At 39.6% G+C, this 72,089-nt stretch overlaps 1 long non-coding RNA gene across 1 annotated transcript; it reads left to right on the top strand.

Annotated features, from left to right (window-relative positions):
- The first annotated feature begins 13,976 nt into the window (after positions 1-13,976).
- On the top strand, positions 13,977-66,589 carry LOC137498617 (uncharacterized). Its single transcript, XR_011017872.1, has 2 exons — positions 13,977-14,109; positions 65,594-66,589. It is a non-coding gene; the product is annotated as an uncharacterized lncRNA (long non-coding RNA).
- The last annotated feature ends 5,500 nt before the right edge of the window (positions 66,590-72,089 follow it).

Raw genomic sequence — 72,089 nt, 5'->3', positions numbered from 1 at the left:
GGTGACATAGAGGGTTGGGTCAAACCAGTCTGTGGACTTATAACCCAAACAAGGCCGTTGTCGTCATCATTATTTAAAATCAGACTTAAATCTCCAGAATGTTCACATGAAATGTGCTGTTGAATAGAAATTAGGTTTGCATCCAGGTAGTTATGAATTTAATCTGTGACAAAACTAAAAACATGTGCTCTTTAGATTTTGTGTTGTTACATATGTGAACATTGTATTGGTAAAAATAGGACGGAAGTTAAATGATTCTTATGGAATGTGAAATTGTTAGCAATTCACTTACTAAAATTGCATTGTGAAATTGCAAACATTGTAAACAGAAATTGTTACTGGTATGCAGTTCAAACTGTCATTAAGGATTATAAGAAAACAAAATCATTATTCAATAGGGTAATTACAGGGTGGTCAATCAAACTAGATAAGAAGCAAAAACAAAAAAATCAATCTAGTAAGTCGAAGCTTCAATTACAGCACCTCTTTAACCTTAATCTGATCAAAGAAAGAGAGAGAGAAGGAACATTTTTGACCAAGCGCTTGCTTCTAGAAGACCTGTGTAAAATTTGATCCAAGCAGGGGTTACTTCAATTCCAAATTGACTGAAGTCTGTTATTCACAGCAACAGGAAGCTGACAAAATACTGAAAAATAAACACCATGTACTGAACTTATTGCAGTGCCTTTATGTGAATCTATACGTGTCCAAGTCTCTGTAATTGTTACACAAACTATGTATTTTATTTTCAGTGATAAAATTATTATTGTTTTACTTGTATAGGCATATATAATTGACTTGCAGTATTAATAAGCATACCATAGTTATTCCTTTTCTAACTTAATATGCTTTTTAATTCTGAATCTGTAATAACTTTTGTCTGATGCTGTCCTTGTGAGTTTCTTACTGTATGTTTAAACTAAAAAGCTTTCTTATTGTATTACATTAGTATGCTGTCAAAAAAGACTGTCACTTATTTGGTGGGTTGGAGGTTAGCGTTGTGGAAATATACACCTGTATCATGTTCATAAAGTACTAAGACTTCAAGTACTTCCAGCAATTCAATTACACTGACCTAGCAAATGTCATGGGATAGTCACCTAATAGCGTGTGGGCCCTGCGAACTCCAGTGAGACGCCGTGGAAGTGAGTCGACAAGTCCCTGGTAGTTCTCTGGACGCAGCTGATACCAAATCGTTTGCAGAGCGGCTGCCAATGCTGGTCTGTTCGTGGGTGCAGGATCCATGGCATGGAGCCTGCATTCCAGGACATCCCAGATATGCTCGACAGGGTTCATATCGGGGCTCCTGGGTGGCCATGACAGTCATTGGACCTCCGCTGCATGTTCCTGGAATCATTCCCGGGCAACATGGAAGCGATGTGGCGGTGCGTTATCATCTTGAAACCCCGCAGAACAGCCTGGGCGTTGGAAGGCCAAAAATGGGTGGAGATGGTCTCCGAGCAACTCAACATAGCGCGTACTATTCAAAGTCTCTTCCAGAACAACTAGGGGGCCCATTCCATACCAGGAAAATGCATCCCAGACCATAACAGAGACACCAGCGCTCTGGAGCACACCTTCGAGGCAGGCGGAATCCATTGCTTCATGTGGTCTGCGCCATACATGGTGCCTCCCATCGACATGGTGCAGTTGAAATCGTGATTCGTCCGACCATATTACGTTACACCATTGTTCCAGTGTCCATCCCTGGTGATTGGCAAAAAATGCGCGTCGTTGTGCCCAATGACATTGGGTTAACAGTGGCACCCGTGTGCGGCGCCGGCTTCCATACCCCATAGAACCCATGTTCCTATGGATTGTCCACTGGGAGACGTGTCTAGCACGGCCTGTGTTGAATAGAGCCATGATTTGGTTGCCCGTCTGTCACTATTGACAATCCATCTCAGATTTCGCCAGTCACGGTCATCAAGGGTAGCTGGACGGCCGGTCGTTCGTCTGTTGTGGACGGTGACAACTGCATTCAACCATTCACAATACATCCTGGACATGGTTGATCGCTTGAAGCCGAATTCCCGCGCCACTTCCGAAATCTCACTTCCCATCTGTCGGGCACCGACCACCATACGCCGTTCGAACGGTGTCATCTCACGACAACGTTCCATGTTACACCTGTCACATGCGTAGCCACTGCTCACAAGGTCTGCTGTACAACTGCCACTGGCACAGGGCGCGTGTGGTGCGCAGGCAACACACCTGCGCATCATTGCTCCGCTATCCCATGACATTTGCTCAGTCAGTGTATTATGAATAGCACTGTTTTGGTTTTGTGAAACTAGTATGTAGCCCAGAATAACGACCGAGAGGATGCATCGTGCTGACCGCACGGCCCCTTGTAATCTGCAGGCCTTCGGGCTGAGCAGCGGTCGCTGGGCAGGCGTAAGCCATTTCAAGGGCGTTGAGTGGCGTGGGTTTTTTTTTTTTTTTTTTTTTCTTGGTTAGTATGTAGCAGAGAAACTAAGAAGTTAATTAAATAATACAATAATACAATATGGCAACATTGGATTGGCTAATGATCTTGCTGGAATTCATGTTCCTTGCAATATGCGTTCTACCTCATTCTTTTGGTAGTAATAAAATCTATAGCTCTGAGCATGTGGCTGTACTATTTGGGTCACGTAGCTATCAGCTTGCATTCAGGAGGTAGTGGGTTTCGAGCCCTATTGTCAGCAACCCTGAAGCTGAACACAGATAGGTCTTATGGAAGCGATGGGATAGGAAAAGGCTAGGAGTGGGAAGGTAGCGATAGTGGCCTTAATAAAGGTACAGCCTCAGCATTTACCTGGTGTGTAAATGGGAAAACAAAGGAGTTTCAAAAATAATTGAGAGAGTGCAGTCTTTGCAGCATGGGTCGTACATGACACAATTGCCTAATCCATGAACTGCTCGGCGAGTGTGATAGCCTTGAAGCATTCAGGATGTGGATGAGTTTTGCACTTCTCACATAAGTGCAGGGTGTGGTTTTGGCACAGTTAGCATAGATTTTGCTGGTCTGTAGCCTGTCTCACTATCAAATGTCCAATACCATCACACCTAAGGTAAGCTGCAGTTTGCCTCCGATTGAGATTTGGTTCCATTAGTTCACAATCTGTATAGTACTTCATCAGTTGCCTTACTATGTTAGACAGAAATTGTCTGAAAAATAGTGCTAGAGTGCACGCGGTTATACAGTTTCCAGCATTTACAACTGAATTACCCAGACAATTGGTAAACAATAGCCACCACCACTTCTTGCTCTTCACATTCACACGATAATTTGCAACTCCATTGTCATGCAAATCGACTCCAACCATGCAGTGATTGTATTTGAAAATCATGAAAAGTAGCTCGATCGCCAGTTATCCCCCGCCCCGAGATTCGGAAAATCTTTTCACATTCTGAACGGTGTGTATACTCGAGAAATTGCTTGCCATGTTCACATCTGAACTGTCATGTCATTTCACAACTAAAAACTTTGATTCAGAATCATAGGCTCCTCTTGATTGATCCTTCAAATTACTTCCAGTCTCGAGTGGGCTCTACTTCAGTCTGTTTTTCTGTACAGTTCCAGTTGCACAAAATCCTTTAACCTGGAGAACATGAAACAAGGTAAAAGGACTCGAAAAATCTCTTAAAGTAAATATCATGCAAATGAGGGTCCTTTGCAATCTTCAACAAGTCCAGAACAACACTACCAAGTCCTGTTAGAAATGATGATGTAGCCAGCTCCACCATAAGGGACGAATTGAAATAAATAACCATCATCTGAAGGAAGATCTCACAATTTCAAGCCAAATCTCAGCAGCACTTTTCATGAACATTTTAGCCAATTGACGGCCAGAAATGGGAACAATTTCTTCATCTCCTGGTAGTGTATTGGAAAAGATGGCAAACTGTATGGTAATTGTTGTTTAGGTGATTGAAAAGTGATCAGAGTTCAGTTAATTTATCTGTTTTTGTTAAATGCTTTATTGTCTTTGAAATGTAGAAAATTTTTCACAGCTCTCAATAGATTCTTGCTCATTGTTTTCTTATTTATTTCACTCACTTCCCATCCCAAGATCAGTACATATTGATCTGGGAAAGGTATGGTAGTCTGTAAGAAGGAGAATTCCGAAAAATCTTAACTCAGAAACTGATGTTTTGAAACTTGCATCATTCTTCTGAGCAGCATATCTGTTGGATTCGTTAGCAGTCATACTCATCTCATTACAAAAATATAGAGTAAACAACTCAACAGGAGAAAGTCCTTCAAAACCTAGAGGCATTTCCTGAGAATCAACCTTCGTCAATCCTTGAAAATTGATTTTTTTTCAATCGTGTGCATCCATTATCTTCCATTCAAGCGACTGGTTTCTTGATTTGGCGGTCTGAAGTATTGTTGCTTCTGTCTTTGACTCCTTCGGGTAGAATGTCTGTATCAGTTTGCCTTATTTCTTGCGGTAGCTTTCTACCTTTTGGACGTTTATCTACCTTTTTTTATTTTGGGATGGACGTCCGAAGCGGTCTGCACTGGCAGTGTAGGTTGGCATAAAAGGAAGAACATCTTTGACAAAATATAACACACTGGACAAAAAAATTGGTCACCTCTGGAGAAATCATTACAAGCATTATTTAGTGCCGTGTATCTCCGCCTCTGGACTTGATTTGGTTGGATTCGGTTAGGAAGCGAGTCCACAAGGTTGTGCAGGTACGTCGCATCCAGGTTAAGCCACTCACTGAGTATTTGATCGTGCAAATCCGCCAAATTGGGGGGATGCTCATGTTGACATTTTGCCTGCTGTTCCAAAATGTCCCATAGATTTTCAGTGGGGTTCAAGTCAGGTGATTTTGAGGCGAATCAATGTAATAGTTTGTGGGAGTGTTCATAAAACCAATCACATATGCGTCCAGCCCAGTGAACTTTGCTGTTGTCACCTTGAAAAATCGGGTATCATTAGTATACTCATCATGCAGATGTTGACTGATAGGCATCACCTGATCAATCCAGAATATTTAAATAAATATGCTGGTTCATTTTAGTGGTCATCTCAGTGAGCGGGCCCAATCCATGATATAACAAGACACCCCGCTAACATCACAGACCTATGTCTGGCTTGAACCTTGCACATAGATCCATGATGAAATGCTCCGTTTGGCCTTTGGTGCATTTGACGATGTGTGCCATTGGAATACAGGCAAAACTGTGATTCGTCAGACCACATTACGTACTGCCAGTCAGCTACTGTCCATCTTCGATGATTTCTAGCCCGTTCAAGACGCACAGCTTTATGTGCCTGTGTGAGCAATGGCCTCGTGCAAGGTGACGGACTCCTCATGTTCATTGCATGCAGTTCCCATCGCAATGTTCTCTCGGTAGTAGGTTGGGATGGACCTTCATTCACTGGCTGCAATAATTCCTGTCAGGTTTGGAAGCAATTTTGATTCACAAGCCGTGAAGTGCTTCTCCGCTCCCTCTCAGCCAGGATCTTCCGGCCGCAATTCTGACGTGTTTCATGGCCACTTGTAGTACACCACTGCTTGTAGACACGTTGAACAGTCTGCTGCGAAACACCAATAAACCCAGCAACTTCACGCACAATGTTGCCATGAGCACATGCAAACACGATTGCCCCTTTTTGCCACTCTGTCACATCCTCACATCTACCCATGTTGACGTACACTATCCGCTTGAAACATCAATGTTTCACTGATCCCTACTGCCTTATGCTCACGTAGGGGCAGCGTGCATGGGGTTGAGCAGGGTACTTGTTCACTGCGCCATCTGTACAGGCTTAATGATCCATCTACGCGTGCTGCGCACTAGGGTGACTAATTTTTTTGTCTGTTGAATTATATGTGACTGTTCAGTGGCTAAGCTGTCCACTTCTGTAGTCTTACCAGGGCATAAATGTGAAGTACCGGTACCCGAATGGTGAGGAATCTCAAATGTTCTTGCAGTGTCCCTCCAAGTCTCAACTTTCACTTCCCCTACAATATCACCAGTGATTAACCTCATCTGTCAGTTCATCAGGTAGTATGTAAACTGCGTTGTTCCCCCACCTTAGAACTCCATTACACTGTATGAGTACTATAGCATTTAACAGATGGGACGTACAGACCAAAGACAAAATCATTGTCAAAACTCGTTAACCTGTGCAAAACAGCTGACAGCGAGCGAAGGTCATGTTTTCATTACATGCCATAGTACTGGCAATGCAATTGTCCTTATTGGCATTAAAATATCTCACTAATTCTTCCTGTGGAGATGCTTTATTGCAGCTGATTTTCTTAGCCTTTGCCAGTTGTACAGGCGTTCAAGAGACATGACAATTCATTGGGCCATTTTGGTATTCACCGTCATAATTATAGGAAACTAGCTGATGTACCCGTGCTTCACTACGGAATTCTAAACTGTAGGCTATACAGAATTCTAGGTTAGGTAGTGTAAACATTGTGAGCAAGATTGTATTAAGTTGCATAGCTCTTAACGTTGCCCTAGAAACATGACGGGGAAGTCACCGACGTCTTTTCTCATATGAAGACTAGGTTGGGGAATCTTCATTGTAATGGTAGCCCAGCTTGCCTACCATCAGTCACAACCAGGTTGGGGAGTTTTCATTATAATGGCAGACACTCACTCTCCGCCTGCCTTTATAGATTTTCAGAAAGACTCTCTGAATGGTTTTCCCAACTGAAATGAACATGGGTCATTACAATGACGTCAGTAGGAATGGCGCGATTAAAAGCAATGTTTTCATATGAAATACTCGATCAAATAAAAACCTATACATTTTCTCACTTTTAACAAACAGTACTATGCTGCAGAACTAACTGCTCAAAGCTACAGAGCTGGAATGACCAAGACGCAGACATCCGTGATCCGTGAACAATCTTTGTCCTTTTTTCGGCGGGGGGGGCGGGCTCCAATAGTGGATAGTCCCAGGGCAAAAACTATGCCCGTTTACTTATCTGTTTCCTGGGAGTACCTGATGAGTCGGAAAATCTCAATTCACCACACTGGCGGGAAAAAGAACTATCTGACGTGGAGGCAATTTTTCCTCCAAGCCAGAGAAGAAACCACATCTTTGCTGCTAATTTGGAATAAAATGAATGTAGATTTAATGAAAGTGAAGAGGAAGAAGCTGTTCTTAAGAAACGGCTCTTTTCAGGGTTGAATTTCGAGTTATTTAGTGAATTGTGGTACTATAATTTGGAATAGGCCTAAATTGTAATTCTAGACCAGTTCATACTACTACTACTACTAATACTACTACTACTACTAACTGAGCGTCTGACTTAAGTGCACACACTGCTCATTCAAAACAGCACGTCAAAGTAGGTATCGAATAGCTGGAATACTATAATGAACCAGTGTGTTACGTACCAGCAGTATCAGAAAATGTATGAACCAGAAGAATGGCATGCTAAAGAAGAAAGTTATCAAACTCCTCAGCTATTTCCCGCCAATATTCAGTTAGGCTGTTATCCTCGGTACGCAGCAGTAATCCCATCTATCGGATTTGAATGTCAGCATAAGAGACAAAGGACATTACAACAAACAACGGTCAGTGTAATGTTATTGTTGATCAATTTTACGCGCTTTCGATATTGTAGGCCTTCACATTATTAATTGTCTTCCTGTTCTGAAATACCACTGTTATCATAGTCGGTACGGTAAAACTGAATAAAATGTAAATGATCAGAAATTGTGTTCTCTATAACTTTTGTTATGTAGTACTTTTCCATAGGACCAAGAACATAGGTATTTAAAAATGAAATTTCAGGTGCCTTCCCCTATGCTACCATTTCACTCAGGGTGAATAACATTGTTTATAGCATAAACTGTAGCTTCTTATTCCCCGACTCAGTGTACTGATTTTCATTAAGTTCTGTTTACCCATTTTCTCGGGGCTCGGCGTTGATATGGACTTAGCAACAAAAATCCAAATTCATGAATATGTAGGGTAAAAAGGCATAAGACGTAAATAATCTGAAATTAAATTCTATGTAACTTTAGTTATGTAGTATTTATCGATATGACCACTAATAATACAAATATTTGAGAAATAATTTGAGGCCTTCCCCTAAACTACCATTTTACTCAGCGCCTAGATTGTAGCGACTCGCCCCCCAACTTTACATACCGATTTTTATTAAATTCTCTTCAGCCGTTTTCTCTTGATGCATATACAGAGAGACAGATATTACGGAAAGTAAAAACTGGATTTTCTTGTTACTGTGGACATGATCGATACAAAGGATACAGAGGATAGTCTCTTGCAACAGAAATACCATTCTTTTCAAATTCTGAGTAATGTACAGACAAAACTCTTCTTTTATATATATAGATATCACATCCATTGTACTGCGACATTCTTTTACATAATTCTTCTGTTCACAAAAAGAAAAATGGCAATATTTCATCACTTCTTCCCATCGAGCACAGAATAACATAGATTAGGCAATGTGCCATCTGAGTTGAAGTCAGTGAACACAAGCAGCCGCCATGTTGCTTGTACCAAAACATTGGAGACCAGTTAGTGTAAGTAAGTGAGCAGTGCACCACATGTGAAGTAAATAAAGGAAGTTTGTGTTACAATTTTAAAATGCCGACTTGTGTAGCGTATGGGTGTGCAAACAGAGCTTCAAAGAAAATACCAGGGATAACTTTTCACAAATAAGCAATATGTTTTTGCGAATATTCAGTGCTGAATTGTTTTTCCCTTGCACATGCAGCATAGGTTAAGAATCCCTTTATTATTCAGTTTTCCTAAAGATAATAAACGACGGAAGAAATGGATAGGAGCTATACGAAGGGAAAATTGGCCCCGCACACCTTTCACCACCATATGTTCAGCTCACTTTACTGAACGTGATTTTGATCGTACTTCATTGTGTGTCGTAAGGTGGAGGGAATGGGCTGTGCCATCTATGTCTGCTGCTTTCCCAAAGAATCTACAAATAAAATCAAAGGTTAGTTTCTCTTCATTTTAGCCGTTTGATGTGAAAAATATGTCGTAATACATATTTATAGAGTAAGCCTACTATTGTTTAAATTTATTTTATAGGAGAGGAGGGTCCTTAAAATCACAGACTGTGGAAATGCCTTCATTAGACTCCTCTACAGCAGTCCAGGAAGTACCTGTTGTGGAAAAATCTATCTGTAATAAAAGTGCAGAATCGTGTTTTAGTGCCCAAACCAAAGCAATTGCATACAGAAAGTAAATAAAATTATTGCACCAGAAAAAGATGCGAATTACAATAAAAGTGGCTGAACTAAGTACTGTTGTAGATATTAAAAATAATGTTCTGATAGATAATGAGTACTGTGAAATGTCAGTGGTTTGTCAGATACCTCATTGTGTCTGTATAAACGACAACAGGATAAGGCTTCATGTAACAAAGAGCAAAAGCTGTATGATGAGAAGTTAAAAGCATTTGCCATTACTCTTAATTTTCTTTCTCCAAAGTCATATTCATATCTGAGAAACACTTGACACTTGTCTTCCACAGCCTGGAACATCTCGATGGTATCAAAGTGTAGATGCTAATCCTGGGTCTGTGCTGAAGCTTTTCAGGTACTTCAATCATACACAGGCATTAAGATTTGTGCACTTTTATTTGATTCCATGGCTACAAGGAAACATTTGGAATGGGATGGCAATAAATTTCACGGGTCTGTAAATGTTGGGATTAATAATGTAGATGACTCAGCACCATTAGCTTCACAAGCCTTAGTTGTTCACTTAGTATTTGTGAATAATTCCTAGAAGATTCCTTTAGGATACCTTTTTGTGCATGGCATAAAAGCTGTAAAAATAAGTGCTCTTACAGAACAGTGTTTAACATTGCTGCATGATTCTGGTGTGACAGTGACTTCATTGAATTGTGATGGTGCTGCAACAAATATTGCTTTAGCTGAAAACCTTGGTTGTAACTTAGATGTAAATAACATGGTTACGACAGTCCCGTGTCAGTAGATTTACTGGCACGTAAAAGAACTCCTGCGGGACCAAATTCCGGCACCTCGGCGTCTCCGAAGACCTTAAAAAGTAGTTAGTGGGACGTAAAACAAATAACATTATTATTTATTATTAATAACATGGTTACGCATTTCCTCCACCCAGTTACCAAACAGCCAGTTTTTTTTTTTCTGAATGCTTGCCACATTTTGAAATTGGTTATGAATACTTTAGGTGACAATAAATACTTATGTAATGGGTCAGGTGAGGTAATAGAGACGAATTTTATTCAGATGCTGAACGAGTTACAACAAAAGGAACAAAGTCAGGAATTCATTCATGCATACATTATAGGAAAAGGAAAATGAAGGTCAAATTAGCTGCACAAGTTTTAAGTCAGTCTGTTTGTGATGCTCTACTGTATTGTTCAAGTAAACACATTGAAGGTTTCCAGGGTTGTGAGGCTACAGTAGAATTTATACAGGTATTTAACATTCTCTTTGATAATCTAAATTCTAGGAGTATAAGAGGTAAATACTTTAAGAAAGCTCTGAATTTACAGAATATTTCTGAAATCAGTTTTTTCCTTTTGAGGTCCAAACAGTACATTATGCAGCTACAGGAGGGATTCATTGACAAGCCCATGTACTTATCCATTAGAAAGACAGGATTTTAGGGGTTTCTAATTGATATTGAGAGCACCATTTCAATGTACGATTTATTTGTTGGGGGACTCATCAGAAAACTTTCCACTGAAGTATTTTCCTCTGTATAAAGTAAGTTAAGACCATCTTGAGAGAATGTTGAGTTATATTAGATCTCAGGATAACCCCACTGCTAGACAATTCACTGCTGCATTGAAGAATATATTGTTATGTGTTGACGGGGTAAATAAATCAGTACAGAACCTGGTAGCAACCTATTTCTAAGATATATTAACTAAGCACTACAATTACAGATTTACACACACACAGACGATAGCCGAGCCTCAACTTACACAAGCACACGGTTACACACTTGCACGGTTCGCGCTCTCTCTCTTGGTTTCTCATGTCCCATCTACAATGACACACACACACACACACACACATAGTCCTTGATTATATACAGTACACTTTCTCAGCCACTCAGTCACACTTGTTAGTGCTGTCACGGTCCACAGTCTACACGTCAGTCTCGCAGGTCGGGATAGTATCCGCTGTTCACTCAATCTGTCGAACTCCGCAGTCTTCACACGTCAGCACCCAGTGTTCCCTTCGCGCTACTCCAGAACACCCGAGGTTCTTCTCCAGCAGCCGGCCTCAAGAGATACACACGCACGACGTCAACGAAACAGGAACGAGTCCTCGGCTCCAACAGGCAGATACTCCATCAGGCTGACACCTCAGCCCAGGCTATCACTGACTGCGCTCTTCACTAACTCACACCAGCGAACTCAATCTCGCACTCACTCACTAACTAACTCTCACTGCCTGCAGGCAGGTCGTTACTCTCTTATATACCTGTGCTGGCCCTTCTAGAATCGTCCGGATGTTCGATGGATCCAGGAACCTCGCGAGATGGAACACTCCAGATTAATGTTCCAGTCATTTCCGTAGTCCTCTGCTGCGGGACCACAGGCGGAGGCGAGAGGGGCTGGCCTAGCACTTAAGTGCTGCACATGATTGGCGCAGCTGAAGTAAGGGGGTGGGCCGAATACAGTGACGAGGCGGGCCCGAAGCAAGTCGGACGCTATAACCATTACAATATTAATTAGTTCTGAGTTACATGAATCCAGAAATGGCAACGCTCTCCTACTGGACAAAATCAGCATTTTGACCACTCAGAACAAGTCTCCTGAGGATGTGATAAATGCATCATTCCCTAAGGCAAGAATGCTAAAGCATTCATTTGAGGTATTGTCCCAAACAAATCTTCAATATTGCCTTCTGGATCATGACTATATTGTATTGCCTGGAAAGACAAACTACAATGACATGACAATTTGACATCTCTTGAGTACATAGCAGGGTTTGTAGTCAGGGATTTAGAAAGTAAGATTCTATGTCCAGAATGTCTCACCATCCTTATAGACACTAGTGAAAAGTTAAATGGTCTTTTCAGTCAAAGATAGGGGTGGTTTAGAAAAACCATCAAGAAATGTTTGCAAAATTTGTACATTTTTTGAAATTGAATTCAGGCTAAGTATGATATTAGGGATGTTAAAGTTCCTTCTGTTCAGAGTTCATTTAAGGTCAAGCATCTGGTTTGTAAAGTGTTACAAGAGTGCATAGGAACTGAAATTTTGAGGATATTACAAGCCATTTTCTTGACCAGGAACTCGAAACTAATCATTTCCCATTGCTAATTTGAAGCAATATCCAACAGATAAGTGACCATAAGGTTTCACCACTTTTGTAGAAACTACAATGATCAAATGCATCCCTCTCAAATTCGCCAACATTTTACCAAAGTGGTATTGTTTTCTGGACAATGGTGAAAAAATGTATTCTTTGTCTACTGGTATGTGACACACATACTGAAATATATTGAATTAGAATGTGTTTTGTGTGTTCTGAGTAGTAAAATATTAGACCAATCCATGTGTACATTATTTTATATGATGTGAATGTCATTGAATAGGGGCTGCCTGTCCGAGGCGGTAAAGGCGTGCTCGGTTCGCCCAGAAGGACATGGGTTCGAATCCCCGTCAGGATGTAGTAAAATTTAAGAAACGAGATTTCCACTTCCGGAGGTGCATATGGCCCTGAGGTTCTCTCAGCCTACACCAAAAATGAGTACCAGGTTAATTCCTGGGGGCAAACGTGGCCGGGCGTAAAGCTAACCACTCTACCCCATCACGTGCGGAGGTTAACAATGGTGGAGGCCTTTACCTTCCACTCCTCCAAGGGCCTTCATGGCCTTTGCGGAGGTGACTTGGCTTTGCTTTGAATGTCATTGAAAGTGCAATATTTGTGGGTGTTGTATGTGCCTTATTTTATCTCACTTGAAGTCCATATAGTTATGTAGTTATTCAAACTATGGTTATTTCACTACGTTACAAAATAATCCTTGAGATGAATTAATTTCATCAATAGTGTACTAATGTAAAAATATTTCTCAATTTTTGATACGATGTACTTGGCTCAACAATTCTATAATAATTAGGCCTACTGTATTTACCTCGTGCTGCTCTTCCAGGATGTCTTTATTATTGACCATGTATTATTTTATTTATAGCCCTATAGACTGTGTATATTTTTATTGTGTATGATATTGTGTGTGGATGTGTACTTATATGGTATCTATATAAATATTCATGGTCCATAACCTTATTCTTTCTTTAAAATAGGTCTTTTATGAAAATGTTCCATTATTTTTAGCTGCACTTTGCAAATCGGCAATTTGTTTGAGCTAAATACAATCTGATATAATAACAGGCTATTTGAGCTCATATTTACGAATTTTAAACTACTGGCACTGCGATTTAAACAGTGTTCTGTACTGTCCCGTGCTTATCACTATGAGTACGGCACTTTTCTACTGCGTTAGATACGTTAACCAATGAAATAATGTTACAGAAATCTTTTAAAATGACAGACTCTGATAGGAATTAACGTGACTCGGATAGGAATTAACTAGCACAGCTGGTAATGCCAACATGGTGATGCACGCAAAACTCGGCTTCAGTGAGCCAATGCATTGCAGTATGCATTGCCATCTCTGTTATTCTGTGCTCGATGCTTCTTCCAAACTGGAATTTATTTCAAAACTCGGTCTTCCAGTAACTACAGAATAGCATCTCTACAGCTCTTCCATAAGGCTACATGCTTGAGGCGAATTATTCAGAACAATTGGAAGGTCCCCTTTAGTATCACCGAGAGATCGTTAGTGTGGAAAAATGGTATTGTGGGTGAGAAATAAAATCCAAGCACTATGGTTTGTTTGTGACCCTTTGGCGAACACTGGGTTAACTTGTAATAAATTATGTTTGAATCATTTATGCTGTAAGCAGTATTTGATCTCTCAGACTATTTTATTTTTATTCTTTTGTAGACAGCATCTTCTCCACAGCAGTTATCTGCAGAAGGCAGTGTTCCTCTTCACATAAAGAAGGACAAGCGACTGAGTTCTTCTCGGACCAACACCAGAAAAAATCGAGAATTGCATAAACGTCCAGTGCTTCAAGGTAAGAAGAGCAATTTTTTGTATTGTATTGATGTGTATTTCATTAGCAGCCAAATTATTGGCTCATATTTTCAGAATTGGGCAACAGTGAACTCAATTGTATGGGGTGAATAATAATAATAATAATAATAATAATAATAATAATAATAATAATAATAATAATGTTCCTGTTGCAAGACAGAACAGGTAATTCAGATTTAAATTAAGATCGGGGTTACAGTTTTAGTAAAGGTATTATGGGGGAATCAAATCCATGATTCTTTGCTAAATTAAAGGCACTCTTCCTATATTGCTTACGGCGTGGGGGAGAAGCGAGGGTAAGAAATTGTTCTATGTCCTAGTTAATTGGAAATTCTGTCATTTATTCTTTATGCAGTCTAACAAACAGTAATCTCTCAATTCCCAGTTGGTTATTGCTACGTTCTCTTCAGGTCTTCATTGTTGAAATTATTTAGTTTGCTGTTTAATTTCAAGACTAGAGGAAAAATACTTTGTTTTTTATACTCTATATTTGTATGGACATACTTTGCAAAATCTGAGACTCAATTTTTTTCATATATGTGCTGAAAGGGACTTAAAGTGAACTTCTTCATTATTGAGAATTTTGTGGTTCTAAAATTGGAATAGGATACCAAGTATTTTAAATATGATTTCATGCTTCTAGGTGCAATACTTCAGAAGATATTAACCCTTTGGATGTCTATCCATAATAGGTCATCATATGCATAGAATGCCAAGCATGTTGCAATGGATCTTGCATCACTGTATAAAATTTTTTATTTATGTCTCAGTTTAAAAGATACGGAGGTAAATTTTGGTATGTGAGCTTGATATACTCCAAGGAATGTGATTTGCATTTCAAAAAACAAAATTTCGTGGAATACTGCACCCAAAAATATTATCTTTACTCATATCTGGGATCATATATACAAATTTATATTCTTAATGTAGGTCTACTTTCCAGTTTATTAACTAATTTCCTAAAACATTCAACACGTGGAGAGAAAGACACCAACAGTGTAACCTGTCAACGATTGGATATTTTATGAATTTTGGGAGAGTAATAATAATCATTTGAGAGAACTGTGTCTAGTAGCAGTATTTGTTACTACAGAACAGTTCAGAAGATCAGAACAACATACAAAATCAACTAATAGTGTCAGGAATGAAAGTGTAAAGAACAGATTGAAATATTCTATGGGTGGAGCATCAGGTTGAGGTAGGCCTACAAGGTTTTGGCCCTGGTATTTCATAAAATTGGTGGGATGGACAACATTACTTTCAGGGAATATTCATTCAGTCCAAGAATCATCTGATTCACTGCCACTGTCATTTTCTTTAGCACGGTCACTGTTATTTTCATTAGCACTATCACTATAACTCTTCGACATTGCACAAAATGTTGTAAGCCCATTACCCAATGGCACTGCTCCATCATTCTCTGGTGTGCTACCTGAAGACCCATAAACATCATAACCATCACTTTCACTAAAATTAGAGTCGCATACATCTTCAAAGCAACCCAAAAGTTCCTCGATTTCTTCTCCCGAAATAGGCCTCTGTGACGACATGCCTTGTTGTGATAAATGTACTATTTACAACTTTACTATGACCTAAATAAATTGCTACGTAACTATAACTACAGTAGAAGTAATAATAAACTTAATATATTACAATAAATAACTCAAATGCAGCAATTAGGACATAAAATTATTGGAAACAAATCACAACACGCAGACATAAACAAACAAGGAGGCTGCCATATTGGATCATAAACGTCAAGCGCTCACAGATCCTACACTCACAGTTGACGAGTAAACTAGCAAAAATGAAGCTATGTCAGTGCCATCTACTGATGTAAGAAGGAATTACAAACATTCTACCTTCTTTCTCCTTGATTTGTGGCACAATCTAGCACCTTACTGCATAACTTCACCACTTATAAGAGGGTGCTGATCGAATCGGCATCCTGGCATTTTTCGTACAGAATATCACTGCTGATGCATTGGCATCATGGCACCGTAAGAGTTAATTACTGACTGTTGCTATTAAGAAAAATGTACCTGGTGAGTTGGCCGTGCGCTTAGGGGCGCGCAGCTATAAACTTGCATCCGGGAGATAGTGGGTTCGAGCCCCACTGTCGGCAGCCCTGAAGATGGTTTTCCATGGTTTCCCATTCTTACACCAGGCAAATAACTTTGGCTGTACCTTAATTATGGCCACGGCCACTTCCCCTCTTAAGCCTTTCCTGTCCCATCATCGCCATAAGACATATCTGTGTCTGTGCGATGTAAAACAAATTGTAAAAAAACAGTCTTTTGAGAAAAGTTCAGTCACAGCCATCCCTAATTGTCTTATCAATTGTGCGAAGTTTTCATGACTCCCAGTGGCGAAGATTCAAACTACTGCGTAACATAGTTTGTTAAGAAGACCCATAGGTAGCATAAGAAGTCAAAACATAGAAACACAGATGCTTCTGTTCAGCTATACTGTAAAATTTAGACTATCGACTTTGGGTCCCTTTCCAAACAACAGATCACATATTTTTATGCTTTTGTTTTGTTTCATTGCTAGAGAATTGTTACCTTCCATTTCTGCCCATAAGTTGTGAAGGCAGTTGTAATCTGGTACTGTGTTCAGTTTATAGAAATGAATCTTATTATAGTGTTAATTCCTTTCATTCATTCATTTGTATATGTTTATTATGTTCATTCCATCCCATTTCTACTCGAGTAAAAGTTAAGATTTTTAGTATTGCCATTTTTACATGTGGTTCATGTTTGTGGGTTACTGTAGTCACGTCCTAGTTCGTGAACCATGGGCAACGGCTGAGTGGCCTAGTAAGTGGTCCTGAGAGTCGGGATACCAGTTGCTATGGAATGGGAGTGGGCATCTCGGACATATTCTGAGTCCTGGCCCTCCTTGTGCTCAGGCGGGTAGGACTATAAAATCCACCGGTGGTCCATAACCCGTTAGAGGAGAGATCCTCACTTGGACTATGTGCAAGTAGGGTAGCATCTTGCTTCATGAATCGACCGAGCTCAGAACATTTTAAGCAAGCCTCGGACCTATGGGAGTAATGGAGTCCCACTCCCATTTGACAGGCGAGGCACTCCTTGGAAACAACTAGGCGAACGAAATGGAATTCGATGGGGAAAGTAGAACTGGCTGAGTCAGCAAAGAGGATGCATCTGGATGTGCTAGGAATAAGTGATATTCGGGTAAGGGGAGATAACGAGGAAGAGATAGGAGATTATAAAGTGTACTTGACGGGTGTTAGAAACGAAAGGGCAGAGTCTGGGGTAGGGCTCTTTATCAGGAATACCATTGCACGGAACATAGTTTCTGTTAGGCACGTAAACGAGCAAATAATGTAGGTAGATTTGTCAGTTGGAGGAATAGGGCTAGAATTGTGTCCATGTATTCACCGTGTGAGGGTGCAGATGAGGATGAAGTTGACAAGTTTTATGAAGCATTGAGTGACATCGTGGTCAGGGTCAACAGCAAGGATAGAATAGTGCTAATGGGAGATTTCAATGCGAGAGTTGGGAATAGAACTGAAGGATACTAAAGGGTGATTGGTAAATGTGGGGAAGATATGGAAGCTAGTGGAAATAGGAAGCGTTTGCTGGACTACTGTGCTAGTATGGGTTTAGCAGTTACGAATACATTCTTCAAGCATAAGGCTATTCACCGCTACACATGGGAGGCTAGGGGTACCAGATCCATAATAGACTACATCATAACAGACTTCGAATTCAGGAAGTCTGTTAGGATTGTACGAGTTTTCCGGGGATTTTTCGATGATACAGACCACTATCTGATCTGTAGTGAACTAAGTATCTCTAGACCTAAGGTAGAGAAAATTGAAATCTGTCTGCAAAAGAATAAGGGTAGAAAATCTCCAGGACGAGGAAATTAGACGGAAGTACATGGATATGATTAGTGAGAAGTTTCGAACAGTAGACAGTAAGCAGGTTCACGATATAGAAAGTGAATGGGTGGCATACAGGGATGCTGTAGTAGAAACAGCAAGGGAATGCCTAGGAACAAATGTGTGTAAAGATGGGAAAAGGCGAACATCGTGGTGGAATAATGAAGTGAGAGCAGCTTGTAAACGTAAAAGGAACGCTTATCAGAAATGGCTCCAAACAAGGGCCGAGGCAGACAGGGAGTTGTATGTAGATGAAAGAAACAGAGCGAAACAAATATTTGTTGAATTCAATAAGAAGTCATGGGAAGATTTTGGTAACAACCTGGAAAGGCTAGGTCAAGCAGCAGGGAAACCTTTCTGGACAGTAATAAAGAATCTTAGGAAGGGAGGGAAAAAGGAAATGAACAGTGTTTTGAGTAATTCAGGTGAACTCAAAATTGATCCCAGGGAATCACTGGGAAGGTGGAGGGAATATTTTGAACATCTTCTCAATGTAAAAGGAAATCATCCTGGTGGTGTTGTGAACAGCCAAGCTCATGGGGAGGAGGAAAATGATGTTGGTGAAATTATGCTTGAGGAAGTGGAAAGGGCGGTAAATAAACTCCACTGTCATAATGCAGCAGGAATAGATGAAATTAGACCTGAAATGGTGAAGTGTAGTGGGAAGACAGGGATGAAATGGCTTCATAGTCTCATAAAATTAGCATGGAGTGTTGGTAAGGTACATTCATATTGGGCAAAAGCAGTAATTGCACCTATCTATAAGCAAGGGAACAGGAAGGATTGCAACAACTATCGAGGTATCTCACTGATTAGTATACCAGGCAAAGTATTCACTGGCATCTTGGAAGGGAGGGTGCGATCAGTCGTTGAGAGGAAGCTGGATGAAAACCAGTGTGGTTTCAGACCACAGAGAGGCTGTCAGGATCAGATTTTCAGTATGCGCCAGGTAATTGAAAAATGCTACGAGAGGAATAGGCAGTTGTGTTTATGTTTCGTAGATTTTGAGAAAGCATATGACAGGGTACCGAGGGAAAAGATGTTCGCCATACTGGGGGATTATGGAATTAAAGGCAGATTATTAAAAGCAATCAAAGGCATTTATGTTGACAATTGGGCTTCAGTGAGAATTGATGGTAGAATGAGTTATTGGTTCAGGGTACTTACAGGGGTTAGACAAGGCTGTAATCTTTCACCTTTGCTGTTCATAGTTTATATGGATCATCTGCTGAAAGGTGTAAAATGGCATGGAGGGATTCAGTTAGGTGGAAATGTAGTAAGCAATCTGGCTTATGCTGACGACTTGGTCTTAACGGCAGATTGTGCCGAAAGCCTACAGTCTAATATCGTGGAACTTGAAAGTAGTTGCAACGAGTATGGTATGAAAATTAGCCTCTCAAAGACTAAATTGATGTCAGTAGTTAAGAAATTCAACAGAATTGAATGTCAGATTGGTGATACAATGCTAGAACAGGTCGATAATTTCAAGTATTTAGGTAGTGTGTTCTCCCAGGATGGTAATATAGTAGGTGAGATTGAATCAAGGTGTCGTAAAGCTATTGCAGTGAGCTCGCAGCTGCGATCAACAGTATTCTGTAAGAAGGAAGTCAGCTCCCAGACGAAACTATCTTTACATTGGTCTGTTTTCAGACCAACTTTGCTTTACGGGAGCGAAAGCTGGGTGGACTCAGAATATCTTATTCATAAGTTAGAAGTAACAGACATGAAAGTAACAAGAATGATTGTTGGTACAAACAGGTGGGAACATTGGCAGGAGGGTACTCGGAATGATGAGATAAAGGCTAATTTAGGAATGAACTCGATGGATGAAGCTGTACGCATAAACCGGCTTCGGTGGTGGGGCTTTACGGGAGCGAAAGCTGGGTGGACTCAGGATATCTTATTCATAAGTTAGAAGTAACAGACGTGAAAGTAGCAAGAATGATTCTTGGTACAAACAGGTGGGAACAATGGCAGGAGGGTGCTCGGAATGAGGATATAAAGGTTAATTTAGGAATGAACTTGATGAATGAAGCTGTACGCATAAACCGGCTTCGGTGGATGGGTCATGTGAGGCGAATGGAGGAGGATAGGTTACCTAGGAGAATATTGGACTCTGCTATGGAGGGTAAGAGAAGTAGAGGTAGACCAAGATGACGATGGTTAGACTCGGTTTCTAACGATTTAAAGATAAGAGGTATAGAACTAAATGAGGCCACAACACTAGTTGCAAATAGAGGATTGTGGCGACGTTTAGTAAATTCACAGAGGCTTGCAGACTGAACGCTGAAAGGCATAGCAGTCTATAATGATAATGTATGTATGTATTTTTACATGTGAACCACCCACTACCAACTCCATGTATCCATCATGTATGTTTGGTTTTGGTCTCTTCTTCCCCTCTGTCACATGCACAAATTTACACACAGGAATCACTTGATTATCCTTATCAGAGCGTACTCGACTATTGGCAATCCATGCAGGTTACTAGACTCAGGGAATCCTACAGAACCTGTGGTCTCTAGTTTTAAGAGGAAAATTTGTATTTTAGGTATTAAACTTCTTCAACCCAAGGAAGCCCTGTAAACCAATATCTTACAGTATGCTGAAAGTATTTATTGTGTGTGTGTTAATATAGATATTTTACTTTTTCTATGATGCACTTCCACTGAAATTTTTTTTCCTGTGATCTGTACATTCCAGTAAAAGAAAAATCTTAGTGAGGCTGGAAATGATGTGTGTTTAAATAAAAAAATACTGTATTTACTCGTGTATTAGACCCCTCCTCTGGCTTTTCGAGAAAATGAAAAAGTAAATCTCGCATATAAGACCCCCAAAGTAAAACATCAGAAAAGAACAACGATTCCGCTTCAAAGCTGATACAAACCTTATGCAGCTCTGGTGACATCACACAAATTTCTGAATAATTTCGTCTGTACGACCCACGCAATGGAAACACGCATCGAAATCATGCGGTATATTTGTGTACCTACCTCCAAAGCGTAGGCTTACTGCAGCTCTGATGACGTCGCACAAATAGATGAATAGTTTCATGTCCAACACGCGCATTTCAAGCGCGCATCGGTGATGTATCCATGTCTGTGTTTTGTAGTTAAGAATGTCCACCTGTGTAAGGGTTAGCACAAGCTGCCATTCTCGGGAGCCTGAGTTCAATTCCCGGTACCATCTTGCCAGTGATTTGTGGTAAAAATGGTACATGTGACTCTCTTCCACTGTGGGCCTGTCTGAAAAAGAGCTGCACCACCTTGGGATGAGGAAACGAGTGTACTTTATTAAAGAAATATTCATGGTTGTTGCTAGGCCTTTTAATATAGGCAGGCGAGATCATTAACAAACTGATCGTTTAATATCTCGTAACTTGGGCCAATATACTTTTTTTGGGAGAGAAGTAGGTTTGAAACGAGATAAAAACAATCCAGTCACAATTGTTTTACTCGCCAACGTACCTAATGAAAATATTGAATTTTCATGTCCCCACTTCAACGATTTTTGGAGATGCCAAACAAAACATACTAGGGTATGCGTTAATAAAAATTGAGAGACAACGAATGTACAAATTTTATGATACTAAAACGCATTACTGCCACACCTGTAGATATCCAAAAATGCGGGAAACTTTCCTTATTTATTTTTATTCCTCCCGTCGTGGAACTCTTGGCACTATCCAGGCGATAGCATACCTAACCTAAACAATGCGGTTTATCTTATCTCATTTACAGCTGTTCAGGTAAATCCTGATGTGATAAACGTAGAGAACAGGCATAAAATATACTTAAAAATAAGGGTCTGGCTTTCAACAGCCACTGTTATGGAAAGAATGCTTCCAGTCACTATGTATTACATTCGGAAGTACAACTCGTAATATACGTAAGTTATCAGCTGGTGGTTTGGCACGCCGGTAGCACGGAAGTGGTGGCCTAAGACGATAATTCAGATGAAAGCAGTGATCATGTTTACTGTGTGGTAGGCCCACTGCTCAACTCACATAGACAAATGACAGGCTATTATGTTATTTTGTATCAATATTGCATAATATGATACCCTTATTCCTTTTCTCTGCGGGATCGTGTATGAATCGAGACGAATCTTTGTAGCGTGTTTTTATGACCGCATGCCCTTCCTGATGTCAACTCATCGGAGGAATTAATGAGATGTAAGGAATTACGTGATATAAGAGTAATTAAAACTGGCTAGACAGTATGTATGTGTATGTTGGGTATTCAGCCCGAAGGCTGGTTTGATCCTCTGCAACTCCGCCAACAGCTGTCATAGATAGCCTAGGCGTCAGTGAAGTGGCGTACTAGGGAAATGTGGAGTGAGGTAGTTTCCCGTTGCTTTCCTCACTGAGCCAGCCGCTGCTATTACATAACAGTCTGCCAAGCCCACTGAAATGCATGCACCAACTGACCCTATGAGCGATAATTTCACACCATTCATAACAGGGACTGGTTACGTAAGGAATTGTGTATTACTAGCATCACTCATACCTCAGTCACTTTCATATTGTCAAAGCCAAGGATGAGACTGAGACAGGTCAATGAAAGTAAAAAATTTGATATAGCACATACCAGAAGACATAGTGCACTGTAAACACTACATCTTGCCAGCAAAGGCATGGCTAGATAGTATTTTCTTTATATATAGGCCTAGGCCTAAAAGTCATGTTCTCCATTTATTGTCTTTTTACATTTAGATATATTGCCCTCCATCAAAAATAGCCCGTATAACTCAAATACATTCATAAGTTTGTTAAAGAATAGTGTAGAACGTTTACATGTACAATTTATAGCCTAGAAGTCATGTGTTCACTGCACAAAGTTTGAGGGTATCACATATTGGACCCCCCTTTACTTTTTTTGGCTGTAAAAGTTGGGGGGAAAAAAGGGGTCTAGTACAGGAGTAAATACAGTATGTATGTATACTGAGTGAGTTGGCCATGCAGTGAGGGGCACGCAGCTGTGAGATTGCATTTAGGCGATAGTGGGTTCGAACCCCACTGTCGACAGCCCTGAAGATGGTTTTCTGTCATTTCCCATTTTCACACCAGGCAAATATAGGGGCTGTACCTTAATTAAGGCCATGGCCGCTTCCTTCCCACTTCTAGCCCTTTCCTGTCCCATCCCCGTCGTAAGACCTATTTATGTCGGTGCAACATAAAGCCCATTGTAAAAAAAAAAACCTGTTTTATGCTTTCATGGCTAGCGTCACAATGAATAGACTATAGAAGAAATTATTTTGTGAGCTTGTTTTAGGGTGTGGTAAAATTGGGTTTTTAGCATGCAAGATTTCTCTTGAATGTGCATCCGACCTTCTCAACGGGTCTGCTCTCTCAAGCCTGGAAGCTAATGTGGAGCGTGCAAATGACTACTAATGCTAAAGGTGGCAAAACCATGCAATGTTGGTTTAACTAACGCACAACTGTGATGTTGATTCACAGAAAGATTTGTTATTTGTCTGCATAATAGTATATTGTAACATACACTGTAATTTACATATAGAGGGAATATGGAACATCCTTGTCATGCTAAACAACACTGTTATCATGAAATGCCATAATTCAGAATGTTATAATGATCCTATTGTAAAGTTCCTCACGTTCAAAATGAATAATAAGAAAAGCACAGAAAGATATATTGGCAGTGAACTGCATGAAGTAACTATCATGGAATAATACCAGAAGTATAATTGATACATAACTGACACCTTGAGAATGACAATCTTGTATTTCATTATTATGGCAGACATTAATAACGTCTCAAAAGTTCCATGTCCTTGTTTATTACCTTACATTATTTATTATTAGCTGATGTACCCTTGCTTCGCTACAGGTTTCTCAGAAAGACTGAATTTGTGGTTTTCCTATCTGAAGTCATAATAGGTTATTACAAAAACGTCAGTAGGAATGTAACGATAAAAGCAATGTTATCATATAAAATACTCGATCAAATGAAAAACTGCAGATTTTCTCACTTTTAACGAACAGTACTACGGTGCCAATCCAACAGTCCAAAGTTCCAGAGCTGGAATGACCAGGTCACAGACAGCCATGAACACTTTTCTGCCATTATTCCGTTAAATATGCACACTTCTCATTCCAATCGATGCCTCAGAGTAGGGATTGAAAGCTCGAATGCTATGATGAACCAGTGTGTTACGTACCAGTAGTATCGGAAAAATTATGAAAAGAGAAATGGCATGCTAACTCCCCAGCTACTTCCCGCCAGTATTTAGGCAGACTGTTACACTCGTACGACTGGGCGAGTTGGCCGTGTGGTTAGGGGCGCTTAGCTGTTTGCTTGCATCTGGGAGATAGCGGATTCGAACCCCACTGTCGGCAGCCTTGAAGATGTTAATACTTTATTAACGGTAATACCATTTTATATAACAGTAGAGAAGAATAAACAGAACAAAACACTTTAAAAAGAAAGTTCAGTGGAGTATAAGTAGGAAAATATGTATAGATATATACGCAGGTTATATTACAAGTAATCACAGGAAAGTAATAGTCAAATTTGGAGATTATGTAAGTGATTTCTCAATTTTGACAATGAGCAGTTAAATATATCAATATCCAGTTTGTTTAGAGATCTTGACATTTGTTCAATTGGCCCATTGAATGCGTAGTTAATTCTATGCCAATTTGTAGACAATGTATTCTTGAACCTTGTGCGTCTGTCTGGTACATGTACGTTAATTTTTGTGAGGAGTTGTGGACAATTCACCAAGGAATGAAGCAATTTAAAAATGAAGAGTGTATCCAATAATTCACGGCGTTGTGACAGGCTATGCATATTTAAGGACTGTTGTAAGGATGTATAATCAACATTATCATATGAGAATCCTGCTCTAAATGAATATAAACGAAGAAATTTATGTTGTACTGAATCTAATCTATGGATAGAGGTCTGATGAGAAGGGTTCCAAACAGGTGTACAGTATTCTAGTATAGGGCGTACCTTAGACACAGACAGCAATCGATAGGTAGCTAAGTTTGAAAATTCTCTAGAATATCTAGTAATGCAACCCAATCTTTGAAATGCTTTCTTACAAATATTTTCAATATGTTCATTAAACGATAGGTTATAACTGAATAAAACACCAAGGTCATTAACTTGTGGAACAGGAGTTGAATGTTGTTATTACTAAATTTGTACTGAAATGATATTTTCTTCTTGTTTAAAAAAAACTATATTATTTTACATTTCTCATGATTAAGTTTCAATCCATTTTGAATGCAATACTTTTCCAGATGATGTAAATCTTCTTGAAGTTTTAAACAATCAAGTGGACAATTAATTTGCATAAAAAATTTTGTGTCGTCAGCAAGCAGAAGCAATTCAGAATTCTTAAGTATATGTTTAATGTCATTTATGTAGAGAGTAAAAAGTAAGGGCGCAAGGTGAGACCCTTGAGGAGCTCCACTGGTAACAATAATAGGCGCAGAAAAATGATTCCTTATTTTAACAATCTGTGGGCGATTTTTAAGATACGATTCAAACCATGAGAGGAGAGGCCCATTAATTCCGTAGCCTGTTAGTTTTTGAAGCAAGATATCGTGGTCGACAGTGTCAAAAGCTTTTGAGAAGTCTGTATAAATGCAGTCCACTTGGGAGTGGTTCTCTATTGCATCCAAGAGGAACTGATAGAATAAAAGAAGATTGCTACAGGTTGACCGTCCTGAAAAGAATCCACGTTGCTCATCAATGATGATGTTTCTAAAGAGAGGTGTGATTTTGTCAAGAATTATTGAGTCAAAAATTTTGGAAATATGAGAAGAAATTATAACTGGTCTATATTGTTTTATGTCAGTTTTATCACCATTTTTGAAAACTGGACTAACAAATCCTTTCTTCCATTCCACTGGAAAAACGCCTTGGTTTAATGATAAGTTGAACAGATAAAAGAGTGCTTCACATAAAATAAATGAGCAGGTACGTTGAAACACCATCAGGTCCGACAGTTTTCTTTAATTCCAGAGATATCAGTTTGTTGTAAATTTCTGCCTTACTAATGTTTATAACTGATAGATTGACAGAGAAAGGATATCATATGACATACTACTACTCTTCTGATAAGAAGAATAAACGGATGAAAAGTGGTTAGCAAAAAGACTGACAATATTTTCTCCAGTATCGGCTGTAACTTCATTAAGATGCATTGTTGAAGGAATATTATTACATGACCTTTTAGAACTTAGATATTGCCAGAATTTCTGTGGATTGGAAGTAATACTTCGTTCACAGTTGGAGACATACATTGTATAGCAAGATTTAGATTCAGACTTGCATTCATTTCTTAATTTCGAGAAATGCTGATAATCACTATTGAGACCTGATATTTTGTATCGCTTGTGTGCTTTCTTCTTTTCAATAATCAGGGACTTCAATTTATGATTAAACCACTTTGGGAATTTGGGAGTCTTAAAATTCCGTATAGGAATGTAAAGTTCCATGCCATAATGTACTACTGAATAGAAGATTTCTACTGCTTTATCAATTGATACATTTTGTAACATCTCCTCCCAGCTGAACTGTGACAGATAATAATTTAGTCTATTATAGTCACCATTTAAAAATTCAAAATAAAAACTATCAGCAGGCAAGGAAATATATAGCTCATTTATAGGTAAAGAAATCTCTAATGCTGGGTGGTGTCTATCGTGGGGGACAATGCTTTCATTACTAGATTTTACTTCAATGGAACTGGAGTTACTGAAAACCAAATCAAGAAAGTGATTTAGAAAATTTGGGATAGCATTAAACTCATTTAAACAGAGATAAGAAAAAGTGTCTATAACTAAACTGGACTGCATAGTGTGGTTACCTACTGACATAAGACCAGAAGATTTTTCTTCATTTACTATCCAATTAAGATGTGGTAGATTGTAGTCACCAACAATGAGCAATAAATGGTTGTCAAGATTTGACATAATTTTTTCAACAGCACTGCAATGTTCGAATTATTTTTGGACAGGAGACTTGGGTGGAATGCATACAGCACCAATGATTAATTTTGTGGTGTTGAAATTCAGGGACACAAATAACTGTTCAACTGTGTTAATGCACTGTATCAGAGTAGGTTTAAACCTCTTGTTAATACAGATCATTACCCCCCCATGGGATGCCTTCGTACTCGTTAAAGAAGACCTATCACATCTGAAAATTGAATACGTTTCGAGTCCGAGTTCCACATCACTAATTTCATCATTTAAGTTTGTTTCGGTTAATACCATGAAGTCATAGTCAGCTAAACATGAAGAAATTTTAAGTTCAGTTAGTTTGCTTCGATGTCCATTTACATTTTGATAGTATCCTCTAAAATGTTCAACTAACCTTGGTGCTTTCTTAGTATCTTGGATGTCATTTTCCACAATAGGCCTACTAGTAGATATTTTTGTTTCTACAGGTTCATTGATTTTAATGATCTGATAAGAATCTAACCTAGTCTGTGCATCTTGCACATTAACACTATTCCCCAGTACAGTTTTAAAAGAACCTAACCTATATAGACTACCATGAGTGTTAATACCATTCCTGAAGATGGTTTTCCGTGGTTTCCCATTTTCACACCAGGCAAATGCTGGGGCTGTACCTTAATTAAGGCCACGGCCGCTTCCTTCCAACTCCTAGGTCTTCCCTATCCCATTGTCGTCATAAGACCTATCTGTGTCGGTGCGACGTAAAGCCTCTAGCAAAAAAAAGATACCATTCCTCGATTGTAGCATGACGGACCGACCTATATCGGTCACTTTATCTAGTTTTTTAGAGGAATGGGATCAGGTACACATACCACATCTTGAATTGAATTAGCAAACTCTATTATACTATTTACAACATACCTTTTCCCCAACCTATTTAGGTGCAGACCATGCCAGGTATAAAATCTTCTTCCCAAATTACTTATATCTACATATTTTACATTCTTGAAGTGCCTACATATTTTCAAAAGTTCTTCATTAACCTTGTTTACCTCCTTGTTAACACAAAACCATGTCGGAAGATCATGTCTGTGAGGAACAGAAAATACCACACTACTTTGCGAAGTAGTCCATAGCCAGGAGTAGGTAACGGTTCCCGGCGTCAGATTCGGGGAATTGTACGGCGACATCAATGGCGATCCTCTCGAATGGTGCTGTAACGTTGTACTGCATCATTTGGCCCCTACTCCTGGTGTGTGGACCCCGGCTCGCCGTGCAGGTGTCACACAGCTGGCACCTCCTCTCAACATCGTTCCTCAAGTGCACCCAGTAGTAACGCTGTCGGGCACGATCTAGTGTCTTATTCACTCCCAAGTGGCCGGCAGTAGCGCCCGCATGCAACTCGGTTAGCACCTCTTTTCTCATGCTCCTGGGGATTATCAGCTGTGCAATGTGCTTCTTTCCGTCGGTTGATTCCCACGTGCGGATAAGTACCCCGTCACTAACCATGAGAAACGACCACTGGGCCCAGTATGCCTTATAGGTTGGACTGCGTTCGGCGATGTCTTTCCTCGTTGCCTGTTGTTTTAAGGGGCCTAACATCTAGGTCATCGGCCCAAGATGTCTTTCCATTCTGGCCTCTGCCCCGACTCTACTTCTCGTAAGATCAGCCCGATGTCGTCATCCTTCAGCTGCTCTCTCCTGAGGACGTCTCGATCCCATCCTTCAGCGGCGGTGGCCCTCACGGATGCCTGCCTGTCTCTCCACCTTCTGGCAGTGTGTACAGTTCGCAGGGCACTGTCTTCTCGATAGAGCATCGGCGTTGCAGTGCTTCTTTCCTTGTCGGTGCTCGGTGGTGAAGTCGTACTCCTAGAGGCGTTGCACCCAGCGAGCTGTCTGACCTTCCAGGTTTCTGAAGCTTAGGAGCCAGGTCAATGCGGAGTGGTCGGTGCGCAGGCGGAAAGCCTGCCCACACAGATACTTGTGGAAGTGGTCCAAGGTCTTCACGATGGCCAGCAATTCCCGACGCGTCACGCAGTAATTTCTCTCAGCTCTTGACAACGTCTTCCTAAAATAGGCGATCACCTTCTCCTGGCCGTCTTGCGCTTGTGACAGTACCCCACCAATTCCCACGTCGCTGGCGTCGGTATCGACGTTGAACTCCTCCCCAGGCTTGGGATATCTGAGGATGGGTGCAGTACACAGCAACTCCTTCAGCTTCCGGAAGGCAGCCTCCGCCTCGCTTGACCATTGGAAAGACCTCCTTTCCTCGGTGAGCCGTGTAAGAGGCTTTGAGATGTCTGCGTAGCCAGCTATAAATCTGCGGTAATACGTGCAAAGGCCGAGAAAACTCCTTAGTTCTCGCTTGTTCTTCGGCACTGGCCAGTCCCTGACAGCTTCTAACTTCTCCGGATCCGTGGCTACTCCCTCCAATGACACGATGTGGCCCACGTAGCGGACCTCCTCCTGGAACAGCTGGTATTTTCCGGGATTTAACTTAAGGTGAGCCCCACGTACCCTCTCGAACACTTTCCGCAGGTTCTCCGCATGCTCTCTAAACATGCGTCCCACAATAATTATGTCATCCAGGTACATGAGGCAAGCGTCGTGAGTTAGCCCCCTCAGCACGGCCTCCATCAGTCGCTCGAAAGTCGCCGGCGTGTTGCAGAGGCCGAAGGGCATCACAGTGAACTGATAGAGCCCTTGGCCCGTTGAGAACGCCGTCTTCTCCTTGTCTTCCGGATGGAGTGCTACTTGCCAGTATCCAAACTTCAAGTCCAGAGTCGAAAACCACTGGGCTCCAGATAACATGTTCAGGGTGTCATCTATCCGAGGTAACGGGAAACAGTCCTTCTTCGTGGCGTCGTTCAACTTCCTGTAATGGACGCAGAAACGGAGTTCACCGTTCTTTTTCTTCACCAGGACGACTGGCGATGACCACGGGTTGTTCGACTCCTCGATGACTCCCCGCTGCTTCATGTCATTTAGCATCTGGTCGATTTCCACCTTCTTCGCCAGGGGTACTCTACGAGGTGGCTGTCAGATTGGAGCGTCGCCGGTGTTAATGCGATGGCACACTCTGTCCGCCTTTCCGTAGTCACGTCCGGTAGCAGTGAAAATGTCCTGAAACTCGTGGATTAGTTCTTTAACGTCCTTGAGCTGCCCTGCCTCTATATGTTTCCGGGCGTCGGGTATAATCTTCTGGAGCTTATCCAATCCTTCGCCTGCTTCCAGGGTCTGTGCGTCTTCGTCGTCCACTGGCACGATGCACGTGACTGGTTCACAAGTCCCAAGCTCGGTCCTGCTGGGTACCCTCTGCTCCCACGACGTGGAATTCAATATTCGTTACCGCCATGCTGCTTCGTTATAAGTTAAAAACTTCATTTTCCCGTATTGAACTGAGATTCACAATTAAAATATCAAGGAAGGTTCAACCTTTTCAATACAAAACGTGTTGCATAAGATGTTCACAACATAATATTTATTAAATAGTTAGAACCGGTTTCGACGCTCACTGCGTCATCATCAGCTACAAAAAATCAACAAATGGGCAAAGTACATGTCATAAAAAATTACATTAATAACTCTTGCATGGCTGAATACAAATGGTAGACTGCTTTGTCTTAAAAGCTAGAAGAAACTTGAGTAAAATATGATAATGTGATGTGACACATAAAAATGTAGTAGTTTGATGGGTAAGTGTTGTGCATAAAATTGAACTGATGCTTTGAACATAAAAGTCTGAATATGATGATAAAACTATGTGGTAAAAACAAAATAGTAAAATTGTCCACTCTTCTATTGTTCACTTCAGGCACATAAGTCCAGGTCCGATGTTATATAGCAAAACCAATAAAAAGATTTTTGTCGAGGCCGGGACACCTGATGTTGGGCGATTGAATAAGGTTGCTCTTCGAATTAGTCTCAGCTCAACAGGGTGGTGAGTCTTTAAAGAAAGGAAAGAAAAAACTAAGTTAGTGAAATGGAAGTCTAAATCGAGTCGCGGCCAAGGGTGATAGAATATGAGACTCACCTTGTTTAGCGTGCTGAGTGTGTAATGTAAGAAGAGTTGTGGACAAGTGAGATGGTGCGACTGAGTAGCGGAGTTAGAGTGAAAGGGGTGGAAAAGGGGGGGGGGGAGGGGAAGTGGAGAGGAGAGGGGTAGGGAGGCGGAGTTTAAGGCGGGTCAGGAGGGCGGAGTGGCAGTGGTGTGGGACGTAAAAGAGTACTGTGGAGAGCGTGAAAGGTCGATTTTTCTCTCGTGGTTTTTATACCTCTAAAGACTTCTATTAGGTAGTCGAAAAGAATGCTGGATTTTTCTGAGATTTCGTTAAGATTTAAGTTAGGGTTAAAAAATTGGTCTAGGTGAATAAAACAGTTCTCCGTAACGTCGAGTAAAGGGCCTTTATTTATGTTTTTGAGAATTTCTAGGTCTTGTTCTATGGTAGTAAAATTATGCTTTAAGTCATGTATATGTTGGCCTATTGCGGAAAATCTATTATATCTGATGGCATTAACGTGTTCTAAGTATCTAACTTTGAAGCTGCGCCCGGTCTGTCCGATATATGAGGAAAGACATTTATTGCATTGAAAACGGTAAACACCTGACATTGCATAAATGTCAGACCTGTTAACTGATTTGGAATTGTGAACTATATCTATGTTTCTATTGCTGGTTCTGTAAGAAATTTTAATATTATGTTTCTTGAAAATATTCGTTACACTGTGTATGTTTTCGTTAAAGGTGAAGGTAGCGAATAGGGCAGGGTTATGTCTTTCTTTGGTTAATGTTGTCTTCAGTCTATGTTTACATTTGTTAATGATGCGTTCTATGAATGAGGTGTTATAACCGTTGAATTTAGCAATGGCACGAATGGTGTTCAATTCCTTCTTTAGGTTTTCCGGCCTCAGGAATTTTGGCTGAAATTTACATAGATTTCCTAGAAGACACTGCAATTAACACCAACAACACTTTTTCAAATATACACTTCTGGTCTAGGTATGTTGATGATACTCTGGTTATTCTAGATGACAGAACGGTTAATGCAGCTACCACTCTTAATAACTTAAACAAGATTGATCCTAATATAAAATTCACATTAGAATCCGAGTCCAATTACTCGATCAATTTTTTAGACCTTACAATTAAACGACATCCTTCTTCTTTAGAATACAATATCTACAGAAAACCAACCCAAACAGCGACTACTATCAGAAATGACTCTACACATCCACATGCACATAAATGTGCCACTTACTATAGCATGGTAGACCGTGCACTAAAAATACCCTTATCCAAGGAAAACCTAAAGAAGGAATTGAGCACCATTCGTGCCATTGCTAAATTCAACGGTTATAACACCTCATTCATAGAACGCATCATTAACAAATGTAAACATAGACTGAAGACAACATTAACCAAAGAAAGACATAACCCTGCCCTATTCGCTTCCTTCACCTTTAACGAAAACATACACAGTGTAACGGATATTTTCAAGAAACATAATATTAAAATTTCTTACAGAACCAGCAATAGAAACATAGATATAGTTCACAATTCCAAATCAGTTAACAGGTCTGACATTTATGCAATGTCAGGTGTTTACCGTTTTCAATGCAATAACTGTCTTTCCTCATATATCGGACAGACCGGGCGCAGCTTCAAAGTTAGATACTTAGAACACGTTAATGCCATCAGATATAATAGATTTTCCGCAATAGGCCAACATATACATGACTTAAAGCATAATTTTACTACCATAGAACAAGACCTAGAAATTCTCAAAAACATAAATAAAGGCCCTTTACTCGACGTTACGGAGAACTGTTTTATTCACCTAGACCAATTTTTTAACCCTAACTTAAATCTTAACGAAATCTCAGAAAAATCCAGCATTCTTTTCGACTACCTAATAGAAGTCTTTAGAGGTATAAAAACCACGAGAGAAAAATCGATCTTTCACGCTCTCCACAGTACTCTTTTACGTCCCACACCACTGCCACTCCGCCCTCCTGACCCGCCTTAAACTCCGCCTCCCTACCCCTCTCCTCTCCACTTCCCCTCCTCCCCCCCCCCTTTTCCACCCCTTTCACTCTAACTCCGCTACTCAGTCGCACCGTCTCACTTGTCCACAACTCTTCTTACATCACACACTCAGCACGCTAAACAAGGTGAGTCTCATATTCTATCACCCTTGGCCGCGACTCGATTTAGACTTCCATTTCACTAACTTAGTTTTTTCTTTCCTTTCTTTAAAGACTCACCACCCTGTTGAGCTGAGACTAATTCGAAGAGCAACCTTATTCAATCGCCCAACATTAGGTGTCCCGGCCTCGACAAAAATCTTTTTATTGGTTTTGCTATATAACATCGGACCTGGACTTATGTGCCTGAAGTGAACAATAGAAGAGTGGACAATTTTACTATTTTGTTTTTACCACATAGTTTTATCATCATATTCAGACTTTTATGTTCAAAGCATCAGTTCAATTTTATGCACAACACTTACCCATCAAACTACTACGTTTTTATGTGTCACATCACATTATCATATTTTACTCAAGTTTCTTCTAGCTTTTAAGACAAAGCAGTCTACCATTTGTATTCAGCCATGCAAGAGTTATTAATGTAATTTTTTATGACATGTACTTTGCCCATTTGTTGATTTTTTGTAGCTGATGATGACGCAGTGAGCGTCGAAACCGGTTCTAACTATTTAATAAATATTATGTTGTGAACATCTTATGCAACACGTTTTGTATTGAAAAGGTTGAACCTTCCTTGATATTTTAATTGTGATGCTGCTTCGTGCCGGAACAAGCATCCTGGCCAGGTAGAGTCCTTGATCGGTGGTCGGCGAACCGGGTTCCACGAGCACACTGTCTCCTTGTATGGGTTTCTCTAACCATCACCTCGCTGTTGGCTGGTATCACTTTGTCGCTGGCCAAGGTTAACTGCTACTCGAGGTTGCGTCCCTGGGCGCCGCAGCATTACCTCTTGTTTGCCGATCCACAATACATGTCGTCCCACGTCGACAGTTGCCTCATATTTCCGTAGTGTGTCTAGGCCCAGGATGACCTCATCCGTGATGGCGGCGACGAAGGCCCAGACTCGTAGGCGTCGTCGTCCCAGCGTTAGTTGAAGTAGCGCCTCCTTCAAGACAGGGATGGTGTCTCCTGAGGCCGTCCGCAGCAGATAAGGGCGATGGGGTTCCCTCTCTGGCTATCCCTCAGCGACGTCCGGCCTGGCGATGGTCAATGCTGCACCCGTGTCTATCGTGACTCGGCACAGCCTGTCTCCGAGCCATCCGTCGGCGATTAAGCTGTCGTCGCTCCTCTCGGTGACCACATTTAGCGTGAAATGAGGGGGTGGTAGTGACGGTGCCGACGAGCTCTTCTCCTTGTCGGCCCTTACTCGTTTCCCTGATCAGGGGCCGCCTCCATACGGCAGTTCCTCCGCAGGTGGCCACGCTCGATGCAATTCCAACAGGTGATCTCGTTGGTGCGTCGGCGTCTTGATGGCGGCGTGTGTTGTTCTCCCGTAACTGCGTGGGTCTCCGGTGCATCCTCGCTTCTCATGGCTCGTATCCTTGGTGACGGTGCCACTGTTCCCTTCACTGCCTCCACCCTCAGGGCTAACGCCTGATGTCATGCCCCCCGATGAGCATCAGCTTTTGATGGATCTCAGCGTCGCGGAGCCCATCAATGAATGTATAGGCTGCCTCCCGCTGAATGTGGTCCAGAGGCAGCCCATCCAGAACCTTGTGGGCTAGCTGCTCCACATCTTGCGCGAATTCTTGCAGCGTCTTATTAGCGCACTGGGTCCTCTTCCTCAGCAGGCGGCTGCCAGCTGGTGGACACCGTACCGGCTGTCGAGCGCTCTAATGATCTCGTCGTAAGTGTCACCCAGCTGAAGGCTGTGTAGTACTTCCGCTGCTGGTCCTTGCAGTGCGTCGATTAGGTACACGGCCCTTTCCTCTGATGTCCAACCGTTGTGCCTGCACACGGTCTCGAATTGGGCCCGGAAGGTCCGCCAAGATGTTGTCCCGTCGAAGCGCGGGGGTTTTACTTTCCCGGCACTGGAGCCGCTGTCGCTGTGGTTGGCCTAGCACGAGCCTCCATGGCTGTCGCTCTCGTACGCAGGGCACTTCTTCCTTCAGGTCTCGAACCCCTGACTCCACAACCTGCGGTATTTCTTTGATCTGTTTTTCAACCAGTTCCTGTATGTCCTGCATAATGTCACTCTTTAATTTTCTTTCGAGAGAGCGCATTTAGTGTTCTAATTTACCTTGTCCACCCTTAAGTTCATTTAATTCCAGTTTCACTTTGCTCTTGATTTCGTCCTGTTTGGATGAGAGTTCAGTGAACTTACTGAGGAGAGCCTGAAACTGTTCACTATCCATTTTACGATTCACTAGAAATTCCTAGTTACGAAATTACTGCTACCAGTCGATCCCAATTCTGACACCAGTTGTAACGAGTTGGCGGGGTAGTATGATCAATTGCCCTGAAGATGGTTTTCCGTGGTTTCCCATTTTCACATCAGGCAAATGCTGGTGCTGTACCTTAATGAAGGCCACGGCCGCTTCAATGAAGGCCACGGCCGCTTCCTTCCAACTCCTAGGCCTTGACTATCCCATCGTCGCCATAAGACCTATCTGTGTCGGTGCGACGTAAAGCCCCTAGCAAAAAAAAAAAAAAGTATGATCAATTAACACTAGACTGGTAGCTTCAGTACTAAGTTTCATTAGCTACGCACTAAACTACACAAGACTACACACAACTTTTGCTCATAACACAAACTTACACAGTTTGCGCGCTCTCTCTCCCTTCGTTTCTCACTTGTTCTCACACTACACAGTTTTACACTCACACACAAGGTCCCGCGTCACACGGCTATACGTTCTCTCCTTCGCCGACAGTCCGCACTGTAGCACACTAGTCCGATAATCACGGCAGTTCACATACTTCACTACACTGGCAATCGCTCACGACTGAACCACACCAACCTCTAACTCAGTCTAACTCTCACTGACTCCAGGCAGGTCGTTCCTCTCTTATATACCTGCGCTGGCTCTTCTAGAATCGTCCGGATGCTGGATGGATCCAAGAACATTGAGAGATGGAACACTCCAGATTAATCTTAGAGTCATGTCCATACTCCTCTGCTACAGGACCGCGAGCAGAAGCAAGTGGGGCTGGCCTAGCACTTAGCGCTGCTAGTGATTGGCGCAGTTGAACCGCAAGAGATGGGTCTATACGGTGCCGGGCCAGGCCCACTGCCAGTTGACATGGCGGACGCTATGACCATTACAATACCTACTTGCTGCAAGTACATCACTTGAAATTGAATGCAATGGGCACTTGATGTTTGTTTTTGGTCCTGCTTTTGTTCATTAGATGCAGTTGATGCAATCCTTCAGTTTACTCTCATTTATGACCAGTGAGTGCTTAACCCTTACAACTCGTCTGTCGGGTGAGGCCCGACATTACAATATTCCCGTTCTGGTCGCAAGTCGGGCAAGACCCGACATGACGTATCGCCCACCGCTCGTCTGCCCTCTCTTAGCCAACAAAATACACAATGATATATTGTACTGCCATCTTTTGGTTCAGCGTGGAACTCTATAGAATTCAGATACTATTTTACAGTCAGTCAAAAATCTGTTATTTAGATGGCAGTGTAGCCGTCAGCTGTCCACTCACGCACACCGAAGCTCGAGTGATAGTAAACAAATATGGTCGCCATGTGCTCTTCTAGTCGCATATATATGTTGTATATGTCAGGTAAGACACAAAACCACAGTATTTTCGCACCTCTGCTCCTTCCTTGTACCCTAATGAATATATCTAATAGCATTTTACAATGCCTAAAAGTGACCTGGCGATGACGGCTTGTGTACCGAAACCCAACATTTTCCTGATGCTCACAGCTGGCACAATTATAAATCAACAGATCTCGATTTCAAGAAATTGCCATTTACAGTGGTTTCAGCCTACAAACTACCGTGAGGTATGAAACCAGAGTTTGTCAATTGCTTTTTACCGATAATTTGTTCAGTGAAATTCTTAACGAAACCAATCGGTATGCAATAACATAATAATAATAATAATGCAAAATAAGTTTCTTAAATTGTACATATTGCTTTTATTTGCTCCAGTATAGCTTGCTGTAAACGCGTATAGCATAAATACATAATTTAAAAGCAAGTGCTATCTCCAAAATCGTGAAAGATGAATACAGGTCATATAAGATAAAAATTCACATTTAAAATACGAGTAGTAGAGACAACACAGAGAACTTTAATTCGAGGGGTAAGGGTTAGAATACAGAGTCTGCTTTTTTTAGAAGAAGCGGCATGAAATGCTGTGAAGTTTGTTAATAATAACGTTATTGGCTTTACATCCCACTAAGTACTTTCACGGTTTTCGAAGACACTGAGGTGCCAGAATTTAGTCCCGCAGGAGTTCTTTTACTTGCTAGTAAATCTTCCGTCAAAAGGCTGACCTATTTAAGCATCTTCAAAAGCAACCGGACTGAGCCAGGATCGAACCTGACAAGTTGGGGTCAGAAAGCCAGCGCCTCAACTGTCTGAGCCACTCATCCCGGCTCTGTGAATTTTGATGTGGGGGCGAGGTGCATTGTTGCCCTAGTCATACTGAAGGAACACTGTTTTGCTGAAATTATATTCATGGTTTGTCACAACCTATTCCATTTTTGTTTAACAAAGAATTAGATGTTGTCTGCTCTCTCTATACTTCGTGATTGGGAGTAGCTTTATTACAGACTATGAATCTCATTGTTGAATCCGTATTGGCGGTTGAACTTCTTACAAATTTCGAGCCGGCATTGGGTCATCCTTAGTAAGACATGTGATGCATTAAAAACATAGGAAATACACAAAATGAAATGTTAGTTAAAAAGTTTTCTAAAAACATTATGAATGTTAAGAAACTGTGAAATGTTGATCGTTCAAATGGTATCTGTATACTGTTGGCTTAATTTTTTTGTACTGACATGGGCTGATATACATGAGCATTATTGAAGTTGAAACCTTCTGATTTTAGTCTGTAAAATGGATAATACAAATCGAATTAAGGTTGAAAAGTGGTGACTGCAGGAACCAAATTTAGATTAAGTTATGAAGAACAAAAATTAACTTACGTTACATGGCCCATCTTGTATTATCCGTGTTCTCTGATTATGGAGTCCAGCTCTCGACTGACTTGCTCCCGCAGTCAAGATGCCAGACGTGTTGCTGCAAGGAAGTGGAGTGGAGATATCTGGCGGTGCTTGTGGGAGAACGGGAGTGTGCGGAATAATGGGGGCGGTGCCTGAAACCGAGTGTAATAATTAAGGGTTCTTATGTTCCTGTTTTTTACTACAAATGATCAGAATAAAAGTTTCCTATATTATGTTCTTTTTTTCATTGTTATTTAAGTTGAGGACTCGGTTCTTACATTGATCCGTACTGATGTAAAAAATCTCTAAAATGTTGAGTAGTTGACCGTTTTGTTTACGTTGCAGAATTTTTAGATCTTGATCTATTGTAGTGTAATTGTGATTATAGTCTTAGTGATGGTTACTCATGGCAGAGAAAGGATTATATTTCAACGTGTTTCGATGTTTTGTATATCTTACGAGGAAGTTCCTACCAGTTTGTCCGATGTAACTTGACTCGCATCCCTGACATTCCAGTTTATATATCTCAGAATTTTTGTATTTATTGCCAGTATTTACTGTGTGAGAGTTAGATAATATTCTTTCATTAGTGTTGCTGGTTTTGAAAGTTAAAAACCACAAGAAAAATTGAAGGTTAATGACCTAATAGCAACTAAATCTGATAAAGAGAATGCAAGATATATGTAAGATAGGAAACTTAAAAGGGTCCACCTTTTCAATACAAATAAATAAATAAGTTTATTTACAACATATATTTACACTTGGAACTAGTTTCGACGCTGTTTGGCGTCATCTTTAGCCAAAATGTGGGAAATAAGCATAAGCGTAAGCATGTAGACATTTACATTATACAAGATGTTAAATCACTGTGATTAAATGAGAGACATGAAATAGTGAATTACATTGTCAGTTCACAAAATGGTCATGAAGGATGAGTCAAAATTGTATAAACATGAGTTAGGGTTCAAAAACATAATCACTTAAAAAACATATAAACTGCAACAAAACCACGCGGAAGTTCGAGATGAAATTGGTATTGGAGATTCAAATTATCTCAGACACTCTTCCATTGAATGTTGCCTGCCGCGAGTGTAGTACAAAACATAGGTTAGATTTTAACAAACACAATCGTCTCAAAAATGCACATAACATTTTAAAAATATTTTAGGTTGAGATGATATTTGGCAGTTAGGGATTGATATCACTTATTCACTAAGCGTCAATTCAAAACCGCTGTGAAGGGTGAGATAAAATTGCACAGCGTGAGTTTGGACTCGATGAATGCAAAATCTGAAATACTTGTAACACATTCAAAACTGTAGGTTCTTGATGAATTTGGCACATAAAGGTCTGCGTTCACTCATTCATTGAATGTCACTGGTGCGAGTGTAGTTCAAATACGAGTTAGGATTTAAGAGAATCAAGCCTCTTAAAAATGCACATGACATCTGAACCCATGGTGCGAGATGAACTTGGTAGTAAAGGTTCGAATTTGTAGATATTCAGTATGCCACTTCAAAACAGTCCATGAAGGGTGAAACAAAAGCCATAACTCACACGAGTTAGGACTCATGAAATACCAATTTTCAATTACATATTACATATTCAAATTTTTCGTAAGTACAAGGTGAAATTGGCAGTTAAAGAATTAAAATATGTAGACACTTCTTTGTCAGATGCCAAAAAACAAAAAACAAAAAACAAAAGAGAATGCAGTAGTAATTATGGAGAGGAAAGATTATATTAATAAAATGCATTAGTTTCTCACGGAAAACAAATTTGACGTAATCAAGAAGAATCCCTTAAATAACCTGCAGAAAGAATTAAAATCAATAGTCAATAATAGTACTTTCCTTTTCAATGAATTTACTGCTAGTAAATACACAAATTATGGGATATATAAACTGGAATGTCAGGGATGCGGGTCAAGTTACGTCGGACAAACTGGTTGGTACTTCCTCATAAGATATACAAAACATCAAAACGTGTTAAAATATAATCCTTTCTCTGCCATGAGTAACCATCACAAGGACTATAACCACAATTACACTACAGTAGATCAAGATCTAAAAATTCTGCAACGTGAACAAAAAGGTCCACTACTCAACATTTTAGAGATTTTTTTACATCAGTATGGATCAATATAAGAACCCAGCCCTCAACTTAAATGAGACAAATGAAAAAATACGTAATATGGGAAACTTTTATTCCGATCATTTGTAGTAAAAAACAGGAACATAAGAATCCTTAATTATTACACTCGGTTTCAGTCACCACCCCCATTATTCTGCACACTCCCGTTCTCCAACAAGCCCTGCCCCATTTCCCCACTTCACTTCCTTGCAGCAACACAATTTGCGTCTCGACTGCGGGAGCAAGTCAGTCAAGGGCTGGACTCCATAATCAGAGAACACGGATGATACAAGCGGGCCATGTAACGTAAGTTAATTTTTGTTCTTCATAACTCAATCTAAATGTTGTTCCTGTAATTACCACTTTTCAACTTGAATTCGATTTGTATTATCGATTTTACAGACTAAAATCAGACGGTTTCAACTTCAATAATGCTCATCTATATCAGCCCATGTCGGAACACAAAAACTAAGCCAACAATATACGGCCAATTCCAGGCGTCCTGTGTTTACATTTGTACATTTCTTTTTAACACATATATGGATGTTACCATCTAAGCAAATTGAGATTTATGTACAATAACGTCTAGATGATGCTTTTTCTACCTCCTTTCTCCATTGGGCCTCTAAATATTAGTTCCTAATTAGCATCAACCTCTAAGATCTTTTGCTACCATGTTTTTCCTGCATTCCCACCTAGATATACCTGCTCCCTTCACTAGCTGCAGGTTGTTCATATTGGGTCTTCTTGGATTTTTTCTGTGTCTTCACCTGGTAGTCCTAGAGTGGAGAGTCTGATTCTATCCAGCACCTCACATTCAAAAAGTATGTGTTCAGCTGATTCCTCTGCTTCATTGCATTTCCTACATATTTTGTCTCTTCTTACTCCAATTCTGTGTAGGTGTTTTTTCAGATGGCAGTGTCCTGTCAACAGTCCTAATACCCATCTTACACAGTATTTTCTCTGCTGAGTTTCAACAGTTCTTTAGTATGCTTCTTGTTTTGGTCCTTTTATCAGTTCCTTTGCAAGCCTGCTTCCTGGAGTATTTTTTCAGTTTTCCATTCGTTTCTTTTGTACCCATTTTCCTATGTTGTATCGGGCTTGTCCATAGGAAATCCCGCATACAGGTTCTGGGCCTACAAAATGTGCTTCTGCCCCTTTCCTGGCCAGTTTATCTGCCTTTTCATTTCCTTCTGTACCTGCATGCCCTGGTACCCATATTATTTTGACAGTGTTGTACTTTTAGAGCTTCAGGAGAAGTAAGTGGCAATACCAGACAATTCTGGATATTATCCGGACCGCTTCTAGTGCCTTAATGGCCGCTTGGCTGTCCATAAAAATGAAAATGTTCCTGTTCCTGTAGTTACTTTTCAGATTTTCTTCAAGACATTTTGTGATAGCTATCACTTCAGCTTGAAAGACTGTAGTGTGTTTGCCCAGACTCATCTGTATTGATCTCTCAGGTCTTCCCTGTTGATCCGTCCCCCTGTGCCATCAGTCCATCACACTATATCTTCTTTTTCAGTATTCTATTTGTGGATATCCCAGTCTTCCTTTTTTATTATCAGGGTCTCAAACTGTTTTTCAAAGTTGTACTTTGATATCATACGATCAGAAGGAATGTGTAGAACTTCCTCTGTTATTACTCTGTTAATTTTACAGTGTCCTAGATTGGGTCCTTGTGCATTCCATCCCAACGGCTCTTTTACATGTATACAGCAAGTTCTTGGCCTGGGTTATGTTCCTTTCTATATGTGGATTCCAGGTTAAATTTTTATCTAACACTACACCTAGGTGCAGTGCCTGTTCTTCCACATATGTATCGTGCCCAAAGAGCTTCAGTGATCTCTTTCCCTCTAATTTTCTCCTTCTTGTAAAAGCGACCAGAGTTATCTTGTTCGGGTTGACTGATAGTTTATCTTCCCGACTCCAGTTCTCCATAAGTTTGAGTGATCTTTGCATGAGGTCCTGGATAACACTCATCACCTTACCTCGTACCACAATCACTAGGTCGTCTGCATATCCTTGTGTATAGAAACCCTGTTCGGAGCATAGCTATGATTTTGTTCACCATGAGGTTCCACAGCAGAGGCGAACGAACTCCTCCTTGAACACAGTGTCGGGTGGCCCTAACCGTCAGCGTTTCTTCAAACAGGGTTGCTTTTATCTTCCTTCTGTCTAACGTGGATTTAATCCATTTGACAACGGTTTTACTCACCTTGCTCTTTTCCAGTGCTTTGATCATAGTCATAGGTTGTATTGCTGAAGGCTCCTTCTATATCTATAAATGCCGGCAGTGCAATTTCTTTATATTCTAGGCTTTCCTCCTAGTTTACAAACCAACTGGTGGAGTGCTACTTCAGTGGATCTGCCAGGTCTATATGCAAACTGATTTTCATGTAACGTTGAGTTCATTTGCACCGTTCTTCTGATATATTTATCCAGAATTTCCTCCATTGCTTTCAGCATGAAGGAGGTGAAACATAATGGTCTGTATGCTTTGGCTTAGGCATAGTTTGCCCTTCCATGTTTAGGTATGAATACTGCTTTACCTTCAGGCCATGATTTCGGCTAGCTTTGAAGAGGTCCGTCATGGCATTGACGAGTATCTCCCATCCTTCCTGTAGGATTATCGGAAGTATCTCATCTGGCCCCGGAGCCTTTATAGGGTGAAACGTGTTGATTGCCCATTTTACAGAGTTGTGTTTTATTATTCTGTCGGCACAGTTCCAGTCTGCTCTTTTTGCTCCGGTCTCTGTTCCAATGTTTCTTCTTCTGTCATCTCCTCTGCCTCAGGAAAGTGACACATCATTAGCGTCTCCAGCGTGTCCTTCCCCGCCTGAGTAAATGACCCATCTGGTTTCCCCAGTGACCCCAACTGATTTATATGGGTTGCTTTAAGAATCTTCTGGAGCCTTGCTGTTTCAGTGGGTGATTCCACTTTCTAACACAACAGTCTCCAAGATTTTCTTTTTGCTTTCCGTATCTCTAGGTTATACTTAGTGAGTTTCCTATGATATACGTCCCACATACCATTTCTAGATGATATTCTATACAACAACCTAACCTCTTTTTTCATTTTGGCTAGTTTGTTGTTCCACCACCATTCTTTTTTTGGTGTTTTTCTTTTCTTTGAGAGGACAGTTGTCATGGAATGAGTCTAGAATGGCCTCTTCTAATAGTTCCACTGCCTCATTCAGTTCTTTCTGTCCTCTCACGTTAGTTGGAATTTTTTGTACGGCCTTCCCTAGAACTTTTCGGTATCTATCCCAGTTAGTTCTTTTTGGGTCTCTGTACATCTCAATCCCACATAGTCTTGCATCTGTTGAAAATTGGATGTGCTGGTGGTCTGCCAATGATGGTTCCTCCAGCACCTTCCAGTCTTTAATAAAGTTTGCAATATGTGTAGTGCTTAGTGTAATGTCTATTACCTCCCTACGATTTTTATTATAAATACAGGCTTGTTTCCTAGGTTTAGTATCGTCAACTCAGTTCCAATAATAAATTCTAGTAAAGATTCACCTCTTGCATTGCAGTTTGTGCTGCTCCATGCCGCATGGTGTGAATTTGCATGTGCTCCAAGGACTAAGTGTTCGCCTTTCCACTTTGCGTTGCAAATTAGGTTCTCAACTTCTTCTGATGGGGGCAGATTAGTTGAGTCATATGGGAGGTATGCATAGCTTATGGTTATTTCCAATTTCCAAGTTTTATCTTTTACTTTTTTTGCTATTTGCTTTACGTCGTACCGACACGGATTGGTTTTATGGCGACGATGAGACAGGAAAGGTCTAGGAATGGGAAGGAAGCGGCCGTGGCCTTAATTAAGGTACAGCCCCAGCAAGTTTTATCTTGGCCGCCTTTAAGTCCTTTGAAAAATATTCCTGCAGCAGAAGGCAGGTTGTCCTGTAGAACTTTCAGTACCATCCTTGCCAGTGCTAGGTTTTATTTTTTCCTGTAAATACTTGAAATTTGATCTGCCCAAGTCCAAGCTTGGCCTTAAGGACTCTCTTCTTGAACTATTCAAAATCTCTTTCATTAAGGTCCAAAACAGTTGTCCTTCCTGTGACATCAGTAGTTGTTGCATTCAGCACTCTCCACGCTTTCGTTGGAAGTTTGCTGTCATGCTGATGTATTCTGACAAGCACATCATTGACCTTCATCTTGTCAAATGGAGGAGGATATTGGTGATGACCTTTGTAGTATTCAGCACCTTCCTGGCTTCTGCCACCTCCATATTCTCCCCGTTCCAAAGGTTGAAATTGGCCACTCTCTGTTCCAGCCAGCTTTTAGTTTCTGGATCTGCACAGATCAGTACCATTGCTCCACTTTCCAGCCCTGGAGACTCGAGGAAGCCTGGAAAGCATCTGTCCGACAGCTGTTTCATTTTGGATGTACAGTCATTGTCCTTGCTCTTCATACTGCCAGCTATATCCTGCAAGTTATTACGTTACGCTAGCATGGATGGAGGGAATTTTGACAGCTGTTCACAGTAAATTTAACCATTCCCGCCCACATTTTCAGTCCGCTTATCGCCAGATTTCAACCTATTATTTAGGAAAAATTGAAGCAGAGCACACTGTTTCAGAAAAAGTTAAATATAATACAAACTGTTGATCACAATGTATTCAAATTTTCAATAATATTAGAAAACATACCATCACATCCATTTCCGTATTCATTGAGTCATAAGGTTGTTGGTTCAAACCTCCATCCCATCCCCCCTAATTGTGGTACTCGACACAAAGGTAAGCCCTACTTGCCACATTCTCATGTTGTATGAATCCCTCTAAACCAATAACCGTGTGATTCTGGAAGTGGAATGTATACTGTATATCAGTTTCTATTTCCCTTGAGCAAGTATCTTAACATTCTGTATCTATGTTTCTGGAATGTGCCTGTTTGAATGCTGCATTGATATATATGCAAGTGGCTATCTCATTGAATAGTTTGTCTCCTCCTAACATATGTCCAAAATAATATATTTCTCGTAATACACTTTCGAAATTATTGACAGGTTTAACATCATCCATATAATCATTCGGAGTAACAAAACAAAATATTTGTGTTAACTGAAATGCCGCGACATCGCAATCAGGTCCAAATTCTCGATATCTGTTTTCACTTACATCACTGTTATTACTAAAATTATATTCGTTGATACGTTATTCCCTCATTATAAATTCACCTCCACCCCCTACTCAATGATTCTGTGTCATTTTCGTCGCCTATATTCAGCTCAGTTCCAATATCCGCAGTATTCAATCCTGCCATGTTTACGAACGAAACAGCTGTCCCGCGCTCGCGGAAGTTCAAGTCCGTTTCCTAGGTGATGTCAAGACAGATTATCGCTCTTCTATTATTTCCTAAGCCTTGTAGATCGTACTGCATGTTCATAAATGCCTCATAAACACTTCAAAGCCGAAGAAAACAAAAAACTATCGCATAGCTCGCGTAAGTGTGGAGATAATGCAGCCGGGCGCTTTCGGGCGCTAAGGACCGGAAGGCAAAGTGAAGAGTCGGGCGCTAAGGGCGGGAAAGGGTTAAGGAAGAAAATCTGATCAGAAATAGTCTAACACTAAGAATTAAAAGAAAATACACTCAAATTATAAACAATGTTATAAAAAATAACAGCTCGGGCATAGTAATTTATATACTGTATTCTATCCAGATATATGGCAGGAAATTTCACCTCATTAACCGTTCATGAGGTTTCCACCCTTACGCTGTCCTGAGACAACCTGTCTTCGCTTATCAGTGTGTTCCGCAGGAACAGGAGATTTCGCTCAAAGTTAGGATTTGACATTTCTCCTAGTCTTGTGTGCTTCATCCACTAGAATATAAACAGATATATGCCTGTCTATGGAAACATTAACTTTCTTGCCCTTGGTGCTGATGGTGAAGGATTTGTTATGTCTCTTCACTACTGAAGATAGTCTTTTTTTTTTGCTAGGGGCTTTACGTCGCTCCGACACAGATGGGTCTTATGGCGACGATGGGATAGGAAAAGCCTAGGAGTTGGAAGGAAGCGGCCGTGGCCTTAATTAAGGTACAGCCCCAGCATTTGCCTGGTGTGAAAATGGGAAACCACGGAAAACCATCTTCAGGGCTGCCGATAGTGGGATTCGAACCTACTATCTCCCGGATGCAAGCTCACAGCCGCGCGCCTCAACGCGCACGGCCAACTCGCCCGGTGAAGATAGTCTAACATGAAGGGATAAGTCTATTTTCACTCCTGTCCTCTGGAGCCCATGTGAACTAGAACAGAGTTCTTGATGAATAAATACAGATCTGGATGCATCTGTTCTAGTTTTAACGGGCTTAAACACTAGCAGGACCAACACTAACTACTACCTAGTAGGACCACTCCGGTCATTTTCAATGATAGAACTTTTAATTCCTTTTTCAATATAATGTAAAACATTATTGCAGCCTATTGTTTAAGATTAACAGTGTATTGTGATCACCATTTTATATTTAAACTAGCAGTTACCCACGGCTTTGCTTGCGTGGATTTCGTAATTTGTAAAAGAAATCGTTCCTCGCACTAAGACATTACCTAAAAAAAACCAAAGTTTAAAAACTCACCGATAAATTTAGTTCCATTTACCCAGAAACTCTTTGTAAACCACGTATATTGTATTGCCTTTTGGTGCTAAGATGACCATGCCACATTGACCTGTACATGTGAGAAACCATATTCTCTCAAGCCAAGAAAATGGAAAAATAAATAAAAATATTCCTTTATTTTTAAAAGAGGTTCCAAATACCTATTTCCACGTCTGTAACATCTTCAGTTCTTTTTAATATATAAGTGTACTCATACAAATAATTCAACTAATTTTTCAATTCTTTCTACCCCCACCCCTAAGTAATTTTCCAAAAAACAAAAGAATAAGTGTTTATTTTTAAAGGAGATTCCAATGACCATATTTCACACCTGTAACCTTGAGTTCTTGAGATGTAAGTATCCCCATAAAAATAATTTAAATTTTCACTTCCTTTCACCCTCCCCCTTAAGGTGAGTTTTCCAAAAACAAAAAAAATGTGTGTTTATTTATAAAAGAGTTTCCCAATACCAATTATCATGACAGTAACTTTTTTTTTTTCTTGCTATTTGCTTTACGTCGCACTGACACAGATATGTCTTATGGCGACGATGGGATAGGAAAGGCCTAGGAGTTGGAAGGAAGCGGCCGTGGCCTTAATTATGGTACAGCCCCGGCATTTGCCTGGTGTGAAAATGGGAAACCACGGAAAACCATCTTCAAGGCTGCCGACAGTGGGACTCGAACCCACTATCTCTCGATTACTGGATACTGGCCGCACTTAAGCGACTGCAGCTATCGAGCTTGGTTGTAACATCTTCAGTTTTTGAGATATATGTATGCTCATAAAAGAATTCAAGTCCTTTTTTCATCTCCCTCTCCACATTGATTTTCTCCCAAAAATGTGTGTTTCTTTATTATTAAAGGAGAATCCAAATATCAGTTTTCATGTCTGTAACATGTGAAGTTTATGAGATGTTTTGTAGATATTCTCATTTTAAAAATTCACCCCCATTTTTCGGATCCCCTTAAGTGGATTTTCTGAAAATAAATTATCTGTTTCTTTACATTTACAGGAGATTCCTAATACCAATATTCATATCTGTAACAATTTATGTTTTTGAGGTATACTGTAGATATATTCGTTTTTAAATTCACCCCCTTTATAACTTCTGTTCACCCCCATTAGTTTGATTTTTCAAAAACAAAAACAAAAAAAAATACATGTTGCATCATTTTTAAAGGAGAATAAAATACCAATTTTCACTTCTGTAACATCTTCAGTTTTTGATATATAAGTATCCTGATAAAAATAATTCAGTCTGTTTCACATCTCCCCCGTGGATTTTTCAAAAACAAAAATGTATGTGTTTCTTTATTTTTAAAGGAGATTCGAAATACCAATTTTCATGTGTGTAATATCTTCAGTTTTTTAAATATAAGTATCCTCTTAAAAAGGATTGAACCCCCTTTTCACCTCTTTTCACCCCTCTTCAGAGGGTTTTTGGAAAACAAAAAAATATGTTTCTTTATTTTTAAAGGTGATTCCAAATACCAATTTTGACGTCTCTGAAGTTTCAAGTTTTTGAGATAAAGATATATTCATTCAAACAATTCAACTTCCACCCTGTTCACCCCCTTCGCAGAGAAATATTCGAAAATCCTTTCTGAGTAAGCACCTACGCTCTAATATAAATGTTGCCCCCAAAATTTCATTTCTTTCTGTCCAGTAGTTTTTGCTTGGCGATAATGAATGAGACACTCAGTCAGGACATGCTATTATATATATATATATGTTGACTAGCAAGATACCCGTGCTTCGCTACGGTTTTAAACTGAAAGTTATTATTCAGTGTTTTACATTTTGGAGAGTCCACTTTCAGTTGAGCCTGTAAAATACCGTACGTCTCACTGCATACGTCAAACAGTTTTGGGGAAATTTTTTAAAAAAATCTAACACTCTTTTGAACCCCATACGAAGGAATTTGAATCATTTGAACCCTATCATATGTAACATCCAGGATGTAAAAATGACCAACCTGTGAAATTTTGACTTCATATGTCGAACAGTAATGGAGGAATGAATACTTTTTTAGGGGGTGAACGTTTTAAAATATATGTTAGAATAGAATACTCCCCTCGCCCAGTCTCGGATCACCTGAAACTGGGGAGGGAGTAATCATTTATGGTACTTCAAAATATGATTTGGTGGATGCATATACAACATTTACAATTAAACTCATCCACAATTTCAGCCTATTTCTAGATTGGGTTTTTTCTTTTCAGATTAATTTATTTTGTCGTAGACGTTAACCTTGTTATATAGTCTAGGATATGCATGTATCCTACACTCCTAAGTTGTATTAGTACTTAAATTGTCTACCTTTAAAATGTTTATTAACATCTTGGACATAAAAAAACCACCCTTCAAAAAAATTAAGTTCACGCCTGAAACGGTTTCGGAAGAATTAATATTGTGTTTCTGACAAGGGAACATCCACAATGGTGAAGTCGCCGATCGCGATGAAACTTAGCAAACACATTGAGGTACATGTAAAAACAATGCCAGCATCAATTTTAGGCGCCAACATTCATTAGCGCGTTAACTAAGGGGCCTAAAAGTTGCGACATTTCAAGTTCCGCGCGATCAGCGATGAATACCTGCTAGCCAATGCTAAGCCGGCACACACACGTCCCGTCTGGAGACACACCCTCTGCACCGCCTTTTACCCTCCAAGTGGTTCTCCCCGGCACGTTCCCCTCCCTTCTCCTCGTGCTTGCCGTCTGCTTGGCTGTGGAACGAGACCGGCGCTATATTTTGCTTCTTTACGTACTATAATTATTGAAATCCTTTAAATCGCGTTCCGTTTCACACATAATGATAATAAATAACCTAAACGTATTTACTCATATTTTATGCAAATGTTATATTTTCATTCCTGCTAATTCCGGTGGGGGGCCGATGACCTCCGATGTTAGGCCCCTTAAAACAACAAACATCAAATCAACAATTCCGGTGGGTTGTCAATTCGTGGGTACAACCCCGAGTTAAGCACCATCGGGCGTGGACAAACGCGGTATAAGGTACCGCATCCGACCTAGGCTTAAATTATTATTTACGTCTGAAACACCTTGAAGCTGTCGGTAGTGTCATTTAGAGTGGACATACATATGAAATTTATTAAAATAAATCACCCACCTTGAAACAAAGTCAAATATCCTTTTATTTAAAGAAATTACGTGCCCGGGTAGAGGATCTCAATGAATGTAATGAGATGTTGTACCTCGGGATATCAAAATATGGTTACAGGTCCAGACCTCCCTTTCATGTCCACTCCCCTACCCCCATTTTGTATACGCTATCAGTTGTGTCATAACGAAACGAAATCACGAACAACAGCAATTATAAACTCCGAGTTAGAAACTGCTGGTATTTCCCGTATTACGTACTCTTGTATAAGGAATCTAGATAGAATGTTTTTATTTGTGCTTGTATTGAACGATGTATTTATGTTTTGCAGTGAAAGGCACAACACAGCGCGGGGAGAGGGAAACCAGTGGTGCTGAACCAGGCGGGCGGAGGAGAGGAGGAGCAGAGGTGTGGCACAAAGCAGTGTTCCGGCTAAGCATTGGTCAGGAGGAATTCATCGCTGTTCGCGCGGAACTTGAAATGTCGCAGCTTTTAGGCCCCTTAGTTAACGCGCTAATGAATGTTGGCGCCTAAAATTGATGCTGGCATTGTTTTTACATGTACCTCAATGCGTTTGCTAAGTTTCATCGCGATCGGCGACTTCACCATTGTGGATGTTCCCTTGTGAGAATTAACCACCATATAAATCCCTTAGGTGAGAAATGTTTTGAAGTATACGGTATTTTACACCTAGGACATAAACGAAGAACCCTTCCCGTAAAATTGTACGTCAAACGATTTCTTAGGGATGAATAATTTCGTTTACGGAGCTAAGCTAATTTAACACTTCAGGGGTGGAATGCTTAGAAATATTTCCTATTTCACACCTAGGATTAAAAATATATGCCGCTGCTTGGAATTTTGTTTTTGAACGTTAAACCGTTTAAACCCCATTTAACTCTCCGAGGGGTTAAATTCGTTTCAGACCTTCTGTTATTTAACACCTAAGATATCATTTGGTATTTAAACTTTGTAATTCAAACGGTTTCACATAGATGCATATTTTAGTCATCATTCCTCACCCACCAGTCAAAACCGCTCAGGGGTGTATTGTTGTAAGTCCACTTCTTATTTGTACAGTCATAAAAAGATTTCTCTTTGAAGAAGAACAACATTATGCCAAAAAATGACGAATGATTTTAACCATTTTCATCACTTTGCGATTGAGAAGCGTAAAGTGAAGGAATATTTGATCTCCCTTGTAGGAACCGCAGGTCAGACGCCAATCAGTTCCCATATGCCACAAAGTCAAACAATCGATACGAAAGGAACATACAGTGTTATCGTATGCGCTACCAGAAGCAAGAAACAGCGATGTACTGCAATGCTTGCTGTAACAGCTGATGTCAGAAAGCTTGCACCTTCCATTGTTCTAAAACGAAAAACAATGTCTAAAGCAAAATTTCTACGAGTGATCCACGTTCGTATTCAAGAAAAAGGATGGATGGACACACCACTCATACAAGATTGGATACGAACGATTTGGGGTAATGTAGCAGGGTCCCTCCTTCAATGCCCGGCCCTTCTTGTGTTGGACAGTTTTCTTTTTTTGCCGGTATGTCAATGTTATGACATTACGTGAATTGTACTTTTATTAGTTCATGTTTATTTCACTTCAGGTCGTATTGTCAGCTCGTAATGGGAAGAATATTTTCCAGTGTTGGTACTTCAAACCCACGTGTATAACTTACCTGATGTGCCCTATTTGACTTTTCAGAAAAAATCTCAAGCCAGAATTTTATGCCAAATGACGATAACCGCAAATGAGTTAACAATTGTGTTTCTATTATATTTGATGTATCTTTTGTATGTAAATGAATTGTTAATAATTTGTAAATATCTGTATTCCTTGAATAATTTATGCATCCGAAGTTTTAGCCTGTATTTTTCATCAAAAAATTGCATTAATTACGTGAGAAAATGCTGTATTATGCATTTTGTTGCGTGTGTCGGCGTGACATAAATATTATTATTCGTATGTGTCATAAATGAGAATGGTTAGGTACATTTTCTTATAACTATTTTTGCGATCTTAGTTTAAGATTTTAAATTTAATGGTCAATTCGCATTGCAACTGTAGGTATGTATGCCTTTTATCCTGACCTTTTTTCACCTAGACCGTGGTGGAATACATGTGATGAAATCCAAGAATTAAAAATCTTCCTATTTTTTGGTTTCTAAAAGTTGGCAGGTATGCCATAACCAGATGTTGAAACACCTTAGTGAGGATAGTCTGTTATATCTCCTTTGAGTGTTCAACCAAATCTGGATAGAGGGCAAGTTTCCATCTCAGTGGTGAGATTATTCCTTTCCTCAAGCCTGACAAAAATCCCAAGTATGCAGGAAGCTATAGACCTACTTCTCTCACAAACTGCTTGGGCAAGCTATTTGAGGGGATGGTAAATCACCGACTTGTGTGGTGTCTGAAGAAACGCGGAGTTTTGTCCGAGTACCAGTGTGGTTTATACGCAAACAACTTCATCTTATGTGCCCTATTGAACTGAGATCATAATTGAACTAAAAGTCTTGTAGGTTCCACCTTATTCAATGTAAATACAATGTTGTTGGATGGTTTTTACAACATATATTTTATTGCAGAATTAGTTTTGGAGCTCATTTAGACGCCATAATCAGCTGCATAATAATTAAAGAAAAACTTGACGATATATTGATATAATTAACTCCTTAATATTAATTTTATGCCAAGTTTAAAGATTCTAATTTACAACAAGATAACCCTTGTGAGTCAAAAATATAATATCTCATATCTAGGTGATGAGTTGTCTTCAGTATTCAGTGATGGCTATTATTCTATACACTCGCAAACATAAAGTTCATATACAATCTTAAAATTGAAAAATTAGGAGCTGAATCCAGTCCTATATTGTTAAAATATTCATTTTACAGATGCGTTGCTAACCATTTATTAGAATCTAATAATCTGATAAAAACTTGTGTTTATTAAAATGTTAAACTGCGCCATTTTCTGAAGTTTGTTATTATATAGAAAAATAGCTATAATGCTATATATCTAATATACGAGTGTCTGCAGTCGTCGCATCAAGTACACAGCCATTGAGGGTTGTGTTGAACTGGGAGACTATGCCCGCTTAACAACTTCACTTTACAAAGGTGAAAAAATTGTGTGAATCCTCCTAATTCAGTACATCATGTATTCCATCATTAGACGGAGCAATCAAATTCAAACATGTAATAACAACTTCACAGCAAACAACCACAGTTCCAACCATTAGATATATAGCATAAGAATTACGTTTCTACATAATAATAAACTTCAGAAAACGGCGCAGCTTAAAATTTTAATGAACAAAATGAGTTTTTATCTAAGAAATGGCTAGCAACGCATCTGTAAAATGAACATTTTAACAATATAGGACTGGATTCAACTCTTAATTTTTCAATTTTAAGATTGTATATGAACTTGATGAACTTGATGTTTACGAGTGTATAGAATAATAGCCATCACTGAATATTGAAGACAACTCATCACCTAGATATGAGATTTTATGTTTTTGACTCACAAGGGTTATCTTGTTGTAAATTAGAATTTTTAAACTTGGCATAAAATTAATATAAAGGAGTTAATTATATCAATATGTTGTTGTACATTGTTATATCGTCAAGTCGTTCTTTACTTATTATGCAGCTGATGATGGCGTCTAGATGAGCGCCGAAACTAGTTCTGCAATAAAATATATTGTACCGGGAAATGATTATGGGGCCAGAGCAAGGGAAGGATCTCAGGTAGTGTGCGGTCATTTATTGGAGCAGGTACAGAGAAGGATATTTTCGCAGGGCGAATGATAGATGGTAAAATCTTTTTGACAGTATTTATTGATATTTTCATGTAAATCACCCTGCAGTTGAATCGTCAAAATTAAATTTTCAGCCAATCTTTTTAAAATGCAAAAATGAAATATCTGTGCTGTTATATTCTGAGACTTCCACTTGATGTAAAAAAATGTCCAAAATGAATACCAATTTTCTGAGATCATAAGCACCCTACAGTTCATCTAGGATCTCTTATATAGATTTGAATTCCAAAATAACACTTTGCACATAGTACTTCACTTAACCAAATTGCATAAAAATCAAGTCCATCACTTGTGATGCAGACCTACAGTTTTTCTAAGATTTTTAAACATAATATTAACACACACTTCCATTAATAATCTGATAGTTCAAAATAAAAGTTTTCAATCACTTGCTGTATACTCCTACAGTTCATAAGAAAAATAAAATAGTGCACTTGTTTTATGGCAAACCCTATAGTTCATCTAAGTTAAATGACTTCAATTTATAAAAGATTTTAAAGAGAAATCTACAGTTCAGAAACAAGACATGAAGTCTTCTTGAATTATTAGAAATAGTAAGATGAGAATTCACACGAAGCACTTTTCTTTTGACGAATCTAGCACTATTAATGGTTTGAGTGCTTTGTTAAAAGTCAGTTAGTGTCTAAGTGGAATTACTCAAAAAATATATGAAAAACACTTATATCACCTGTAATCTGCTTATGAGGATTAATGAAGTGCTGTCCTGCAGCTTGGTGACTGGAACTTTCTGCAGCGTGCAGCCAAGACTCGAACTCAGCACCAGCAGCATGACACGTCTATTCAGTGAAGTCACCACGTTATTATCCCTCGTCAAAATCATGATCAGTCCCTTACTGGATACCACGGTTGAAGAAACCACGTTTAATCCCACGCTGGAAATGACGTTCTACGCAGTGTAATATCACGACGCTTCGCCAAGATTTAAGAGTAATGTTGAAAAATGGAAAGTTCAATTGGCACAATATAATGGGCTGTAGAACTCTTAATTATCGTTAAGATATACTGACACAAGTCTTAATGCACAGTTTGTATTCTCACTTTTGTTTTATGATGTTAAATACGTGACTTTGAATATCACAGTCTATGCTACAGTATGATCTGTAATTCGAGTTAATGCAGTAATGACCTACAGTCGTTTTCAAAAATGGAAAACACTGTCACAGTTCATAATAGTCACTGATTATGTCTTAGGTTCAATTGTAGAGTAATCATCACAGTCCATGAAACACTCGAGTAAATGCCATTAATATCACTCCTATAACAGTCTCTGGAATAATAATGTTCATAGATTAAGAAGTTTTTATGACTGAATTTGCATGACACGAATTCGTATGACCTAATATTGCCATAAAATGTCCTTAACATTCAGTTAGTTTCTAAAGGTAATAATCGAAAGTTTGAGAAAATACGTGAAAAAATAGTCACATTGAGTCCTGTTCATTGTTGAATATTTAGTGAAATAGTATTTCACACAGTTCACAATCGTACTAGTATACGAGAAAAGCGTCTCAGAATTAATTAAATTGTCATAAATTGGAAGTTCAGTTTATCACACACAATGTCCTAGTGTGCTCTCACAGTCAGTGACAAAGTTCAAAATTACGAGAGATTGACAAAGTCCACAATATCGTCAACTGGTAAATTAAACACTTGACATCCCAATTATACTTCAGTGCACAGTCTCTATCATAAATTCACTTTGTTACGAGACTCGTAAATCTTATACAATGATGGTTTAGTCGGAGAAAATTTTATAACATTTCACATGACGCGACTGAAACTTTACTTGCGACGTCGTCGCACAACTTCAAAGTTCTAGAGTGTAACTTTTATGTCTCTTGCGAAACGCAACGGAGCATTCTGACGTCTTGTCATGATCGTAGAGTTTAAGATACACTGACTATACCCTTGGTTCGTCAACCTATTTATAGCTGGCTGGGAGCCGCACTCTGAGTCAGGTGACGGAGGGGTGATAATACTTCCCAAACTTCAACTCGTTATATCTTTGAAACCATTGGACGGATTAATTTCAAATTTGCAGGGTTGTACTTTTAACATGTGAGCTACAATTTGGTGTTAGTCTCATATTTATTCGTCCAGTCATTGAGAAGCTTAAAAAATAGTTTCGAGAATTTTCTGCGGGGAGGTGAGCTACAAGCAGTGCTGATGTCACTCGACCTTGCACCTCTCATGCTGTCTTCCTCACGCAGTGCAGTAGCGATGAGAACATTCTCTTGCACAGCTGTTCGTACGTTGTAACTTAGCCGTTCGCTCATGAATAAAGATTTTATAACTCATATGTCCCAGGGCCTGTGCCTTCCTGGTACAATATGTTGTAAAAATCATCCAGTAACATTGTATTTGTATTGAATAAGGTGGAACCTACAAGAATTTTAGTTCAATTGTGGTACCAATGTGGTTCTCGAGCCGATCGCTCGACCATATGGTACGTCTGGGAGTTCTATCCAGGATGCATTTCTCTGCAAACAGTATTTGGTGGCTGTTTCCTTTGACTTAGGAAAGGCCTATGACACCACATGGCGATATGGTATCCTTTCAGTCCTACATCATTGGAGATTCCGAGGTCACTTGCCAGTATTTATTGCGAATTTTTTGCCCCTCCGTCTATTCCCTGTCCGAGATGAGAGGGCATATTCGCAATACCACATTCAAGAAAATGGTGTCCCACAGGGATCGGTCCTTAGTGTCACTCTGTTTGCGATTGCCATAAACGGTATTGTCTGTGCTGTATGTTCAGCAGTAACACCGTCACTATATATGGATGATTTTGTTCTCCACCATAGCTCGCGTAATATGGCAGTTGCAGAACGACAATTACAACAAGCTATTAGGAGAGTGGAACAGTGGCCCTTAGAACATGGCTTTCGGTTTTCTACCGCAAAGTCCTCTGTTGTCCACTTTTGTCGGCGCTGTACTTTTCACCCACAACCTGAGCTTTATTTAGAAAATGTCGTTCTTCTCGTTGTTGACACTTACCGATTTCTTGGGCTGCTTTTCGATAGCAAATTATCGTGGGAGCCACATGTGCGGCAGTTAAAAGTGCAATGCACTAAGAAGCTCAATATCTCGAATTTTCTTAGCAGCACTAATTGGGATGCTGACTGCACGGTGCTCCCACGATTCTGTAGGGCACATATTTTATCACAGCTAGACTGTGGCAGTGCAGCATATGGCTCAGCAAGACCAAGCGTCCTTGCGAAGCTGAACAGCATCCACCACAGCAGGATTAGGTTGGCGACGGGAGCTTTTCGTTCAAGCCCCATTGCTAGCCTGCTCGCTGAATCTGATGTGCCGCCTTTACACCTGAGGCGCCAGCAAATGCTTCTATTGTATGTTGCAAATTTGCGACAGATGCCACTTCACCCAAGCTATCCTTGCGTATTCAACAGTGGAAACCGTTGGCTGTACGCTGCTTGTCCTCGAGCAACACGGCCGGTTGGAATATGCTTGGATAGCAGTCACAGATTGTTTCACATACCTTCGGTTCCATGCCTTGTCAGACAACCAAGTGGGGTACCTCCGTGTGTAGTACGACGACCTGAAATAATCCTGGATCTGCACACTGGCCCGAAGGAAAACACAGACCCTTCGATTTATCGGAGGCTCTTCCTGTCCATTGTAGTCCAGTATCCAGGTTCAGTTGTTGTTTACACGGATGGCTCGCGAACAGACACAAAAGTGGGCTGTGCGTTTGTTGTCGACAGTGATAGGTTTCTTTTTGCTCTTCGGGAAACTTGTAGTGTGTTCACAGCAGAGCTCAATGCCATCTGTGAAGCTCTGCAGTACACACTGTCCGATGAGCATCGACACTTTCTTCTGTGTACTGACTCCTTGAGCTCGCTACAGTCTGTTGATGCATGTTTCCCTCGACACCCTGTGGTGCAGCGGATCCAGAACCTGCTGGCCGGGTGTTCAGATGCCGGCACCAGAATCGCGTTTCTATGGCTCCCAAGCCACATGGCTGTAGAGGGAAATGACTTAACAGATCAGGCTGCCAAGGAGGTAGTAACACTGCCCCCCTTGCCTTACAAGGTTCCAGCAAGTGATATTCACTCTCAACTGAGACATCAGGTTATGTCCCATTGGGCCTGCCACTCCATCTCCCTCATCGTGCGCGATGAGGAGGAGTCAGCAGACCTCGTCATCCGTTTTATGAGGGATAGTGGTCTTTTTTATCGCATTTAATAATGTACTTTGTCTTAGTGTATTTGTGTTAATGTCGCTTTTACCCCTTTGACTGTATATTTTAGTTCTTGTCTGCGTATTTTAATGTGTTATTTTAATTTCTCACCTGAATTATATATATATCTGTATTTCCAGGCAATGCCTTATTCCATTATCACCTCTATTTTCTATACTTATATTAGAACATAAGGCATTGCAAATTACATCCACTGATTGTTTCAATCTCATGATCATTTTTCATCACCATTTATTTTAAAATCTAGTCAGGGGATACATTTGAATATTTTAATTATCTCATGCCGTCTATTTCATACCATTAGGAGCCGATGACCTTAGATGTTAGGCCCCTTTAAACAACATGCATCATCATCATCATCATCATAATTAATTTATGAATTTGTGTTTGAAATGAGCCTAGGGACATAAAAAACAAAATAGTTATTTATTTTGTGATCTTGCAGTCCCACCCAGGTCTGAAGAGGCTATGATGCTTCGGTACTTGGAGGGTAATTCAGTAAGTAATGTTTTTCCTAAAGCAGAAAAATTCGTGTCCCTATTCTCTTCTAAACTTCTTCCATTTCTCCATCGCTGCAATCAGTTCTATCATGTTCACGAACGAATAACATCTAGCACGGAACTGAGGAAGAAAACAAAATACCGTGCAAGAAATAAACTAGAGAACAACGCAAGAAGTGTGTTCATATTCTCAGATTTTTAGTCACTGCCTCCTAGATCGGTATGGCAGCTGTTTCCGGCGAGGGTTAATACAGCGTTTTTTTTTTAAATGCTATTTATCGGGGACGTTGACCAATGATATGGTGTTAGTTAACCCTCTGCCTAAATAGCTTGGTGATACGTGTGACTCGTAAGAATGAGTTAAAATTATTTAATTATGAATGTGATTATTAATTCTGTTTCATAAGTTAACAAACTCAGGGTTAGAGTATATTTAATCCACGTTGATGAAACCGGACCTCAGAAGCTAGAAATTTATTTTGTGTTGAGTGGTACAGTGTTGTTTTTTCGCGTGACACTGTGGCCTAAATCTGGCTTAAGAACATAATCGTGTGAAATTGACTAGCGGGTGCTTATTTGTCTTGTGATAGCCTGGGTATGGATACAGAAGTGAAACTCCTTTTTAATGAAGACAACATTAAAATCTTTCAGAAAGTGGACTGGCATCCGCATCATTAAGTGCGCAGAGGTCGCGAATGTTGAACTCGCACATTCGAGTTTTGACTCGATCGATTCGACTTGGTCGAAGTTTTCAAAATGTGGGCCAAAGTCATTCTGTTCTGTCGCAGTCACAAATGGCCGAATATAACCTCCAATTCATTGTCTAAAGGTGCGAAAATAATGTTTTACAAACCACTGCTCTAAAATAAAAGGTTTCCACTAACATTTGTTTTAGAAAGAGTGTGATCTGCAATAATACTTGGATATTTTTATTGACCCCTGTGCATATGTTTTCATATTTGCTGTTCGGTGTTTTTCTCACCGTTCAGTGCATTTGTTATTTTATAAGCCCCAGCAGAAAAGGTTTTCATATTTGTTCTCTCGTGTTTTTCACACCTTTTAATACTTTCTTCTCATCTTGAGAAATGTAGATACAGTTTTCACTGTACCCGCGAATACTCTTCATGTCGGAAAAATCTGTATCTAGTTCTTCCATATCCCTGTTGGGTAGTTGTTATTTGTATATTCAGTAGTACGTTTTCTTGCTTAACACGTTCATTTTTGTTGTCCCCTGCAGAAACGTCTTAACAGTTTTTTACTATATTTGATTGTCTTTTTCAGACAGTTTGTGAATTTGATCTGAAATGCAAAACAACTCGTACTCTTCTTTTGTACTTTCATCAAAGATATCAAGATGTCCCTAATGGAATTTTACATGGTTTCACTTTACTTTAAATGAATAACAAATACCACAGGCTGTGTAATACAATACAAACTTTCATTCATGTGATTCTGTACCAATTGTTGTAAATCGCAAGCCTAAGATGGTGAAATTTTATCCAAATATTTAGCCGAAGTGTGATGTAATTTTAATTCGACGATGTTTAACAAGCAAGACAAATTTAATCGTTTTGTTGTGTAACAGAACTGCATTGTAACACTCATCCATTGTATGTTTTCGTGTCTTGACTGGTCAATTTTTATAAAATTTTTGGCTGAAGATTACCACATGAGGTCGAAAGTAGTCCCCGAATAATTTAGCTTTTATAATATTAAAAAAATGTATTGAATAGGTGGAACCATTTTTAGCTGTTTTGCTTTTAATTTGTTTATTTTTTGTACAGAGTGTAAGAGAGCTAATACTGTATAATCGCACACCATGCAGGTGATATGCACTTTTATGGCTTATTTCTGTGTTTGACCCTTACCCACGGACAATCTTTGACTCACTGTCTGGTGAAACAGGGAGTAATAATTTGCCTGTCTGATATAGTCGTGGAGTACTTTCACTAAACGATTTATTCTGTAAAAACCAGATAAGATATTGATTTTAAATTTTGCAAAAAAAAAAATGGAACGTACCCTATAATTATTCTAAAATGATACAATGAGATCACCTAATTACACATATGACACCCCCCCCCCCCCTCCAGTTTGGTATGATGCATCAAAAAGCATCAAACCTGGTGCAAAGTTATGTCAAATTGCTTGTACTTTTAAAGTCAGTTTGAATTGCTCAATCTAATAGGGCTCTTTCTTGGTAATGCGGAGAACACAGTATTTCACCTGTAATCCCCCAATTTATTACGTCTTTGAGATCCGTGTGATGAAAGTCTGTAGATAGCAAATCATACCACCTATTACGCATACAAATTACATACTATTTTGCACTGAATAATGTTGGAAGAAAAATTGGCACCTGTTCTAAGTTTAGGTAGAGATTCATAGTTGGAAATGGAATTAACTAAGCATTGAAAGTGACTATTGGATGGTGTTATGCATCACTTGACCAAGCGCCAAAAGTAGATTTTGAGATAATGACATAAACGCAATATCCTTTATATTAATTCATATTTCCTGTTAAATGTGAGGTATTATATACCAAAATGAAGATAAATACATAAATTTTCTTCTTAATGTATTCAATTTAGGGATATTTGCAGTATATCATCATAATCTGAGATAATGATGCTTGGTCACTTGATGCTTTATTGTGGTTACATTCGTTTTTTGTTCTGCATCACTTGACCAACAAATAAAATTGTCATTATTTAGTGATCAATCTGACTTTTAACAATTCAGTGCAGTGTAAAGTATGGTACTTGTTGACTAATTTTATTGCTTATTTAAGTACAGGATTAAATTATACATAACAGCATACAACATGACATAGAGAAAACATGAATTTTAGAATATACAGTTGTGCAGAAATTACACTGGTAGATCATAGTATTAACGCATCATAAACACAGTTTCTCCAAGTGTAATATAACGCAGGATTTTAAGAATTTTCGAATTCAAAATCCATATTTCCACAATCACACCCATCTATATCATCGTCTATTCCAGGATCACTAAAAAAGCCGTTATAGAAAGGCTTAGCGTCATTGGGAATCAGCTCCATGAGAGAGTGCAGGTCGTTCAGTTTCGCTTCTGAAACTGGTTTCCATTGGGCCCTAACGGAGTAAGCAGACCATGCAGAACGGATCCATTTTCATTTTGAAGCCGCGACCAACTGTAGATTTCTTAATGTTCACTTCAACAGTGCATTCTGCATCAAAATGCATTTTGAAGAAATTGCTAAAGGGTTTATCTTTTTTCAACTCTATTTCTCTCACATGCAACCAGTTTACCTTCTCACTGTTTGTGCCTGTCTTCCTTTTTACAATGTGCTTCTCCAGATGAACTGTACTATGAAAATCTGGTCCGGTCATTCTGTGCACAACAAGCGGGTTCTTCTTTGGGCACATCTTCATTACTTTTATGCAGTCTTCAGCGGTATAGAGGCGCTGCTGAAATTTGAAAGCACGTTCTATATCTCCAAAGTTGCTGTCGTTTGGAAGGAAGCTATGGCCTGGAAATAGAAATATTTTTGTAATCTTTTCAATGGTAGGGTGTTGTTCCAGAACTGTTTTCAGAAGTAGAACAATCTTTATATTACGATTCTGGTCTCCGCAAGAATATGACCACAATATGACTTCTTTGGCTTTGTGCACGTTTTCCATGAGATGCTTGTACAAGCAGGATCCAACCTCCTGAGCCTCCCGTCCTGCTTCTCCTTCCAACCAGACATAACAATGACAGTTCGGCTCCATGGCTAAATGGCCTTTGGTCACAGGGGCCCCAGGTTCGATTCCCGGCAGGGTCGGGAATTTTAACCATCATTGGTTAATTTCCCTGGCACAGGGGCTGGGTGTGTGTGTTGTCTTCATCATTTCATCCTCATCACGACGTGCAGGTTGTCTAGGCCATCAAATCAAAAGACCTGCACCTGGCGAGCCGAACCCGTCCTGGGATCTCCTGGCACTAAAAGCCATACACCATTTAATTTCATAATAATGACCTTTATTATCTTTCCCACTATGAATCCCTAAGTTATATAGCCTAACTACAACTGGCGCTTGTAAAAAGTCCATATCTGTGGGAATACGGGGCAATGGCAGTGTTTTTTCAAGGTCAAAACAAAACATTTCCAGTTTTTCATCCAACTTCGATTTTTCCACATCGGAGGATTTTAGGTTCTGGGCGTATGTCGCAGGGAAAAAATACTGTGTGGGAATCTATTACGCAGGAATCTACATTGAGCATCACAAGACCAAGTGACTGCACGCTTGTCGTGTGGTCATTTGACGCGTAATTCATACTCAGAAATGGTGGTTGGTTACTTGATGCAAAACTTCAATTTAATGATTGAGAGGTTGGCGTTTGGTCAAAATTCATTTCCCGCGAAATCATATTGAGAATAAAAGTCTGAACAATAACCTATGGAAAGTTTACACCTTTAGCTACCAGATGGTGCAATAATCTAAAAAATTCAATTTTGGTGCTTGGTCAGTTGATGCATAACACCATCCAATTATTAGTTGTCTAAGTATGCCTAATAATTTAACAGTGGGTGCTACCTGAATGAACATTATATTCTGTCTTAGTTGCTTCCCACATCACTTTTATCATCATCCCTACCAATTTCAAACTTGCTGTTCCAGGAAGTTATATGTTTAGCCGACAAAGGGTAAAAGTAATAATAATAATAATAATAATAATAATAATAATAATAATAATAATAATAATGTTATTGGCTTAATGTCCCACTAACTACTTTCATAGTTTTCTTAGACGCCAAGGTGCGGGAATTAAGTCTCGCAGGAGTTCTTTCATGTGCCAGTAAATCTACCAACACGAGGCTGACATATTTAAGCACCTTCAAATACCTGCAAACTAAGTCAGGATGGAATCTGCCAAGCTGGGGTCAGAAGGCCATTGCCTCAACCGTCTGAGCCACTCAGCCTAGCGAAGGTAGAAGTAATTCAACAATGATACAAAAGTTTATTGAGATCCACCTATTCAGTACACATTGTGTTCTTAAAAATTAAGGTTTACATCTTGGCATCTAATTTAACGGGACATGTTTTGCCCATTTTATGGGCATCATCAGCCGTAATCTCATGCCTAAAAAATAAGGATCAGAATCCTGATTACTCTAGTCAAAGTGTTACATAAAAAAATATACATGTTATAAAAATGTGGAAAACTTGTTGTAAGTTCCCAAAATACAATTTACACAATTAAAACATGTTTACAGTAATCGGGAGATAGTGGGTTCGAGCCCCTCTGCCGGCAGCCTTGAAGATGGTTTTCCGTGGTTTCCCATTTTCACACCAGGCAAATGCTGGGGCTGTACCTTAATTAAGGCCACGGCCGCTTCCTTCCAACTCCTAGGCCTTTCCTATCCCATCGTCGCCATAAGACCTATGTGTGTCAGTGCGACGTAAAGCAAATAGCAAAAAAAGAAAAACATGTTTAAAAATATGTACGAGAAAAATGAGTAATGTTGGTGCAATCTTACATTGAAATCCTTAAAACATTTTTAAAATAGCCAAACTGTCCTTATTTATGTTAACGATAAGAAAGTCTTGGCCTTGAGGTACGAAGTCAAAATGAATGGAATCTGGTTAAAGGCAATCCAATTTGAAGTCGTAGAATGGTTACAATGATTCTTAAGTGGGTTACTGTAAACTTTCTACAAAAATATTTAATGTCTTTGTTAAATTTTTAAGCCACTTAAGGATCATTGAAACCATTCTACGACTTCAAATTGGGTTGCCTTTAACCAGATTCCATTAATTTTGATTTTGTACCTCAAGGCCATATTTTAGCCATAGACTTTCTTATCATTTATGCAAATAAGGACAGTTTGACTATTTTAAAAATGTTTTAAGGATTTCAATGTAAGATTGCACCAACATTACTCATTTTTCTCGTACATATTTTTAAACATGTCTTAATTGTGCAAATTGTATTTTGGGAACTTCCACCAAGTTTTCCTAATTTTTATTCCTAATTTTTATAACACACATATTTCTTTATGTGACACTTTGACTAGAGTAATCAGGATCCTGATCTTTTTCTTTTAGGCATGAGATTACGTCTGATGATGCCCATGCAATGTGCAAAACATGTCCCGTTAAATTAGATGACAAGATGTAAATCTTAATTTTTAAGAACCCAATGTGTATTGAACAGGTGGATCTCAATAAAATTTTGTATCATTGTTGAATTAATGTACATTTCAATACGGACCAGTCATGAGATTTGTAACATGTAAGGGTAGAAGTAGTCTGTTTGAAAGTCAAGTATGCTCTGCTACACAAACTGCAGGAAACAGTGTGAGAGTCCAGTACGCTTTACTACGCAACCTGTGGGAAAGAGTTAACTTCCATTTTGAAGATCAGTACATATCAGTATTTTGAGGAGTAAATTAAAACTTACAATAGAAACATTAAACACTCTCAATAAATACTTAACTTTAAAGTAAACTTTAAGTTGTGAAGGATGAATAAATTATAAGCAATTTAGATACTAGTAATGCATACATAATGATTATGTATAAACCCATGCAGTGAATTCTCCAAAAGTCACTAAATAGTTCCTAAAATTAGCCATTAAAATCAATTGTCGCTTTCTTTGAAATTTTGTCCCTGACAGTATCATAGAAATGTGCTACACTTAGCAACTTTACACTGAAGTTGCCATCATTGCTTCATTGTGAGTTGCGATTCCCATTTATATACACTCTGACTTTGTTTATTGTGACTCTGAGGCAGACTTTTAAGTTTCTTATCATTGTCTTTCTTGTTTATTTCCTATCCAACATGTGTCATCAATGTGTTTTTAATTTCATTTTTGTGGGCAATAACTTTGTACTGTAGTTTGTCCACCATACATTTCGTTGATGGTCATCATAATCATCATCATATTCTTCTTCTTCAGTCATATAGCTTTCTTTTGTAACATATGCTGATTTTGGTGTTTGGTTTGTTATAGGAACAGCTGGCATGAAGATAAACAGGGAAGATGAGTTTCAAACTGCAGATTCCCAGCAGCCTGCCAAGCCTCTTAGGGATGGCGTAAGTACACGGAGCCGCTTCCGTAAAGAAAATCCCATCCCAAGAATTGATCTGAAAGCTGCTGAATGTGTCCTACATGGTCCCAACAACCCATCCTTCTTAAAGACTCTTAACCTCGACCAGTTGCAGCAGGCCTTTGAAGAGGAAGAGGAACCTAGTAGATTCATAGAACAAGACCCTGAAATCAAGCGAATAATGAAAATTTTTAATATCCGGATAAATTGGGATCCAAGTTGGTTGTTCAAAAAATGCAAACCAAACGAACAACAGAAGAACTTCTTGGCAAACCTGTCACAAGCCATAATGGCGGTTTTCGAATTCGAACAAGTGCAGACTCAGGAATACCTTGAGGGAATATTCCACGGTCGCATTCCAAGTTTCCGGCATAAAAATTTCATGGAGACACCTATAATGTTGCAGCACGATTATATGACTGAATCGGGAGCTGGACCATTTACCTTAGATGAAGCAGAACAGCTGAGAAAAAAAATGGAAGCTGTGTTGCATAAGGTGGCAACAGAGGATGAGTTACTGCATCTGGGAGTCATAGACGCTTATTTGCTGAATGTTTGGTTACCAGAATTTATGTTATTTGCTATACAAAAAGTAATGAACTGTACGTGCTCGGAAGCAAAGGAAGTGTTCTTGACAACGAGTACCTATTGGCCGTGAATTGGCCATGTTTACCCTCTGTTGACCTTCAAATGAGGAAATTGATCAAGGCCATAAACATGTAAATTGTGATGCAGATTTGCTATTCGAAGGACAGATGAAGCAAACACGTTTTTGATGGCAGAAATGTTAGGACATAACATGTAGAATTGATTAATGCATAGTTTTTGTGAGTGTTCATGTTCTTTCTTAGATATGTTTATATTGAGATATTACAGTGTGAATGGTCTCAGATCTCTTATATGTGACTCATTGATAGAATGCAGTATGTTGGCTACATGGGTTGGAGTGAGGACATTATGAATTGAACTGAAATAGGAATTTATTCGTGTGACTCTCAGAAAGTCCCCACACAAATTTTGTGTGTGGGCGTGCCTTCTACATGTTAGATATCTTAATACTGAGATATTCATATCTGAAGAAATGATATCAAATCATTTAGGTGTAAATGTCAGGAGAATATCGAAGTTACGATGTTAAGAACGAGTTTTAATATTTTAAATGTGAGAGGCATTGAAACATTCTGTATACCATATTTACAAGGAAATGTCCGTCTGTAGATGAACAGAAATGCCCCCTCATTAACCCATCACTCTGCAAGTTTTAAAATTTCGGTGAAAAAATTGATTTTATTACTTAGAATGTTACTAAGTTGTGGAAAGATATTGCACTTTATAAATTTCATATTAGAGCCCGTATTGTCAAAGTATCAACTTGTGAAAATTTATATTTATAATTCCACCTTTACAATACTGTAATTGTCTTTATTGAAAAGACTACATTAGACTATACTCGTGATACATGTTTCGTCCTCTTACGGGACATCTTCAGTCACGCAGACTTTTTATTTACTTATTTCAATGTGTCCTCACCTTATTTTCAATGTTTATATGTGTGATTGTACGCAGATGAACTTTTAAATCAGCTGTATGAATTTGTGCCGTACCATTTAAAAATATGGAGTTAGTATCAATATCTCGTTTGTTAATCACCCCACGAGACTAAGTAGCACGTTATCTTACAAGACCCTGCGTACCAGGGTATGTAAGCACCTCGTACACACGTGATGGGTTTGCAAAGTGTGTATGAGAGACGTACACGACAGGACAGAAAGAGTTGGCGTGTTTAAAAGGAATAAAATAAGTACTTTGTCATGAAAGGAACATAACGAAAGCTATGATTGTCACTGGTTTTAGTGTACAGTTCATACTACTCTATGAGTTGAGAAATAAACATAACACAAAACACCGGAAGACCTCCTTATAGAAAAGCAAATGTTCAGAGCTGATCGTGGTGAGATGGCAGCAACACTATTATGTATGTTTTATTTTACACACATTAATCTCTGCAAAGCTCCAGCGCGACTGTAGTAGCGTGCATTCGGGAGAGCGTAGGTTCGAGTCCTGCCTCGTCCAACCTGAAGGTGATTTTCATGGTGTCCCATGTTCAACACCAGGCAAATACCGGATAGGTACCTTTGTGATAGGCCACGGCCGACTTCCTTTCCAAATCCTTCCCATTCCCATCCGTGAGGAAAAATGCTAAACTGAGTGCATGTCAAAACAAAACAATACAACTTTAATCTCCCTTCCCCGCAGTGTGTTCGCCAGTCATACAATAACATTAATTACCCAGGGTATGTTATGGTACATCACATTATGTTTACAGTACATGCCTGGTATCCGTTCTCTGGCTGGAATCAAGGCCAGGAACCAGCTTGCGCCTCAATATGTTCTTGCTCGACTTCACGCCGTCTGATGCGACAGCAAAACCGCGCCTGCTGTTCTTATTTATATCTCAAAAAGTAATTGTCCGATTTTGAAAATACTTACATATTTGAACTTGTACGCAGTTGATCTTTTAGGCCAGCTGTATGAATTTGTGCCGTTCCATTTAAAAATATGGAGTTAGTATCAACATCTCAGTTATTAATCACCCCATGAGACTAAGTAGGACGTTATTTTACAAGGCCCTGGGTACCATTTACGAATATGAAAACAGAATGCCGATATCTTTAATGGTTTAGAAGTTATTTCTGTATAACATGTTAGGTGAATAACCCTGTATATACAGTAAATACAAAACACATTGTTTGAGAAATTAAAAACTAATAAGGAAAAATGAACATTCACACTGATTACGAGTAATGCATTGCACCATCAGGTAAATTTAGCACATATGTTTGATTTCCTTGTAAAATTATCACACAGATAAAATGGGCTATTACATAATAAGCAATTTTAAGTAAAAATTTTCAACAAGGATCAGTTTGAAAATAATTATATTTTCCTTTCAGTGGGAAACATTGTGTCTACTCAATTTCAGTTATTGTGATAACTGTATTTCTTATTGTGTAGGCACAAATATACTGCACACTTTGTGCACTTAGCATGTGTTTTAACACTACAACCAGGCAATTTACAGCGTTGTCTATTCTCAGTAACTACTGGCCAATGAGAAACTTGGTCACTCCAAACATCTTGTGGTGGTGCTGGTGTAGTAGGGCCTTTCCTCTTCTTTAGCTGTAGCTACAATTCAATTTCAGATCTAGGACTTCCCTGTGAGGGAGTAATGGGTTTTCCAAACTTGCAGAGTGTTACACCAAGATCAGTGCGGAATTCAACAGGAGTCATAGTAGGCTGTACCCTTTTTCAATTAGGCATCTCTTAGGCAAAAGCCAAGCATTTACGACTAACAGATCCAGTAGATGATAAAGCAATCTTAATATATCACTTCTTGCTTCTCATGATGTTTCTGTACCTGCCAACAAGGCTACCTAACAAGTCAGCACCACCCATGCGGATGATTGTAAACAGAAACAATGTTTGGACAGTTAGTTTCAATTGTTTTGTGCTCCTTCCTGTCAAATCGTTTCACTTTCTTCTTTGGCTGTTGTCCGACAAATGTCGAGGCCAACGAGACTAGCTTATTGCCCTTCCTTCCAACTGCTGTTATGTTCACTCCGTCTATTGTAGCTGTGCATTCTTCAGTGCTCCCACGAGGGTTATTCTTCATATCTTTTTCTGTTGACAATTGCACTCCAGGAAAGCGATTCCGGCGAAAGCTGCCAAGACTATGAATCTGTCTGTTTTTAAGATTGACAAGAAGAGGAAGAGATGTGTAATAATTATCAAAATGTAACTTATACTGCCAGTTACTTGGAATAATTCTGGTTCGTCATATCACTGTGTTGGAGCTTGCACCAAGGTATGGTTCTCCCAAAGGAGCTCGCAGAGGAGGATCATTTTCTAGGCCACTGTATATTTCCACTTTATAAGTGAAACCACGTACTCCAGCACGAAGGAAGAGTTTGTAGCCCCTTTTGTGGGGGTTTATCAGACATAAATTGTTTTAGATAGTGTCTAGCTTTGGTGGCACAAATTTTTGCCCTCTAGAGGCACTTGAGAAAACCTCTCATTTACATGATCAGGGAATCTTATGTAATCTATCATGCCCATCTTGCCCTGGTGGTACTGCAGAAGTGCAGGAACCTTTTAATCTTTTCATACTGCTTCTGTGGCATAGTTTCTTTGATTGTACCGTTTCCTAGAATTTCAATCCAATATTGCCTAGTATGGGGCACATGAACTAGTAACATCATTATGCAAATGCCCAGATACTTTCTCAGCTCATTTGTCGTCAGACAGAAAGGCTTATTTGGATCTAATTGAATACTGTATTTATGAGTCTCACTGCATATTTTCTGTTGATATATCTTCATTTCTGCTCGTTACACCGGTTTAGGTAATCGACTTATACCATAGAAACACCAGCTTCATTACACACATCCTTTTATTTCGAGCTGTTGACTACAACTGACATTCACACACACTGAGCAATTCAAATGTTCAATGAACAAAGCAAGCGAAGATAAAACACTCTACTAAGTTTATATGAGTTACCAACATATAACCTCAATGTTGTTTTCCTTAAGATATATACAAGATATGATACATGACATTTTATTTTTATGAGAAAACCACAACATTCCAACACTCCCCCCTTTTCTCAAAAAAATAAAATACTACACTTCAATCAATTATCCTCTCATCGCAAACCTATAAGCTTAGACAAACTCTTAAGCTTGTTGCCAGATAAATTCTTTGTGAACAGGTCTGCAGCATTTTTCTCTGATGCTACATATACAAACTCAAGGAACCCCTTTTCTACTAGCTCTCTACATACATGGAACATAATGTCTATATGTTTTGACCTTTCACTCACAATATCGTGCCGGGCTGAGTGGCTCAGACGGTTGAGGCGCTGGCCTTCTAACCCCAACTTGGCAGGTTCGATCCTGACTCAGTTCGGTGGTATTTGAAGGTGCTCAAATACGACAGCCTCATGTCGGTAGATTTATTGGCACATAAAAGAACTCCTGCGGGACAAAATACCGGCACCTCGGCGTCTCCGAAGACCGTAAGAGTAGTTACTGGGACGTAAAGCAATTAATATTATTATTATTATTATTATTATTATTATTATTATTATTATTATTATTATTATTATCACAATATTGTTTTTACTCAATTTAATTGCTGCTACATTGTCAGCAAACCTTTACAAGTTATATCCATAAAACTTTCCAACCCTAGCTCTGATAGCAAATCTTTCATCCAAGTTACTTCTTGAGATACCTCTGCCATTGCCATGTATTCAGCATCCATGGTAGATCTAGCAATACAACTCTGTTTCTTACTATACCGGTACCATGAATCTGCTCCCCCTGCCACTGTGGTTACACACCCACTCACTGATCTTCTAGACTCAGTATCTCCTCCCCAATCTGCATTACAGAACACTTGTACTGACTCCTCACAATTTTTAAAGCACAACTTTAAATCTCTAGTACCACATAGATATCTCATGATATGCTTCACTTCTTTCCAATCTTTAATCTTAGGTTTTTGACAATTTTCACTAACTTTACTTACCGCAAATGCAATGTCAGGTCTAGTATTATTTGACAAGAATAGCAAACTTCCTACTGCACTGCGATAAATGGTACAATCAGATTCCTGCTCATCATTTTCAGCTGCGGAATACCCACTTGGTAAAATAGTCTTACTCGGTTTACAGTCACTCATGGAAAAATCAGCAAGTAATTTGTCAATGTACAAACCTTGACTCAACATAACCTCTTCTTTTGTCTGTTCTATTTTTATTGACAGTAAGTTTGTTGCTTTCCCTAGATCTTTAATCTCTAACTCATCTGCTAACCTTATTTTAACTAACTTAACAAGCTCTTTGTCACCTATTGCAATTGTGTCGTCAACATAAGGGCCAATAATACAACACTCCTTTACATACACACATGGTTCTTTGCCACATTTCTTAAAATCTAGTCTTCTAATTATAGCATGAACACAAGCATTCCAGTGTTTACTCGAATTAGGTAGTCCATAGATGTTTTTCTTCAATTTACATACATAGTTTTGGACATCTTATTCTACGAACAATTCTGGTTGTTCCATGTATACAGTACAACTGATTTCACTGTTTAAGTAAGCACTAGTTACATCTAGATGTTCTACCATCCAACCTTTACGTACTGCAATACCTGTTATAACGCATGACTCTGCTCTGGGATCTAACTTCCTGCTGTCTCCCCTCACAGCCCACGCCTGACATCCAGACACTTTCAATCTACCTATTTCTTCCTGATCCTACTTCCTATTGAACCACAGTTCATACGGTATCTGAAAATTTATTGCTGAGGATGGGCACCTATTTCTTAAGTA

Source organism: Anabrus simplex, chromosome 2, assembly GCF_040414725.1.
Source record: "Anabrus simplex isolate iqAnaSimp1 chromosome 2, ASM4041472v1, whole genome shotgun sequence".
NCBI lineage: Eukaryota > Metazoa > Arthropoda > Insecta > Orthoptera > Tettigoniidae > Anabrus > Anabrus simplex.
The sequence above is the reverse complement of the archived record's forward strand: the minus strand, read 5'-3'. Positions and strand labels throughout refer to the sequence as shown.